Below are 72089 nucleotides of genomic sequence, written 5' to 3'. Positions count from 1 at the left end.
ACGAATATCCTACCAACGGGCCATCAAAAACTGTAATATCCTATGTTTCACGGAATTGTGGCTGAATGACGACATGGATATTCAGCTAGCGGGATATACGCTGCATCGGCAAGATAGAACAGCACACTGTGCATATTTGTAAACAACAGCTGGTGCACGAAATCTAAGGAAGTCTCTAGATTTCGCTCGCCTGAATATTGTGATAAATTGCAGGCCACATTACTTGCCTAGAGAGTATTCAGCTATACTTTTCGTGGCTGTTTATTTACCACCACAGACAGCTGCTGGCACTAAGACCGCACTCAGTCAGCTGTATAAGGAAATAAGCAAACAGGAAACCGCTCACCCAAAGGCGGCGCTCCTATTGGCCGTAGACTTTAATGCAGGGAAACTGAAATCAGTTCTCCCAAATTTCTATCAACATGTTAAATGTGCAACCAGAGGGGAAAAAATCTAGATCACCTGTACTCCACACACAGGGACGCATACCAAATGGAGGGCGAGGGAGAGCTCTCCCTCGCCCTCCATTTGGTAAATCCGACCACAACTCTATCCTCCTGATTCCTGCTTACAAGCAAAAATTAAAGCAAGAAGCACCAGTGACTCGGTCTATAAAAAAGTGGTCAGATAAAGCAGATGCCAAACTACAGGACAGTTTTGCTATCACAGACTGGAACATGTTCCGGGATTCTTCCGATGGCATTGAGGAGTACACCACATCAGTCACTGGCTTTATCAATAAGTGCATTGAGGACATCGTCCCCACAATGACTGTACATACATACCCCAACCAGAAGCCATGGACTACAGGCAACATTCACACTGAGCTAAAGGGTAGAGTTGCCGCTTTCAAGCTGCGGGACTTTAACTTCTACTTCATCACAATCCCGGATCCGGGAGCACCCCCATCAGTAAAAAAGCTGACTAGCATAGCCTAGCATAGCGTCACAAGTAAATACTAGCATCTAAATATCATTAAATCACAAGTCCAAGACACCAGATGAAAGATACACATCTTGTGAATCCAGCCATCATTTCAGATTTTTAAAATGTTTTACAGGGAAGACACAATATGTAAATCTATTAGCTAACCACGATAGCAAAAGACACAACTTTTTTTTTCCACCATTTTTTTCCTGCATAGGTAGCTATCACAATTTCGACCAAATAAAGATATAAATAGCCACTAACCAAGAAACAACTTCATCAGATGACAGTCTGATAACATATTTATTGTATAGCATATGTTTTGTTAGGAAAAATGTGCATATTTCAGGTATAAATCATAGTTTACCATTGCAGCCACCATCACAACTCTCACCAAAGCAACTAGAATAACTACAGAGGCCATCGTGTATTACCTAAATACTCATCATAAAACATTTCTGAAAAATACACAGCATACAGCAAATGAAAGACAAAGATCTTGTGAATCCAGCCAATATTTCAGATTTTTTAAGTGTTTTACAGCGAAAACACAATATAGCATTATATTAGCTTACTACAATAGCCAACCACACAACAGCATTGATTCAGGCCAACAATAGCGATAACGAATAAACCAGCAAAAGATATTAATTTTTTCACTAACCTTCTCAAACTTCTTCAGATGACAGTCCTATAACATCATATTACACAATACATATAGAGTTTGTTCGAAAATGTGCATATTTAGCGGCACAAATCGTGGTTATACAATGAGAAAAGTAGCCAAACTGCCAACAATATGTCGGGAGAAATCTTGGGAGAGGCACCTAGTCTAATCAGTAACTAATCCTAAACTTGACTAAAAAATACAGGTTGGACAGCAAATGAAAGATACATTAGTTCTTAATGCAATCGCTGTGTTAGATTTTTAAAATTAACGTTACTACGACATACAGCGTGCGTTAAAGCGAGACCGCACTGAGATTAATGGCGGAATATGAGTTTTACATTTTTCAACAGAACAACGAATTAACATCATATATAGTTCTTACTATTTGATGAGCTTCCATCAGAATCTTGGGCAAGGTGTCCTTTGTCCAAAAGAATCGTTGCTTGGTTGTAGATTGTCGCCTTCAATGTTGGAATTAGCAGTAAACATTAGCCATGTGGCAAAGACGTGCCCAAGTCCCTAGAACGCAGCACAAATAAATACCCGAAATTCGCAATATACTGATATAAACTGATATAACTCGGTTTAATATAACAACATTATGATGTCTTTAACACCTATATCGAATAAAAACAGAGCCGGATATATCTAAGGGCTATAACGGCAGCTTTCTATAACGACAGCCAGAGGTCCTTTCTGCGTCCTGGCGAAGTGAACAAAGGACGGACCCCACGTTCCCAGCCCATTTATAAGCTCTCAGATCTGCCTAGCAACACCATTTCAATTCTCACTATTCGCTGACATCCAGGGGAAGGCGTATGCAGTGCATCTCAACCAATAGAAGACAGGCAGATTTATAAACGGATCTCAGAACAGCCTGCAGATTTCAGCATTCTCACATCCTCATAGGAAAATTGCTCCAACTGTTCTGTTTTACTCACAGATATAATTCAAACGGTTTTAGAAACTAGAGAGTGTTTTCTATCCAATAGTAATAATAATATGCATATTGTACGAGCAAGAATTGAGTACGAGGCAGTTTAATTTGGGAACGAAATTATTACAAAGTGCCAACAGCACCCCCTATTGAGAAAAGGTTAACCCGGAGGCTTACAAGAAATCCTGCTATGCCATGCGACGAACCATCAAACAGACGAACCATCAAAAAGCGTCAATACAGGGTTAAGATTGAATCATACTACACCGCCTTATGTGGCAGGGCTTGCAAACTATTACAGACTATGAAGGGAAGCACAGCCGCGAGCTGCCCAGTGACACAAGCCTAACAGACAAGCTAAACCACTTCTATGCTCGCTTCGAGGCAAGCAACACTGAGGCATGCATGAGAGCATCAGCTGTTCCTGACGACTGTGTGATCACGCTCTCCGTAGCCGACGTGAGTAAGACCTTTAAACAGGTCAACATAAACAAGGCCGCAGGGCCAGACGGATTACCAGGACGTGTGCTGACCAACTGGCAGGTGTCTTCACTGACGTTTTCAACATGTCCCTGATTGAGTCTGTAAACCCAACATGTTTCAAGCAGACCACCATAGTCCCTGTGCCCAAGATCACAAAGGCAGCCTGCCTAAATGACCCGTAGCGCATCCGTAGCCATGAAGTGCCTTGAAAGGTTGGTAATGGCTCACATCCATACCATTATCCCAGAAACCCTAGACCCACTCCAATTTGCATACCGCCCAAACAGATCCGCAGATGATTCAATCTCTATTGCACTCCACATTGCCCTTTCCCATCTGGACAAAAGGAACACTTACCTGATAATTCTATTCATTGACTACAGCTCAGCGTTCAACACCATAGTACCCTCAAAGTTCATCACAAAGCTAAGGATCCTGGGACTAAACACCTCCCTCTGCAACTGGATCCTGGACTTCCTGACAGGCCGCCCCCTGGTGGTGAGGGTAGGTAGCAACACATCTGCCACACTGATCCTCAACACTGGAGCTCCCCAAGGGTGCGTGCTCAGTCCCCTCCTGTACTCCCTGTTCACCCACGACTACATGGCCAGGCACGCCTCCAACACCATCATTAAGTTTGCAGATGACACAACAGTGGTAGGCCTGATCACCGAAAACGACAAGACAGCCTATAGGGAGGAGGTCAGAGACCTGGCCGGGTGGTGCCAAAATAACAACCTATCCCTCAACGTAACCAAGACTAAGGAGATTATTGTGTACTACAGGAAAATGTGGACCGAGCACACCCCCATTCTTGTCGATGGGGCTGTAGTGGAGCAGGTTGAGAGTTCCTTGGTGTCCACATCAACAACAAACTAGAATGGTCCAAACACACCAAGACAGTCGTGAGGCGGGCACGACAAAACCTATTCCCCCTCAGGAAACTAAAAAGATTTGGCATGGGTCCGGGGATCCTCAAAAGGTTCTACAGCTGCAACATCGAGAGCATCCTGACTGGTTGCATCACTGCCTGGTACGGCAATTGCTCGGCCTCTGACTGCAAGGCACTACAGAGGGTAGTGCGTACGGCCCAGTACATCACTGGGGCTAAGCTGCCTGCCATCCAGGACCTCTACACCAGGCGGTGTCAGAGGAAGGCCCTAAAAATTGTCAAAGACCCCAGCCACCCCAGTCATAGACTGTTCTCTCTACTACCGCATGGCAAGCGGTACCGCAGTGCCAAGGCTAGGACAAAAAGGCTTCTCAACAGTTTTTACCCCCAGCCATAAGACTCCTGAACAGGTAATCAAATGGCTACCCGGACTATTTGCATCGTGTGCCCCCCAATCCCTCGTTTTTACGCTGCTGCTACTCTCTGTTTATCATATATGCATAGTCACTTAAACTATACATTCCTGTATATACTACCTCAATTGGGCCGACCAACCAGTGCTTCCGCACATTGGCTAACCGGGCTATCTGCATTGTATCCCGCCACCCGCCTCCCACCACCCGCCATCCCCTCTTTTACGCTACTGCTACTCTGTTCATCATATATGCATAGTCACTTTAACCATATCTACATGTACATAGTACCTCAATCAGCCTGACTAACCGGTGTCTGAATGTAGCCTCAGCTACTTTTATAACCTCGCTACTGTATATAGCCTGTCTTTTTACTGTTGTTTTATTTCTTTACTTACCTATTGTTCACCTAATACCTTTTTTGCACTATTGGTTAGAGCCTGTAAGTAAGCATTTCACTGTTGTATTCGGCGCACGTGACAAATAAACTTTGATTTGATTTCATTTGAAAATATTGTATGGGCCTAATTATAGAATTACTGTCACGGATTCCCCTGGTACTTCTGCTCATTCCAGGCACCAGTTCCGGGAAAGTCTACGTCACCGGCCTCTAGGCATCACTGAACTGTCTCATTATACACACCTGATTACAATTCCCCTGATTAGTAATTGTATATATGTGCCCTCTGTTCACCATTGTCTTGGCAGTTTTTGTTCCCATGTCCGTTGGTCTGTGCGTACCTGTGCGTTGTTATTGTGGCTTTCGTGCTGTGTGTATTGTGCACTTGTTATTACAGGTCTCGTCCCGTGTAGTGTATTGCGGGTCTCGTCCTGTGTATTTATTAGAGGTTTAACTTCGCTCATTTGTTTGTGTTACATCCCTGTGTTTTTGTATATGTGTTTGTTTTTGGCTTCGTGCCGTTTCAGGGAATGTTGTATATTTTAGGTGGAGTATTAAACCCCCCTTTTATGAATTCCTGTGCGGATCTCGAATAATTTATACAACGTGACAATTACATAGAATACCTATTAATTCAATAGGATCTCTGTGAGCTTAGTCCTAAAGATTTGTCATTTAACTTTTAAAATGTATTACTTTTTGTTGTGGCATAAACACATCCAGTCATGATGTTGTCATCTGATTGTCAAACAATAACTTCAAAGGGCTCCTTTACTAAACTGTAAAAAGTGGGACAGCAATGTTGTTCATCTGAAGTCTTTTTTCTGATTGGTATGATCCTTAATTAAGCTTTGGTTTCTTCAACATATTCTACTGAATTTCTCTGATATAAAATAACACATTTGAAAGATCAATGTGATTTTTTAAATTGAATGAACGCTTTTTAATTATTTTCAACACCTTATGTGCATTCGCATTGCATAGCAGTGGGTGCAATGTAGCAGCGACAGCCAATCAGAAGACTTAGAGGAGTGGCCTATTGGGTGTGTGGCTTTCAGTTTGTTCTTTTGTGGCCACGGATTGCAAAGGGTAACCTAGCTTCCCAGTGACACGAGCCTAGCAGACGAGCTAAATTCCTTCTATGCTTGCTTTGAGGCAAGCAATACTGAATCATGCATGAGCGCACCAGCTGTTCTGGATGACTGTGTGATCACACTCGCCGTATCTGATGTGAGTAAGACCTTTAACCTTTTGACACATAATTTCAAAGAAATAATAACGGCAATTACAACTTGAGTTCTTTTTGCACGTGGTACCAGAATTCTATGCAGCTGTTCAAAAAATGTATTGTTGCATTTTACAGCTATTCTCTGCACTGGTAGGTACACGTTATCATCACGTCAACTTATTATCACCACTTGACATGTATGCTACAGATAACTTCCTTGTCGCCAAGCGAGGAAGATATTTTGCTATCATCAAATGTGGTGAGTATTATGGCTTGGATAGGTTTTAGCCTGGTTGGGCCGGAGGAGAGTGAGAACAGGGTGGATCAAGTAATGTAAGCAACAAAGGGAGGTAGTTTGTAAGGATGACTAGATTGAATGGTGTGTGCATCTAATCAGCTATATTGTGTGCAGAAAATGTGGCATGAGTGAGGAGAGGTTGTAGATATAATGGGTTATCGTAAACCATGGAGCTAGACAGGATTATCTAGGTTTATGCTTTGGCATCATCTACGGGCTGAATCTTACGTGGGTGGACAAGTTATCAATTTCCTTCCAAAATGTGGTTAAATTTGTATAAACTTAAAGTATTACCAACTGCAAACCCCCCTAAAATGGTTTCACCCACATCTAGCAACACAGTTTAGCTTTTTGCGCTACGGCTAGGCCAGGGAGTAGGCTTGAATTTGAGTTGATCATCTGTGAGAAGATAACATTTTATTTGCTTTGTGGTTTGTCAAAAACTGAAGAAGACTAGTGAAATGATGTGGTCCGGTTCTTGTATACACTGTCACAAGCACATTGGAGATTTGTAATATGCTGAAAAGTGAGAAAAGTGAGACCAGGTCTCTGACCTCCTCCCTATAGACTGTCTCATCATTGTTGGTTGTGTCATCGGCAAACTTGATGTTGGTGTTGGAGTCGTGCCTGGCATGCAGTCAAGAGTGAACAGGGAGTACAGGAGGGAACTGAGCACGCACCACTGAGGGCCCCCCGTGTTTAGGGTCAGTGTGGCGGATGTGTTGTTCTGTACCCTTACCACCTGGGGGTGGCCTGTCAGGAAGTCCAGGATCCAGTTGCAGAGCTTTGAGGGCACTATGGTGTTCAACGCCGAGCTGTAGTCATTGAAAAGCATTCTTGCCTGTGCATAGTCCTATCCTGTTTCTTTTTTTATCCAGAAACACTCCCTTAACGATTAGAAGCATACACATAGCATGATGCATCTCTCAATTAATTGGGCCTACAGGTAATATATAGGCAATTATAATTTCAAGTATTTGCTCTATGCCTCAGAAATGGAGCGTGGTTTATAACATAGGCTACAAATGAATTTAACAGCTGAACAAACAGTTGACTATAGGGAGGCAGGTGGCCTAGTGGTGTGAGCATTGGGCCAGTAACCGAAAAGTTGGTGGATTGAATCCCCAGGCTGACAAGGTAAAAGTCTGTCGTTCTGGCCTTGAACAAGGAAGTTAACCCACTGCTCCTCGGTAGGCCGTCATTGTAAATAAGAATTTGTTCTTAACTAACTTGCCTAGTTAAATAAATAGATTTTTTTGCATTGAAGTGTGTAGGCTACCACTGTAGTTGTAATTTTTTTCAGAGTAGATGTTTCATAATTCGCGGGCAGTGCAGCATATTTAGGTTTGTGAAAAAGTAACTATTGAACATTATTGAATTCAAACGATCTGTTTACAGGTCCACAACATTTTGCAATTTCTTTTGTCTTTCAGAAATGGACAGATAGGCACAGCAAATGTCACCGCAAAAGAAAATGTTTTGATCAAGTTTGCCATTGCTATTTCCTTTAGATACTGTCCTGGCCTAAGATAGATACTGTCGTGGCCTTTAGATACAGCAAATAAGGGAATAAATGTCACTATGAAAGGTGAAAGATGGGATGAGTTATAATAGTCGTTCACGTGGACACAGTTAAACAACAGTTATGTTTTATTACGGGAAATATGCATATGTACGGCGTGCGCCAAGTTTAGAAATCTTAATATTTTTATAAATAAGGCCCCAGGAAGGGGAAGTCAGATTTACAGTATAAAGCATTACCGTATATATAAATGGTCTCAGAGTAGGGGTGTTGATCTACACAGAAAAAAAGTTTATTAAATGGTTCTTCCTCAGCTCTTAAGGTTCCTTGGAGAACTCTTGCTTTATATAGAACCTTTGAGGTAAGCATGGGGTTTTGACTTGGTATCTATGGTTGAAATGTATGGAAGCCTGCAGATGTGTCCCTTTCATAGCACACAGTAAATTGGCCAATGTTAAATAGTGTTGATTTTTTCAGTGTAACATTTCTAGTGTTGTTCAAGAGTTAAATTAACACTGTAAAGATTTAACACTTAGTTGTGTTTAAAAAAAACAGTGTTGGAGTTAAAAACCAGTTCAACCAAAACCACACCCAACATTATCATATTTCCCAGGATGCTCTATTGCAGGTTGATTTTTTTGTATAGTTTGTTTCAATATCAAATTTTTTTCTTGCCTGGCTACCCAGACTCTTTGAGCCTACCAAACTATATGCCACGCCCACAGACGTTAGTTTCTTTTCCACAATGACACTGGGTCTCAGTACCTGCTCGAACGTTCACCAAACGCAAACACATTTGGGGCCATCTGATTGGTCCAGAAACCAATGGGTTGGGCCAGAGCCAAAATAGACAATGGTAAAGTGACGTTTTGAATATTCGTAATTGGCTTTGATACTCTGATTGGTTAGATGATAAAATGGATGATGACATTGTTTTGTACAGCGGCCGTTGCGCCCCTTGTCACCACAAACGATTTCAGTGATGGCAGTGAGACTAAAATATGTAGCGAACAGAGCAGCGGAAGAATTGTGTGTGAGCTGACAGGCTATGTTTTTGCTAGTACGTTGATTGATTCATTAATCTTATGCTACTCAAATATAAATAACATACATTTTTCTAAACTTTTCCAATCTGTTACTTGGACTCGTTACTGAAATGGTTCTTCCAGTTTAGATGTTTAAGGTAGTCTCATCTCACTCTTCCCAACCCTGGCAGTCATTTTGAATGCAGGTTGTGGGTGAATAAAAATTCCAAACATTGGATATCCCAACTCGGGCTGGATTCCAACAGGAATAACACATCACTTTGCAAGCCAGCATAATGTGACTTGCTGGCCTAGAGTGGCCTGTAAACTTTGAGTTTCAGGCCTCTCTTTTAAGGCAAAACTAGGCCCTCAAAAGAAGGCTTTATGAAATACAGTGGGGCAAAAAAGTATTTAGTCAGCCACCAATTGTGCAAGTTCTCCCACTTAAAAAGATGAGAGAGGCCTGTAATTTTCATCAGAGGTACGCTTCAACTATGACAGACAAAATGAGAAAAAAAAATCCAGAAAATCACATTGTAGGATTTTTTATGAATTTATTTGCAAATTATGGTGGAAAATAAGTATTTGGTCACCTACAAACAAGCAAGATTTCTGGCTCTCAGACCTGTAACTTCTTCTTTAACCTTTCACGAGTATCAACCCCGTATCCGGGATCACCCCCCACCCCCCCCACACTGATTAGCATCGCTAGCATAGCTTCACAAGTAAATAGTAGCATCTAAATATCATTAAATCACAAGTCCAAGACACCAGATGAAAGATACAGATCTTGTGAATAAACCCATCATTTCTGTTTTTTAAAATGTTTTACAGGGAAGACACAATATGTAAATCTATTAGCTAACCACGTTAGCAAAATACACCATCTTTCTTTGTCCACCATTTTCTCTCTCCACCACTAGCTATCACCAATTCGGCCAAATAAAGATATTGATAGCCACTAACCAAGAAAAACCCTCATCAGATGACAGTCTGATAACATATTTATGGTATAGGATAGGTGTTGTTAGAAAAAAGTGCATATTTCAGGTAGAAATCACAGTTTACAATTGCACCGACCATCACAAATCGACTAGAATTACTAGATAGAGCAACGTGTATGACCAATTTACTCATCATAAAACATTTCATAAAAATAGACAAAGCATAGCAATGGAAAGACACAGTTCTTGTGATTTCAGACCATATTTCAGATTTTCTAAGCGTTTTTCAGCGAAAACACAATAAATCGATAAGTTAGCATACCACATGTACAAACGTTAGTAGAGCATGAATTCAAGGCAAAGGGAGCTATAACGTTATCATCGCCAAAATATATTAATTTTTTCACTAACCTTCTCAGAATTCTTCCGATGACACTCCTGTAACATCATTTTACAACATACATATACAGTTTGTTCGAAAAGGTGCATATTTAGCCATACAAAACCGTGGTTACACAATAAAAATACTAGGAAATCAAGCCTCAATATGTCTGACGTCATCTATCAGAGTGATCTAGTTTAATTGAAAGCTAATCATATACTTGACTAAAAAATACAGGGTTGACAGGAATCGAAAGACAAATTAGTTCTTAATGCAACCGCTGACTTACATTTTTAAAATTATCCTTACTTTTCAATACAGGGTTCGCCAAGTGACGCGATAACAAACAAAATGGCGAAATATGCGTTTAAAATATTTCGACAGAACAACGATTTATCATATTAAATATTGCTTACTTTGAGCTGTTCTTCCATCAGATTCTTGGGCAATGTATTCTTTCTTGGGTTTAATCTTCTTTTGGTCGAAAGATGTCCTTTGTCCGTCTAAATGCCCGCTAACGTTCGACCGGGACCCCGAAATGTGCCCGGTGCTTCACATAGAAATGCATCAAAATCGCACTAAACGGATATAAATTGCTATAAAACGGTTTAAATTAACTACCTTATGATGTTTCTAAGTCCTATATCGAATTAAATTACAGACGGATACATTTTACGTTGATAACCGAGCCTTTGAAAATGGCATCCGGAGGTGTCTTCCTGCGTAAAGGCGAGCGTCGAAAGGGGGGCTACCCTCACTCCTTGGTCCTTTATAACCTCTGAGAGCTACGCAGAAGGCCCATTCCACTTCTCATTGGTTACTGACATCCAGGGGAAGGCGGGTGCAGTTCGTGTCGTTCCATAGGATATACACAGACTTTTAAAACTGATCTGAAATCAGAGCTTCGCTCTCAGACCTTTCACTGTCTGTCATGGATTTCGCTGTAGAAAGAGTTCTGGGTCACCCACAGACATCATTCCAACTTTGTATGAAACTAGAAAGTGTTTTCTATCCAATAGAATTAATAATATGCATATTGTACGAGCAAGAATTGAGTACTAGGCAGTTTAATTTGGAGACGACAAAATGCTAATTCGGAACAGCACCCCCTGTAGTCGCAAGAAGTTAAGAGGCTCCTCTGTCCTCCACTCGTTACCTGTATTAATGGCACCTGTTTGAACTTGTTATCAGTATAAAAGACACCTGTCCACAACCTCAAACAGTCACACTCCAAACTCCACTATGACCAAGACCAAAGACCTGTCAAAAGACACCAGAAACATAATTGTAGACCTGCACCAGGCTGGGAAGACTGAATCTGCAATAGGTAAGCAGCTTGGTTTGAAGAAATCAACTGTGGGAGCAATTATTAGGAAATGGAAGACATACAAGACCACTGATAATCTCCCTCGATCTGGGGCTCCACGCAAGATCTCACCCCGTGGGGTCAAAATGATCACAAGAACAGTGAGCAAAAATCCCAGAACCACACGGGGGGACCTAGTGAATGACCTGCAGAGAGCTGGGACCAAAGTAACAAAGCCTACCATCAGTAACACACTACGCCGCCAGGGACTCAAATCCTGCAGTGCCAGACGTGTCCCCCTGCTTAAGCCAGTACATGTCCAGGCCCGTCTGAAGTTTGCTAGAGAGCATTTGGATGATCCAGAAGAAGATTGGGAGAATGTCATATGGTCAGATGAAACCAAAATAGAACTTTTTGGTAAAAACTCAACTCGTCGTGTTTGGAAGACAAAGAATGCTAAGTTGCATCCAAAGAACACCATACCTACTGTGAAGCATGGGGGTGGAAACATCATGCTTTGGGGCTGTTTTTCTGCAAACGGACCAGGACGACTGATCCGTGTAAAGGACAGAATGAATGGGGCCATGTATCGTGAGATTTTGAGTGAAAACCTCCTTCCATCAGCAAGGGCATTGAAGATGAAATGTGGCTGGGTCTTTCAGCATGACAATGAACCCTAAACACACTGCCCGGGCAACGGAGTGGCTTCGTAAGAAGCATTTCAAGGTCCTGGAGTGGCCTAGCCAGTCTCCAGATCTCAAGCCCATAGAAAATCTTTGGAGGGAGTTGAAAGTCCGTGTTGCCCAGCAACAGCCCCAAAACATCACTGCTCTAGAGGAGATCTGCATGGAGGAATGGGCCAAAATACCAGCAACAGTGTGTGAAAACCTTGTGAAGACTTACAGAAAACGTTTGACCTCTGTCATTGCCAACAAAGGGTATATAACAAAGTATTGAGATAAACCAAATACTTATTTTCCACCATAATTTGCAAATAAATTCATAAAAAATCCTACAATGTGATTTTCTGGAAAAAAAAATCTCATTTTGTCTGTCATAGTTGAAGTGTACCTATGATGAAAATTACAGGCCTCTCTCATATTTTTAAGTGGGAGAACTTGCACAATTGGTGGCTGACTAAACTGCCCCACTGTATGTATTGTCATAATAAACATATTCACTTAGGATCTCACTTCTGCAACAATGCACAAATGCAACAACCATGTCTCTGTTATTAGCAAACACAGTCATGGGTGGTACTGGTAACAAAACAATTAACTCGAAAGGCAGGAAGTATGGCTTAAAACCCCACAGCAGGGCTATTCAATTCCGGTCCTGGGGCGCCAAAACACTTCAGGTTTTGGGATTTTTCAATGGTTCTTCAAAGACCCTAAAGTGGTTCCCCTATGGCATCGCTCTCAAAAAACTTATTTGGTTCCAACTTGCAAGTTTATTTTTAGGAGTGTGGGATCAGTTTCCTTTTTTAGATCATAATGAATAAGAGACAGGTGGACTCTTATCTTACATCGGCAATCTCACTAAGACACTTTTTGAATATAGGCCCTGATTTAAAGTATACAGTATTACAGTACTATATTTTTGTAGTATTACACTAGTATAACATTATTTTTGTCAATTTGAATGAACTCTGTAATATGACCCAGTTTGAACTACAGAACCTTTTTAAGTCTTGTCTATCACCGAGGCGAGGCAGATATTTTCTTCAGCAGGAAATATCAGGCTACCTCTCAGCTCTCACAGAAAGATTCTTTGTTGTTGTTGTCCAAGACACTCATGTTAGACCTACTGTACATCCAGCCATCCATGCAAAATGGAAACACATTTTCATACCACGTGATTGACACTAGAATGTAACATCAACAGCTCAACTGTATAACCATATGAATACAAAGCAGTTACTATGTAGGCCTATAATGTAATCACACAGGTACCTTAATATAATGTTTTATCCACAATTCTGTGTGTTTGTTTTTACAACATTCGAAGTGCAGGAGTAGAAAAATAAAGAACAAGACAGACCAGCTGGCATATGGCTATTTACTTTTCCATCATTATTACCCCTCTGTGTTTTGAATAATTGTTATTTCAAACTATTTCAAAATGAACAAACATTTGCCCCAACTGCCAATTACAGCTCCAAATGAAAAGCCCATGTAATGAAAGTTATACAGCTTCTCCCCTCCATGAAAATTAATTGAAGTGCTGAACAGTCGTGGGATTATGAATAGAAACAGCTTTTGTTGTGTCCCAAATCGCACACTATTTCCCTTTATAGTGCAGTACTTTTGACCAGGACCCAAAGGATTCTGGTCAAGAGTAGGGCACTCTGTATGTAATAGTGTGCCATTTAGGATGTAGTTAAGGAGATGGAAATGTGTCCAGCATATTTTAATTTCTGTTACAAAACAAATCCAGCTGGCTTGTAAACAGCTAGAGCTAGGAGACCTTTATACCACTGTATGTAATGCAATAAGTGTTTCTGTTTCTGTATAATTAGCAATGGAAACCTTACCAATTAATGTGAATCTTCTTCTAACAAACTATCAGTCTGTCCCAAGTGGTACACTATTCCCTACATAGCGCACTACTTTTGACCAGAGCCCTATAAGTAACTTAGATTCAGTGTGATTGTGTGAATTCCCTTTGTTCCACTGCACCAGCCCCTTGTCACATATGACACAGTGCAGATGGCTACTTCTACTTCTGACTTCAGACGTTAAGAGAGATAGGGAGATAATTTGCATGTCTCTTCAGGCTTCATAATGAGTTATTAATTGCATCACCCTCATTATTGTCTTTTTCGTACATCTTGCATGTCCTTCTGACCAAATAAACAACCCTGCATTGTGTGAACATCACAGTCATTGCATTGTTGAGTATCCAAGCAAATGGACAGTAAAGTATCGTATTGTATATTATTGTGCTGTTGAAGCACATAGATCCACTTGGAACTGAAACTTATATCAAGTCCTTTGTCTATTCTGTGTCATCCCAAATTGGGCACTATTCCCTACATAGTGCAATACTATTGACCAGAGCCCTATGGGCCCTGGTTAAAAGTAGTGCACTGTATAGTTAATAGGGTGCCGACCTTGTCTCTTGTTATGAGAGTAATGTCCAGCGATCATTTATACACAGCACATTTTCAAGTAAAAAATATTTATTATAATTTACACTAATTTATAATTTTAGTTTCAAATCAACACTGAAGGTGTTTAGTCTGTGGACCCATATAGACACCGGAACACTGTTAAAGGACAATGTTCTTATTTTTTAAATAAATCTCTATTTTTGATATAAATGGCATGTTATAGAAGGGTCCAGATTTGGCTTGTTTATGATAAATTTACCACAGCCGCAATTCACTTACTCATTGCTCATTGTGCAGTGTCAGGGCACACAAAAGACATGAACAAATAAGACCCAAATACGTAATTTTAGAAACACACAAGCTCTCTGTATAGTAATGAAGGTATTCTGATGTTGTACACTTGAAATTGTGTCAGTCCCAACATTATCAACAACGCTATATTCATTTTTGTGCAACTCAAACCAGCTGTGATGCACGGGTTGTGTTCGTATACTATATGGACACGCTCGGCCTGCACATCTGTGTGGGGGAAACAGCGTGACTCGACCAAAATCCATCCTGAGTGCCTGTGTGTCCTCTTCTAGTGATGACCTCGTAACTAGGCAACTGTACACAACACCTTCTAAATCCCCCTTCTTAGTAACTACTCACATGTAACAATGTAAACATAAAGCCAATGCAACAACACAGACACACTAACTTGGCAGAAACCTGTATGAGAAAAGTGAAGCGTCACAACATTCAGTATTACATGGAGATCTAGAGCCAGCAGCACATGAAGGACCAGAACATGGTTTCTCTGGCTCTGCACTTTGTGAACTCAATGCCAGGATGGCCCTGATGTAGCTGTTTCATGTAGTATTGCTGGAGTGTGTGTGGTATGATGGACCTCTGACCCCGTAGTAGGAGGCTGTCACTGACGGTGAGCTCATCCCTCATGGCGTAAAACGCTGGCACGTCGTGTGGAAGTCCCTTGAATGGGTCAGCCAACCCTTGATGTTGATACAACTCTGGTTTCTTTTCATTACGCACAACTCTGCGTGGCGGAGATTTTTTGGATTTGTGTGCCTCTCTCTACTCTCTCTACCCTCTCTTTCACTATTATTTTCTTTGGACGGACCTGGAGGCACTAACGGTAACAGTGGCTTGACTGCGACTGGAGCTGTCTCTCTGTTCCGGAATCGCCAGTCCACGGACCATCCTGGACCCCCCAGCATCCGGAAGTTGACCAACGACCAGAGCATAAATCATCAAGACCAGAACCAAAACCCCTATGCCCCACCTGAACAAGATGACCAGGATGAACACAGGAGCAATGCATAGGTACAATGTGGAGTGGCTGGAGCTAATCCTCAATGAGGCGGCTTCAGAGGAAGGAGTCCCCAATCGCTGAGCAGCAGCAGCAACAACAACCACCAGATCAGAAACCATGACGTTCCTGGAATTCAGCAGGGCAGTTCTCCAGAGAGGTATGGGATTTGTGGCATTTGTCCTGAGTTGCCTGGTGAAAACCCCAGGCTCACAGTAACAATTTGAAGCCAGTCAAATATGCAGCCCTGTTTAACAGACTCAGAGCATATCCCCTTTCTGATAACCATCCCATCTCAGACTGCACCTTCACACGCCCTGCAACATGTGCAGGGGGCCACTTCTTCAGAACCTACCTAGTTCTTTCGCCGGCACCTTTCCCAGCACCCCCCATTCTATCCCCAAGTCAGTGAAGGGGGCCATCAGGCAGTCGGTGGGCATACACGCCAAGACCTGTGAACAGCCAAGAATCACCCAACAATAAATATGACCCACTAGAGGCCCTCATCCACCTCTGCAACAAAATGATAAAGCCCGATCCTCTCCAATAACCCATCACCATGACGTTGACAATACATTCAGAACAGAAAGATACACCCTAGATGACAGCTCATGGTTGCCTCTCCACTAGGGATCCATCCATAGAAGGCATAATGTACGCACAGAGAACTACCCCCACGCATGCACTCACAGTGAACACACCTACCAACTATCTGTGAGTGCTCCATGGGTTTGGGCCCTGTTTGTTCCCTCTGTCCTCCCACATCCAGCCTTGCCGCGACATCACTTCTCCTCCAGCACCAGCCCAGGCCGATGGACATTCCCTCCACCTCCCCCTGCTCTCTCTCCATCCCTTTCCCCCTTCCTCCCTCTGCACCTATCCCTCTCACATAACCAGAACCAGACCGGAACCAGGAACAATTCATACCACACTAAAAGAGGAGCAGAGGAGGGACCAAAGATCTAACCTTCACCCGGAGCGAGGAGACCACAGGGGAGTGCCACCATTTACCTCTGGGTCTAGGGCTTCTGTGTGGGTCCTCCCCTCTACAGATCCAATACCAGTCCCAGCACCAACCCAGTTCCTTGTTCCTGTTTTTCCCCGGTGCCCAGTTGCAGCACCAAACCCAGCACCAAGCCCTGATTTCCAGCAAAATTTCCAGCCCAGCCTCAACACCAGCACCAACCCTGGACACAGCACCGACCAACCGCAACTGCCACCTCCATCCAGCAACTGCCAGCTAAACACAAACACACCATCAACCTCTCCACCAGACCCACCAAGTAAGGAACACTCCAAATCAGGACAACCTAGGCACACTCATCAAAGATAATGGAAATGAAAACAAATTGTAGACAGATTAATTTATCGGCTGATTTATTTGATTAGCTTATGTTTGATTACTTATTGTTTGGATAGTTTGTTATGTTACATTTTACCTACATTGATTTAGGAACAGATAAATAAAATGATGATGTGTTTCATGTGTTTCACACCGAAGTTCCTCAACTCTTTGAGAGCACCACCACGGTCATGATGTCGTCCTCTTCATTTGACTCTGAATGGTCGGTTGAGGGCAGGTGTGCACGAGATAGGGTGCCTGCCACATTGAGCACTTTACCTCGTTTGTAGCCAACATTCAGGTCATAGCACTGCTATTGGAGCATCATCTACTGCCGGCGTGCTGATGCTCTGTGGAGGGGCTTCGTCAGGATGGTGATTAATGACGGGTTGTCAGTTTCAATAGTCAAAGCCCAACGCTAGATGTAGTCGAGGGATTTCTTTCATACGAAGACCAGAGCCAGGAGATTCTTTCAATCTGTCTCAATGAGGACCCTAGATGCGAAGGGAACAGGCCTAGCACTGTAGTACCGGCGGACTGGTTACAAGCACCTTCAGCTTAGTAAACGCAGTAGTGTGATGTTCAAGCCAACACCATTCCACACAGAAGTTTACGCACGGGACAGTTACCTCCCTGTAGCATTGGATACATTTGGACAGGTAGTTTGTCATTCAGAGGATCCGAGCCCAAGTTTGTTCTCTGGGGTTGGCATCAGGCAGACTGCCTCTGTCTTGCCAGGATCAGGCTTGACACCCATGTCTGTGAGTAGATGCCCTACATACTGGACCTCTGAGACCCTGAAGCGACATGTGTCTGGATTTAGTTTGAGATTAAGAGCTCTTATCCTGTCCATGACCTGGCGGAAGCGTTAGTCGTGTTCCCGAACTATCCATCCCCAGAACAAAAAGTCGTCCACAATGATTTGACAGGGTTGTCCTGCGAAGAGCTGTTCCATACACCTCTGAAATACTGCACTTCCTGTGAAGATTCTGTAGGGAGTACGTAGGAAGCGATATCTTCCCACTGGGGTCATGAAGGTTATCTGCCAGAACCCATACTTGGCATCAAATACCGGGATCACCTGCTCCACTGTTCTCATGGGATGATGTGGCCTGAGGAGCACTTTGTTGAGATGGACTGGATTAACACGTATTCTTACTGTTCCATCCTTTTTCTTTCATCCACCATGACTGAGACCCATTCAGTGGCCTCCTCTTCTGGCGTGATGACATCCAGTCCTTCCATTCAATCCATCTCCTTGACCACTTTTTCTTTCATGGTGAATGGCAAGCTTCTGGGAGCACACGGAGCTTCTGGGGTGCACAGAGTCATCCAGTCACATGTGGTAAACGACTGGTAGGTTTCCCACTGTTCTGCAGTCAAACAGGTCTATGTAGTCAGTCTGCTCAGAGGCTCCATGCTGGACTGCATGCGCTTCAGGTCCGAGACAAACTAAACCCAGTCTGAAACTGTCAGAGAGGCTTAGCAGTGGTTTGACATCACGATCCACCACATAGAATTGTATCTTTTCACGTTCTAGTTCAGAGTTAATTTGGCATTAGGCCACATCATGCAAAATATAATTTTTGTTCAATATTTAGTTTATTTATAGATTGTTGGGTTTATATGTCCTGCCTTGGTATAGGCTCTGCTATTGCTCTCCTGTCTACTGTAGCCTACCCATATTGTGAAATATTTTACATAAACTACCAGTCCATTTACTGTGTTGGCAGAATGTTTTAATCTTAAACAGTAATTTATGCTGTATCTGGAAAAGGACTGTGTCAGTTTCTGAAGGACCTGAAACCAGGATGTTTGAACTCAACTATGTTTTACATCGACTTTTCCCCCAACCTACAGTAAATATGAGAATTTTATAATAATGATAACAATAGAGTACATACGGTTCTATTTCTCGTGTGTTTTTGTTCTACTTTTTATAGTAGACTACTACTAATATCCATTACTGCGTGGTTGGGAGAGAGCAAGAAAAATGCCATTTCACTGTACTTGTACACATGAAAATAAAAAACGTGAAACTTGAAACCTTATACAGGCCTACAGTCGAGACCAAAAGTTTTGAGAATGACACAAATATTAATTTCCACAAAGTTTGCTGCTTCAGTGTCTTTGACAAAAATATCTAGATGTTACTATGGAATACTGAAGTATAATTACAAGCATTTCATAACTGTCAAAGGCTTTAATTGACAATTACATGAAGTTGATGCAAAGAGTCAATATTTTCAGTGTTGACTCTTCTTTTTCAAGACCTCTGCAATCCGCCCTGGTATCCTGTCAATTAACTTCTGAGCCACATCCTGCCTGATGGCAGCCCATTCTTGCATAATCAATGCTTGGAGTTTGTCAGAATTTGTGGGTTTTTGTTTGTCCACCCGCCTCGTGAGGATTGACCACAAGTTCTCAATGGGATTATTAACCAACTAGGCTCCTTATTTAACATTTGTATTCTTATTTACAGATGGCATAAACGTTTGTTATTAAGTTCACATGTTCGAGAAGGCATTTCTGCCAAAAAAACACGTTCAAACGGCTCTCCTGTGAAGTCGTGACTTGCGACATACGCCTAGTTTCCTGAAACGGGTCAGACTATGCCTTCCCAATCTATGGACACGTTCAATTTCTTGTGGTCTGAGAAGTTCTCCACCTGGCTTGTCTAGTAACACTTTTTCAGACATGGTGAGATCAAGAACATGCCAATCCGGGAGAAGGATGCACCGGAGGAACTCAACCATATTGGTTTTGGAGGATCGTGTCACCGGCGTCTGTTAGGGCGAAGTCGTCCATGATTGATTGGAGTTCCTGTGTGCTACAGTCTCTCATGGGTCTACTGTGGTCTTCATCTCAGAAGCCACAGTTGAAATCGCCCCCCACCAGGACTGGTGTGGGGGTGAGCAGGAGTGACCGAAGCTGTTGGAAGAGGGATGTTCTCTCAGCCAAGTTGGCCGAGACGTTGTATTCATCCAGGACCCTCGTAGCTGCTGACTTGAGCGTGGCGAACCTGCTTCACTAAACTTGTATGTCGTAGTCCAGGAAGCTGTACTGTAACTATCTTGAATTCGGTGTCGGAAAGGTGGTATGCTCAGAATTTGTAAAACGGGGCTGAATCTTTTCACTTCATGATTTTTGACCAACACTTTTCTAGTTACTGGAGGGTCTTGAAACTGGCTTCAAAGGATTCCTGTGGCCCTTGGGATGTTACCAGACAGTTTAGGTCAGACAACATAAAGCCCAAACCTCTCTGGACAACTGCCCTGCCAAATTACAGGCGAGTCATGGTTTCTGGTCTGGCGGTTGTTGCTGCTTCCTGGTGATTGAAGGCTCTGTCTTCGGCAGCCTCCTCGTTGTGGATCAGCCTGACCGCGTAGTAGTGGCGCATCACTCCTGGGTTCATCATGGTCATCTTGTTCAGGTGGGTGGTGCTGTTTTTTGGATTCTGCTCCAATCGTGCAGGGGGATGAAGGACAAACCTTAGAGCAGGCAAACACACCTGGAAGACCGTGATCCGTAGGTCAATGGGGGCTCTCCCCTGTGGTTTGCTCGCTTCCTCCAAATGTAGGAAGGAGGGTTGCAGGCCAAGGGTGCAAGGCTTGCCTCAGCAGCACTGTATTGGCCTCAAGGCCTGCAGTCTGTCATCATCTTCTCCTTAAGCAGTTGGTCAGTTGCTTGTTCTGGAAGAGAAACCAGTCATCACTCTATATTTGAGTGTACAAACATAACATGATGATCATGAAATACATTTAGTCCCACGTGTGGCCAAAAATAAATATAGGAAAGCCATGCCCCTAATAGGACACAGATTTGGATTACTCAAACATGGGTTAATTTAACCCGGTTGACCCAGCATATGGATTTAAAAAAATTGTAAGCCATAGGTCATTTTCAGGAGGCGTGGCCTATTGGGGGCGTGGCTTTCAGAAAATTATTTTTGACCACCTGTGAGAGTAAGTGTAATTCCTGTTCATAATCTTATATTTGTACACTTGCATAGAGAATTACAACTTTGCTTTCTCTTCATGTTATATTACAAATGTATACTGAATGAAAATATAAAAGCAATAACTGTCACGGCCGTTGAAAGAAGAGGACCAAGGCGCAGCGTGGTGAGCGTACATTTTCTTTATAATTTGAAAAGACGCCGAACAAAACAATAAACACTACAAAACAAACCGTGAAGCTAAAGGCTTTGTGCCATAAACAAAGTCAACTTCCAACAAAGACAGGTGGGGAAAAAGGGCTACCTAAGTATGGTTCTCAATCAGAGACAACGATAGACAGCTGTCCCTGATTGAGAACCCTACCCGGCCAAAACATAGAAATACAAATAATAGAACATAGAATACCCACCACAAATCACACAATTTGTCTGAGATTGCTGGTGTTGTGAAGGACAGCACTGTGACCGGGGTCAACATCCCACAGCTGGTTGGACTGGAGGATGATACAGTGCTGGTGGAAAGCTAAGGCTTGCAACAACACCTTTAAATGTAACCTGACTTAACTAGATCAAGCAGTACCAGCACTTCAGGTGAAAATAATTTGAATTGCATTGTATGAGGTTATTCTTCTTATATAAACTTGGGAGGTTAATTGATGTTGTGCAAGGTTGTAATGTCTTCTGATTTTTTGTTGTTGTTATTCCCTTTTTTACAGCTACAATGCTCTGGAGCCTGGACTGCACTTCACAAAATAGATGGCATCAATAGGATGGACAAATATGTGGATATATTGAAGCAACATCTCAAGGCATCAGTCAGGGAGTTATAGCTTGGTCGCAAATGGGTCTTCCAAATGGACAATGACCCCAAGCATACTTCCAAAGTTGTGGCAAAATGGCTTAAGGACAACAAAGTCAAGGTATTGGAGTGGCCATCACAAAGCCCTGACCTCAAACCCGATAAAAAAATTGTGGGCAGAACTAAAAAAGTGTGTGTGTGCAAGGAGGCCTACAAAACTGATTCAGTTACACCAGCTCTCTAGAGCAATGGGCCAAAATTCACCCAACTTATTGTGGGAAGCTTGTGGAAGGCTACCCGAAACGTTTAACCCAAGTTAAACAATTTAAAGGCAATGTGTAACGCTCATCTGAAGAACTGGACCAAGGTGCAGCGTGGTAAGTGTTCATGATCTTTAATTACTCCGAACACCAAACAAAAACAACAAAAGAATAACGAATGTCACGTTCTGCAGGCTTCACAGAGCTAACAAAAAACAACATCCCACAAAACTAAGGTGGCAAAACAGGCTGCCTAAGTATGATTCCCAATCAGAGACAACGATAGACAGATGTCCCTGATTGAGAACCATACCCGGCCAAAACATAGAAATAAAGAACATAGAGTTTCCCACCCGAGTCACACCCTGACCAACCAAACATAGAGAATAAAAAGAGCTCTACGGTCAGGGTGTGACACAATGCTACCAAATACTAATTGAGTGTATGTAAATGTCTGACCCACTGGCAATGTGATGGAAAAAATTTAAGCTGAAATAAATCATTCTCTTTACTATTTATTCTGACATTTCACATTCTTAAAATAAAGTGGTGATCCTAACAGACCTAAGACAGGGATTTTTACTAGGATTAAATGTCAGGAATTGGGAAAAACTGAGTTTTAATGTATTTAGCTAAGGTGTATGTAAACTTCCGACTTCAACTGTAAATGTAAGTACAGTCGTGGCCAAAAGTTGAGAAATACACAATTATTAATTTTCACAAAGTCTTCTGCCTCAGTTTGTATGATTGCAGTTTACATATACTCCAGAATGTTATGAAGCGTGATCAGATGAATTGCAATTAATTGCAAAATCCCTCTTTGTCATGCAAATGAACTGAATCCCCCAAAAACATTTCCACTGCATTTCAGCCCTGCCACAAAAGGACCAGCTGACATGTCAGTGATTCTCTCGTTAACACAGGTGAGAGTGTTGACGAGGACAAGGCTGGAGATCACTCTGTCATGCTGATTGAGTTCGAATGACAGACTGGAAGCTTCAAAAGGAGGGTGGTGCTTGGAATCATTGTTCTTCCTCTGTCAACCATGGTTACCTGCAAGGAAACACGTGCCGTCATCATTGCTTTGCACAAAAAAGTGTTCACAGGCAAGGATATTGCTGCCAGTAAGATTGTACCTATATCAACCATTTATCGGACCATCAAGAACTTCAAGGAGAGCTGTTCAATTGTTGTGAAGAAGGCTTCAGGGTGCCCAAGAAAGTCCAGCAAGCACCAGGACCGTTTCCTAAAGTTGATTCAGCTGCGGGATCGGGGCACCACCAGTACAGAGCTTGCTCAGGAATGGCAGCAGGCAGGTGTGAGTGCATCTGCACGCACAGTGAGGCAAAAACTTTTGGAGGATGGCATGGTCTCAAGAAGGGCAGCAAAGAAGCCACTTCTCTCCAGGAAAAACATCAGGGACAGTCTAATATTCTGCAGAAGGTACAGGGATTGGACTGCTGAGGACTGGGGTAAAGTCATTTCTCTGATTAATCCCCTTTCCGACTGTTTGGGGCATCCAGAAAAAAGCTTGTCCGGAGAAGACAAGGTGAGTGCTACCATCAGTCCTATGTCATGCCAACAGTAAAGCATCCTGAGACCATTCAAGTGTGTGGTTGGTTCTCAGCCAAGGGAGTGGGCTCACTCACAATTTTGCCTAAGAACACAGCCATGAATAAAGAATGGTACCAACACATCCTCCGAGAGAAACTTTTCCCAATCATCCAGGAACAGTTTGGTGACGAACAATGCCATTTCCAGCATGATGGGGGACCTAGCCATAGGGCAAATGTGACAACTAAGTGGGTCGGGGAACAAAACATCGATATTTTGGGTCAATGGCCTGGAAACTCCCCAGACCTTAAAGTGACTATGCACAGATTATAAACAGAGAGTAGCAGCAGCTTAAAAGAGGGGTCTGGGTAGCCCTTTGATTAGCTGTTCAGGAGTCTTATGGCTTGGGAGTAGAAGCTGTTAAGAAGCCTTTTGGACCTCGACTTGGCGCTCCGGTACCGCTTGCCGTGCGGTAGCAGAGAGAATAGTCTATGACTAGGGTGACTGGAGTCTTTCATAATTTTTAGGGCCTTCCTCTGACACCGCCTGATATAGAGGTTCTGGATGGCAGGATGCTTGGCCACAGTGATGTACTGGGCCGTACGCATTACCCTCTGTAGGTCGAGCAGTTGCCATACCAGGCAGTGATGCAACCAGTCAGGATGCTCTCGATGGTACAGCTATAGAACCTTTTGAGGATCTGAGGACCCGGGCCAAATCTTTTCAGTCTCCTGAGAGGGGAATAGGCTTTGTCGTGCCCTCTTCACGACTTACTCAGGCCCAGAAGCCAGGATACGCATATAATTGGTACCATTGGATAGAAAACACTTTGAATGTATGAGACTATAACACAACACAATTGATATGCTAGGAGAAAATCCAAAGGGAAACCAACCAGAATAATTTTTGGGGAGATCCCATGCTCGTACAATGGAAAGCTATGGGTCCTATGCAATTCCAGCTCCCAGATTGCAATTCATATGGCTTCTACTACATGTCAGCCTTGTTTCTTCCAAAACGAGGAAGAATTTAGATTTTTGGTACAGGGAGTCAGAGTTGGAAATCAGTCTGTGGGCGCGCGACGAAGAGGACGCGCACTTTCTAATTTTACAATAACAACAAAGTAGCTGCATTTGCAATTGTTTAACTTCTTATGGCTGCAGGGGCAGTATTGAGTAGCTTGGATGAAAGGTGCACAGAGGTGCCCAGAGTAAACGGCCTGCTCCTCAGTCATAGTTGCTAATATATGCATATTATTATTAGTATTTGATAGAAAACACTCTGAAGTTTCTAAAAATGTTTGAATTATGTCTGTGAGTATAACAGAACTCATATGGCAGGCAAAAACCTGAGAAAAAAATCCAAACAGGAAGTGGAAATTCTGAGGCTGGTGGATTTTCAACCAAGCTCCCATTGAAATCCCAGCGAAATATGGATGAGTTTTCACTTCCTACCGCTTCCACTAGATGTCAACAGTCTGTAAAACTTTGTCTGATGACTCTACTGTGAAGGGGGGCCGGATGAGAGGAGAATTAGTCACAACTGCCATGACCTGACCATGCTTTCACCATGCGCGTTCACATAAGATGGAGCTCCGTTCCATCGCTCATCTGAAGTCAATGTAATTCTCCGGTTGGAACGTTATTCAAGATTTATGTTAACAACATTCTAAAGATTGATTCAATACATCGTTTGACATGTTTCTACTGACTGTTACGGAACTTTTGGACATTTCGTCATGTTTTAGTGAACGTGCTTTGTGACTTTGGAATTGTTTACCAAACGCGCTAACCAAAGTAGCTAATTGGACATAAATAACGTACATTATCGAACAAATCAAGCATTTATTGTGGACCTGGGATTCCTGGGAGTGCATTCTGATGAAGATCATCAAAGGGAATATTTATCGTGTAATTTCTGGTTTCTGTTGACTCCAACATGGCGGCTAATTTGACTTTAGTTCTGAGCGCCGTCTCAGATTATTGCATGGTTTGCTTTTTCCGTAAAGTTTTTTTGAAATCTGACACAGCGGTTGCAGAGAGAGGTACAGTATATCTATAATTCCATGTGTATAACTTGTATTATCATCTACATTTATGATGAGTATTTCTGTTGAATAGATGTGGCTATGCACTATCACTGGATGTTTTTGGAACTAGTGAACGTAACACGCCTATGTAAACTCAGATTTTTTTATAAAAATATGAACTTTATCAAACAAAACATACATGTATTGTGTAACATGAAGTCCTATGAGTGTCATCTGATGAAGATCATCAAAGGTTAGTGATTCATTTTCTCTATTTGTGCTTTTTGTGACTGCTATCTTTGGCTGGAAAAATGGCTGTGCTTATTCTGTGGCTTGGTGGTGACCTAACATAATCGTTTGTGGTGCTTTCGCTGAAAAGCATATTTGAAATCGGACACTTTGGTGGGATTAACAGCAAGATTACCTTTAAAATGGTATAAGACACATGTATGTCTGAGGAATTTATTTATGAGATTTCTGTTGTTTTGAATTTGGCGGCCAGCACTTTCACTGGCTGTTGTCATATCATCCCGTTACCGGGATTGCAGCCATAAGAAGTTGTAAGCTGTTTTCTGGTTTATTTGGATACATCCATAACAATGAGCTAATGAGACGCGAATTCACCTGGCATAGAAATTGTGCTCTCTCTTCGGGACACTGCTGTTCAGAGGAGCTAGCCAAAACACAGCTAACACAATCACTTCAAACTGAAGCTGGAAAGACTGCAAACTTTTTTATTTGTTTTACCAGTTTTCTATTGATATTTCTTTGAATAGAAAAGCTGCCTGCCTGTCTGTCTCATCCCGACTCCCGACTCGTTCATTACTATGCGACAGTTGCAGATCAAATTTGAATATTGAAACAATGTTGCAAATGTCGGAGACAGACAGCAATCTTTAAAAAACCTCCTCTGTTGAAAACTAAATGCTAGTCTAAAAGAAATGTGACATAATGTCTAGATGTTTCTTATAGTGAAGTTCAAGTTCATAAATTGCCTGGCTGGGCTGATGCGACAGTGGATTGCATAGTCAGATGGAACAGAGTTAATAGGCATTTTAACGTCATGGTAACTTGTGGAATAGACACCGGCTGGTGTCTAACTAATCAGCCTTCAGGATTAGACACTCCCATTTTGTAATTGACAATAACATAATTTACAGTTGACCGGGGCAGCTCTAGCAGGGCAGAAATTTGACGAACTGATTTGTTGGAAATGTGGCATCCTATGATGGTGCCACGTTGAAAGTCACTGAGCTCTTCAGTAAGGCCATTCTACTGCTTATGTTTGTCTGTGGAGATTGCATGGCTGTGTGCACAATTTTAGACACCTATCAGCAACGGGTGTGGCTGAAATAGCCGAAGCCACTATTTTGAAGGGGTGTCGACATACTTTTGTATACATAGCGTATTTTCAAATACATATAATTTAAAAGTTTCATATCAAGAAATTTTGCTTTTAAATATTTTCGACATCAGCGCAATCTTGAGGGAATCCTATTTGAGTCAGAAAAGGATATTCCTATGATAGGTAAGATAGACAAACCAAGACTTAAAATGGACTGATATTGGCACAAGAGGGAGGAACATAACTAACAAATTTACAGATTAATTTACACTTAATCCAGTATAAACTAATGTATAGTGTATTATACAAGAGACAAAATTCACAAATTCTACAGCACAATGACAGAGTCATGTCTTAAGTGTAAAACTAACAATGACTCAATAATCCATGCCTTCTGGAATTAAAATAAAACAATTATGGGCAGAGTAAGAAAGTTGGCTGTCAGAAGTATTACAATGTAAATGTATTTTTAATCCATCTGTCTGCATATTTCAAGACATGTCATATGAGGCTGCAGTGAGATACCCGATGGGTCGGATGATACTCTTCTCGTTTATTATCTTGAAAAAACATATACTTAAAAAATGGAAATCAACCAATCATCCGTCATTAAGACAACGCAAAAATCATATGCTTCATTATTTACATTTTGAAAAAGTATAGGTGACAGAGAGGAACAAAATTGTGAAATTTGAGAACATGTGGCGTAGAGCAGTGCAGGCACTGGAGATAGGGGTGAGAAAAAGTGGGTCTGGGCAGGTGTGATGTCGTTGATATTTGTGTGAGTCTGAATATTGTCTTTTGTATGTGTATGTTTTGTTTGAAAACAAAATAATACCAACAATTTTATAATGTCAAGAAAACTGTGGGTTATTACACCATTATTAATCATAAAAAAAATAACTCTTTGGATTAACCTAAAAAATAAAATGTTTCAACTGGTTACAAGTAAATTAGTTTTCTAAGTTGAAAAAATCTACATTTGTTAAAAGCAAATATACACAGCAAAATCTCCAGTGTTAAAAATAATAATAATTACACAGAGTGTTAAATTAATACTGAAAGTGTTGAGACTGTGGACACCGGAACAGTGATAAGTTAGCACACCGCTTAGTAAAGCCTTATTTCAACATTTCCCAGAGTGCCTTTTGAGTAAATTGTAGAGTTACTACCTATGACTGTATTTGTTAGTGACTGTCACGCCCTGACCATAGAGAGCCCTGGTTTCTCTATGGTGTCGTAGGTCAGGGCATGACTAGGGGGTATTCTAGTTTATAATTTTTATGTTGTGTTCTAGTTTATATTTTCTATGTTGGTGTTTGTATAATTCCCAATTAGAGGCAGCTGGTAATCGTTGTCTCTAAATGGGGATCATATTTAAGTAGCTATTTTTCCCACCTGTGTTTGTGGGATGTTGTTTTGTGTTTAGTTGTTCGTTTATTGATATATTTTGTTTTGTCTAAGTTTCTCTTTGAATTAAACATGTGGAACTCAACATCCGCTGCGCCTTGGTCCCGTTCTTGTGACAGTGACAGAGAGATGGTTGTTGCATTTATCCATTTTTGGTTTTAAGGATTTCACCAAATTAGAACTTAAGTGAATATGGTATCATAAGTTTTTTTTTATCTAACACAATAGTATATGTGTTTCATAAATAATTATTTCGAGGGCCTAGTTTTACCCTAATACATGGGCCTGAAACTCTTATACATCACTTTGAACCAAAACCATGCCCATCATATTTCCCAGCATGCTCTATTGATTTTTAGATTTGTTTGTGCATTGATTGATTAATTAATTAATCGTATGCTACTTAAAACTGCAATATGTAACTTTTTGGGCAAACTTACCAAATTCACATAGAAATGTATGTTATAGATCTGTCATTTTCATTGAAAGCAAGTCTAAAAAGGAGTAGATCTGTTCTTTGTGCACCATTTCTATGCTTCCTGTTCTTAAGTTTTGTTTTTGCGTCTTTTACTTTCGGTTTAGTACACAAACAGCTGGAAATACAATATTTTTGATTATGGAAAAGGTATTTCACAGCGGTTAGATGGTACAATGATTCTTTACACTATACTTGCTTGTTTTGTCACATAAACTGAAATTAGGCAAACAAATAGAATTTTAGCAACCAGGAAATGGCGGCGAGATAGTTCATCTTTAAATAAAAATTACAAATATTTTGTAAACTAATCCAATATGTTTCTTGAATTTATTGCGCCCATTTCTGAAATGGTTGTTCCAGTTTAGATGCTTTAGGGAGTCTCATAGCTTAGTCTACCCAACCCAGGCAGTCATTCTGAATACAAGTTGCAGGTGATAAAAAATTCTAAATGTTGAATATCCTCACGCTGGCTGGATTACATCAATGTACTGTATTGTATTATACTGTATTATATGGACTAGAATTACGCAACTCGTTCAAACAATGAAGTTGTTTTAAAACTCTGCAGCTGCAAAAAATAAAACATTTTACAATAAAAAAAATAAGGTGACCCCGAATAAGGTGACCCCTAAAAGCCAGATGGAGATGTATAAATTAGACGCGCATTCAGTCCTTATATTACTGTAGCATATTCTATGCTGCAGCAAACGTAGGCCTGTCACAAGAAAAAAAGTTACCATGATGAGATGATACATGCATTGTGAACTGCACTCCATGCTGAAATGCGCTGTCATCCCCACCCTGGGCGTTGATGATTGATAATGCAGATAGCAGAGAGAAGGTTGTAGATTTAGATATTGCGTATCACGTCATGCTGTTCATATAAATAATTTATTATAATTGACCAGTTTCCTGCAGTAATTTATCCCTGGAAAGGGGGGGGGGGTCTCAGTAAATCTTGGTAACCCGGTTCCCTCTATAACCCTACTGTGCACCCACTCTTCACCCCCTTCTCACACACCCACTGGAAGTCAGATGTTTTATTGAGCAGAAACGATTCTCCAAGAACATGAGCTGGTCCCAAATGTCACCCCATTCCCTAAATAGTGCATATATGGCCCTGGTCAAAAGTAGTGCACTATAAAGGAAATAGGGTGCCATTTGAGAATGACACATAGACTGCCATTTCTTCAAGTACAGATTGAGAAACAGCTGGATCTCCTGGACCGCATTAGCCTAAAGGTCATTGAAGGGGAAAATGTCCCTGGTTCCACCCTCTCTTCCTCCCTACTCTCTCTCCTGCTGTCCCCCTTCCCCTATTTTCCCTCTGTAATTGAGCGTGGTGTTTAGCCAGGGAGTCTGTGCTCATCGGAGGTTCCGAACATGGTAGTTAGTTACACACGTTTTCACTGTAATTACCAGGCATACTCTCTCTGCTCTCTGTATACGGATCTTCCTTCTTCAAGGTTGTATCAATTTCATAGTTATTCCATGCAGCCCCACAGACCCTACCTCCCCCGCCCAACTCTCCTCTCCTATCTGCACTTGTGGGTGTCATTACCGGCTCACAGACATTTCCAGATGTTTTACTTCCTCCTCCTTCTCTTCTCCTTAAAGCATATCAAAATCAATTGGTAATTATTATTTCATCATCAAATCTTGGAGCCGGCAACCATTGCCACAGCAGCAGGAGTGCTGGCGATAACCTTCTAGTCCTGGTGAGTGAGTCAGCGCCGGCCTTAAACGATGCATATTCAATGTCATGCAGATTTAAAGCTGCTCTTAAACTTTAGCTGGAATCCCCTCTGAAAAGAGAGGCCAGTGATATTTAGAAACAGGCACCCAAATATTTCACTGACCTTTCACTTTTTCTCCTACAAATCTCAGCAGGGGGAGAGGCTAGACGCACTGACATAAGCAGTTCTGGGAAGGAAGTGTAGGCCAGAAAGCTATACAATTCGGTGCACGTTTCTTCCCCTGTACTAGCATGTCTCGGATCAGCCTTGCTGCATTGCTTATACAAAAGGCTGTCTGTTCCTCCGTCTCTCACCCTCTACTGGCTCTCCTTCTCATTTGTTTGAAACCCTTGTCAAACCATACCCAGTAGGGCAGAGTCAGTACTTACTGGGTTCACAAGCTCTGTCAAGTCCTCCAGCAGGCCCGGCCTGTCAACCACACTGGAGACAGAGACCCAAATGGCATCCTATTTCTTATTTTGTGCACTACTTTTGACCAGAGCTCTAGGAGCCCTGGTCAAATTTAGAGCACTACATAGGGAATAGGGTGCTATTTGGGATGCAAACAGGGTATACTTCAGTGGACCTTAAAGCAAGAGGCACTCAAATCAACACACAGTGGCGGCATCTGTTGCTGCGTTTTATTTCATTAGGTGCTGAGTGTATTGGCAAGGCGCCGGTAGACGGAAGAGCCACCTGTTTGCCGGTGAGTATGCCGTAACCAAATCCCCCAAATGGCCACAGTCTAACTGCGTGTTGCTAAAATGATTTTTGCACTAAGTGGTTGTGATTTGTTTATGTTTCCGATTAAACTAATAAGTCCACATATTGTTGTCATGGTTTTGACGTGGGGAGGGAGGCAGAGGAGGCGGAGGATGATATTTGCTCTGATTGTGTGGTGAAGTGATCGTAGAAGATTAGCAGGTTGCAGCACTGACGCTCTTCCTATGAGACTCTGAGAGAATGGGCCCACTCTCACTGCATCTGCGTTGATAATTTGATTGAGTTGCGATGTGTCAGCATATCAGGAATATCGGCCCTCGCCATCTGTGCACGTGTCTTGCATCCTTAGAGGAGAAATGATTGAGATGTATTGTTAAGTTTGATTAAGGCAGGAGTAAGGCAGGAGGGGTATGTATGGTCGATCAAGGGAAGAGTGAGACATGCAGTGCTACTGTGCTACGCAGATATGTGCATCCCAAATGGCACTCTATTCTCTTTATAGTGCACTACTTTTGACCATAGGCCATTGAGCACTATAGGGAATAGAGTGCCATTTGGAACGCAGATATCAGCTTCCCTCCTGATGACCGAGAAGGGTGACCAGGACCAAGCAGCTTCGATTGCTCACAGTGACACTGAATCGTTACCTTTACACAGAATCCCCCTTGGCATCAGTGTCCTGAAATAGAATCAGGTGAAAATACAGTATGGCGGGGGATACACATGGTTAAGCAGTGATGTGTATCCCTCTGGACTTGCCGTATGTACCTCGGGACTGGCAGCAGCACCCGGCATAATGCATTTCAGAACTGTCCTTGAGTGGGTACAGTATCCGTCATGCCAATACCAGCATGATTAATTGCTCCGGTGGTCTCTTCTCTTTCAGTCCAAGAAAAGGCCCTGGGCCCTCAAAGGAACAAACAAGCCTACTTAAAACTTCTTATGGCTGCAAGGGGCAGTATTGAGTAGCCAGTTAAATCGTGCCCATTTCAAACGGCCTCGTACTCAATTCTTGCTCGTACAATATGCATATTATTATTACTATTGGATAGAAAACACTCTCTAGTTTCTAAAACCGTTTGAATTATTTCTCTGAGTGAAACAGAACTCATTCTGCAGCACTTTTCCTGACCAGGAAGTGGAACGTCTGAAATCGATGCTCTGTTCTTCTTCATGCCTATACATGGGCACAAGACCTATTAGTATACATACACGTCATACACCTTCCTCTGGGTGTCAAGAAGGCTGTGAGAGAAGAAATGAGGTGATTATCTCGATCTGGGATGGAATAAATCCTCTTGGAATGACGTGTACCCCAGTTCCGGTACTCTGAAGAACGCCATTTGGACAGTGGGGTTGCCTTTTGTTTTGCTGACGTTATAGGCGACTATTATTTCCGGCTTTGATTTTATTTGATACATGTCACCATATCATCGTAAAGTATGTTTTTTCAATATAGTTTCATCAGATTATTGAAATTTTTTCGGGAGTTTTGCCGTGTTCCGTTCTCTTCCGTTTGTTTACATGGAGAGATCCGTGCAACCCGGCTAGCGCGCTTGCTAAATGGAGAGAGAAAGTTGCCATTCTGAATCCAAACAACGACTCATTTGGACAAAGGACACCTTGTTCAACATTCTGATGAAAGATCAGCAAAAGTAAGACCCAATTTATGATGTTATTTCATATATCTGTCGTAGTCGCCGGCACCCAAGTGTTTCTGGCTATTGTGCTAAGCTAATATAACGCAACATTTTGTTTTCGCTGTAAAACACTTAATAAATCGGAAATATTGTCTGGCATCACAAGATGCCTGTCTTTCATTTGCTGTACACTATGTATTTTTCAGAAATGTTTTATGATGAGTAATTAGGTATTTGACGTTGGTGTCTGTAAATATTATGGCTGCTTTCGGTGCAATTTCTGAATGTAGCTGCAATGTAAACTATGATTTATACCTGAAATATGCACATTTTTCGAAAAAAACATATGCTATACAATAAATATGTTATCAGACTGTCATCTGATGAGGTTGTTTCTTGGTTAGTGGCTATTTATATCTTTATTTGGCCGAATTTGTGATAGCTACTGATGGAGTCAAAAACTGATGGAGTAATAAAAGTGGAGTCTTTTGCTAACGTGGTTAGCTAATAGATTTACATATTTTGTCTTCCCTGTAAAACATTTTAAAAATCGGACATGTTGGCTGGATTCACGAGATGTGTGCCTTTCATATGCTGTATTGGACTTGTTAATGTGTGAAAGTTAAATATTAAAAAAAAATATATTTTGAATTTCGCGCCCTGCACTTGAAGTGGCTGTTGTCATAAGTGTACCGACGTCGGGCTTGCACGCCAAACAGGTTAAAGGTCTGGAACAGTCGAAATCATGTTTTTCATTAAATGTGATCATATTTAGATGAAATCAGATCAGTAGGACTATCAAAGTATGAACAATGTCAAACAATTGGATTCAGGAAGCGGAATGGAGGAGGGATTATTAAGGCTTTTTGTGACATCACAAAAGCCACATTTTAATACACTAATCGTAATGTCTTATTATCTTCCCTAATTTAAATAAGTTCCACCAATATAACAGACGGCGTATTCGCAGACAGGCATGGTTTACATAGCTAGGTACAGCAGCTAGTCTACTGGTGCCAAACATTTACTGCAGCGTGTCAGCAAATATACAGTGCCTTCAGAACGTATTGATACCCCTTGACTTGTTCCACATTCTGTTCTGTAACAGACAGAATTCAACATTTATGAAATTTAAAAAAATGCTCACCCATCTACACAAAATACCTCATAATGACCAAATGAAAACATGTTTTTTGAATCTTGCTAATTAATTGAAAGTGAAATACACAAATATCGAATTTACATAAGTATTCACACACGGTGCATCCAATTTCCTTAGATCTTCCTAGAGATGTCACTCCAACAAAATTTTTGTCCACCTGTGGCCAATTCAATTGTTTGGACATGATTTAGAAAGAAATACACCTGTCTATTTAAAGTCCCACACCTGACGGTGCATGTTAGAGTAGAAACTATACCATGAAGTCCAAATAACTGTCCATAGAGCTCCACGATAGAATTGTGATGAGGCATATTCAGTATTTGGGGAAGGGTATAAAACCATTTCTAGAGTGTTGAAAGTTTCAAAGAGCACAGTGGTCTCCATCATTGGGAAATTGAAAAATGTGGTACTACCCAGACTCTGCCTAAAGCTGTCCATCTGACCAAACTGACTTAACAACCTGAAGATTTGCCTGAAGATTTGCATTTATCTTTTACAATAAAAGGTGAAAATAAAGAATAAAGTTGTGAAGCCCTTTATTTCCAAGGAGTACAAAACATTGTTTGGATGCTTTCATACAACAATACTGTTTAGACGTGTTTGTTGCATTATATGTTCTGTTGCTACTGTTCCAATCACATATTTGTGAAGGTACACTGCAGGGACCACTCAACAATGATCACAAAAATATGATCTTACACGTCAAAAGGTTAATGATAATGTAGTTGGGGCCTCCCGAGTGGCGCAGTGGTCTAAGGCACTGCATCGCAGTGCTAGCTGTGCCACTTGAGATTCAAGTCCAGGCTCTGTCACAGCCGGACGTGACCAGGAGACCCATGGGACAGTGTACAATTGGCCCAGCGTTGTCCGGGTTAGGGGAGGGCTTGGCCAGCCTTGATGTTCTTGTTCCATCGCACTCTAGTGAATCCTGTGGCGGGCTTGGCGCATGCACGCAGTCACCAGGTGTACGGTGTATCCTCCGACACATTGGTGTGGTTGGCTTCCGGGTTAGGCAGGCAGGGTGTCAAGAAGCAGTGTGGCTTGGCTGGGTCTTGTTTCGGAGGATGCATGGCTCTCGACCTTTGCCTCTCCTGAGTCCGTACGGGAGTTTCAGCAATGGGACAAGACTGTAACTACCAATTGGAAACCATGAAATTGGAGAGAAAAAGTGGGTATTAAAGTAAAAAAGGATAAGAAAAAAAGTACAAATATATAATGATAAAAAAACAGTTTATTAGGAGTTCACTTGGTGATGTCTGATAATGGATGAAAGCAACAACCATGCCTCTGTCACTAACACATACAGTCGTGGCCAAAAGTTTTGAGAATGACACAAATATTAATTTCCACAAAAATTGCTGCTTCAGTGTCTTTAGATATTTTTGTCAGATGTTACTATGGAATACTGAAGTATAACTACACGCATTTCATAAGTGTCAAAGGCTTTTATTGACAATTACATGAAGTTGATGCAAAGAGTGAATATTTGCAGTGTTGACCCTTCTTTTTCAAGACCTCTGCAATCCGCCCTGGCATGCTGTCAATTAACTTCTGGGCCACATCCTGACTGATGGCAGCCCATTCTTGCATAATTAATGCTTGGAGTTTGTCAGAATTTGTGGGTTTTTGTTTGTCCACCCGTCTCTTGAGGATTGACCACAAGTTCTCAATGGGATTAAGGTCTGGGGAGTTTCCTGGCCATGGACCCAAAATATCAATGTTCTGTTCCCCGAGCCACTTAGTTATCACTTTTGCCTTATGGCAAGGTGCTCCATCATGCTGGAAAAGGCATTGTTCGTCACCAAACTGTTCCTGGATGGTTGGGAGAAGATGATGTCTGAAGATGTGTTGTTACCATTCTTTATGCATGGCTGTGTTCTTAGGCAAAATTGTGAGTGAGCCCACTCCCTTGGCTGAGAAGCAACCCCACACATGAATGGTCTCAGGATGCTTTACTGTTGGCATGACACAGGACTGATGGTAGCACTCACCTTGTCTTCTCTGGACAAGCTTTTTTCCAGATGCCCCAAACAATCGGAAAGGGGATTCATCAGAGAAAATGACTTTACCCCAGTCCTCAGGAGTCCATTCCCTGTACTTTTTGCAGAATTTCAGTCTTTCCCTGATGTTTTTCCTGGAGAGAAATGGCTTCTTTGCTGCCCTTCTTGACACCAGGCCATCCTCCAAAAGTCTTCGCCTCACTGTGCGTGCAGAAAGCACTCACACCTGCCTGCTGCCATTCCTGAACAAGCTCTGTACTGGTGGTGCCCCGATCCCGCAGCTGAATCAAATTTAGGAGACGGTCCTGGCGCTTGCTGGACTTTCTTGGGCGCCCTGAAGCCTTCTTCACAACAATTGAACCGCTCTCCTTGAAGTTCTTGATGATCCGATAAATGGTTGATTTAGGTGCAATCTTACTGCCAGCAATATCATTGCCTGTGAAGCCCTTTTTGTGCAAAGCAATGATTACGGCACGTGTTTCCTTGCAGGTAACCATGTTTGACAGAGGAAGAACAATGATTCCAAGCACCACCCTCCTTTTGAAGCTTCCAGTCTGTTATTCGAACTCAATCAGCATGACAGAGTGATCGCCAACCTTGTCCTCGTCAACACTCACACCTGTGTTAACGAGAGAATCACTGACATGATGTCATCTGGTCCTTTTGTGGCAGGGCTGAAATGCAGTAGAAATGTTTTTGGGGATTCAGTTCATTTGCATGGCAAAGAGCGATTTTGCAATTAATTGCAATTCATCTGATCACGCTTCATAACATTCTGGAGTATATTCAAATTGCCATCATACAAACTGAGGCAGCAGACTTTGTGAAAATTAATATTTGTGTCATTCTCAAAACTTTTGGCCACGACTGTACAGTCATGGGACGTAACTCTACAAGTGACTCAAAAGGCCAAGCACTCTGGGGAAAGTAGTGTCAGTCTTAATTTCTCTTTTTTAACACTGGAGAATTTGCTGTTTATATCTAGACCTTTTGTTTTTTTTGTGGTTATTCATTGATACATGAGTGTGTTTGTGGAGTGTGTGATGTAGGGGAAATTAGAGAAGGGGTCAACTCAAAGCCCTCTAAAGCAGGGTTTCCCGAACTCGCAAGTTTTGATAATTTGAATCAGCTGTGTAGTGTTAGGTAAAAAAACAAAACAGGCACCCCTCGGGGTACTGAGGGCTGAGGTTGGAAAACGCTGCTCTAAGACAGTGTTTCCCAACCCTGGTCCTGGAGTACATTTTTATTGTAACCCTGGACAGGCACACCTGATTCAACTTGTGAACTAATCATCAGGCCCTCAATGAACTGAATGAGGTGTATTTGTCACGGGCTACAATGGAAATGTGTACTGTTTCGGGTACTCGAGGAACAGGGTTGTATTTGTCTTTTTTTATTTATTATGGATCCCATAATAAATTCCTACAGTCCAGCTATTCAATTTAAAAACATTACAATACATTCACAACAGATTTCACAACATATTAAGTGTGTGACCTCAGGCCTCTACTCTACTACCAGATATTCATAGTAGAACACAAAATCCATGTGTAAATGTGTGTATAGTGCATATGTTAGTGTGTTTGTATGCGTTTGTATGCATTTGTCTGTGCCTATTTTGTGTTGCTTCACAGTCACCGCTGTTCCATAAGGGGTATTTTTGGGAAACACTGCCCTATTACTAAGACCAAGGCTGCTTCCCAAATGGCTCCCTATTCCCTATAGCAGGGCTCTCCAACCCTGTTTTTGGGGAGCTACCCTGCTGTAGGTTTTGACTCCAACCAAAGTTGTAACTAACCTGATTCTGCTACTTATTAGAAACAGGTGCGCTAGATTAGGGTTGGAGCAAAAACCTACAGGACGGTAGCTCTCCAGGAACAGGGTTGGAGAACCCTGCCCTTTATAGTGCTCTACTTTTGGCCAGGGCCCTTGACACCCTATTCCCTATATGGTGCACAACTTCTGACCAGAGCCCATTGGTCAAGACTAGTGCACTATAAAGGGAATGCATTTGGGATGCAAAAAGAGAGATAGCAACAACGACCCCGGCTAGCTTCACCAGACTCTATGGGTCTCGTCAGTGACCCGCCCCTGAAATCCACCTGAACTGACCCAGATATCAAAACGTCTAAAAAATGGCCCTGGAGGAGCTGGGAGCAGATGGCCGTCATATATCAAACGGAGTAGATAACGGCCATTTATCAAAGCATTAGAGGACTGCCACGAAATATGGCCACCGGACATGCATCACATACTCACGCCAACATCCATCCACAAAATATTGTTCCTAAATAATTTAGTGTCCTTTATATGGCTACAACCGGGCGCCTCTAGACATATGGGATCTTTCATGAAAAAAACGGTTTATTGCCAATGAAGTCACCCCTTTTTTCTGTCCCCCTCTCTTCCTCTCTCTCTCTCTCATGTTTATTACCTGCACAATCAAGTAAATAGCCTAAACATACCATGCTGCTTCCTCATCATTGGGTTATAACTTCATGTCCCAGACATAATAGTTTGAATCTTAATAGGCCTATCTTAAACAGAACTGATGTTAGAGAGTTTTAGGGGGACATTTGTTATGGTTTTCCCCCGCTGCTCCTCCTCCCAACTGTAGGGCCTGTTCACTTCCTTCTCCCGACAGTTGAAGGTGCCCTGCCCAGTTGATAATTACCCTGATAATTGCCTCTAAACTAAACGTACACTGCAATTACTCAAGAAAACATCAAAATGATCTTTAATTAAAAAACCCTTAAGTCGATGTCCGTGCCCCCTCTGAAAACGAATTAGCATAACAAAAAAATCCCCATAAAAATCTGTCAGTTTAAGATAGAGATATCCGCCGATGTTGCACTTTCGCATCTGCGGTGAAATGTGACAGAGCAAGAGAGGTGTTTGTCAGACCATGAGACATCCCGAAAAACGGTCTTCTCACAAAATCGTCTGTAGCTTCTCAACAGTTTGGGATACACACTAATAGTTGTTTTGCTCACGGACGCCCACAGAACTCACAAGAATCATCTGACGGTCCCCCGGTACCAGTTGAAAAACGTTATGGAAGTATATATGGATACTGCTTAGAGCCAAAAATAAAGGGTTAAATACATGTTAAAAAGAAAAGTTTCCTGATCTTTCTTATATCGCTCAGACTTCAGAACAAACTTCCATTAGATTTTTTGGGGAGACTATCTGTTGTACCATGTAGTGAGTCTGTTATTCAATGCGTTAATGCCCCCCCAAAAATTATCAAATCTTTTTGTATACTTTAAGGGATCTTAAAATTGTAAATCAAATAGGGAAATTATCCTTGGTATGATCTTCTTAAAACAATTCCAAATAGATTAGTAGAACCCCCCGGCTAAGACAAGGCTTAGACTGTAATGGGATAAAAAAATGAAAAATAAAATGAAAACATTTAATGGAATGGCGGGGACTGTGAGGGGACACACACAAACACACACACAGAGAGACACTTAGTTGCATTGTTTCTACAATTTTTGGGCTATTGTTGTACTGTTTGTATTTCATTGTATTTTGAGACTGTCCTTGTCTATCAGTAAATCAGTGTTTTGTTACTTGCCATAATTTGTGTTTTTTTGTTGACCCCAGGAAGAATAGCTGCTGCTTTGGCAAAAGCTAATAGGGATCTGAATAAACCAATAAACCAATAATACCAAAACAATTTTCATAAAATATAACAATAGATTGAATAAATCAACTACTCTATGATGTGGGAGAAGGGGAGAATGGGTGAGTTGATGAGCGAGTGGAAGCGAACGATGCATAATTATGTAATCACAGATTGTGAATGAAGAACAAGGCTGGCCATTCTATTGTATTTATCTAATTATAATCTTAACATGTGTCTGAGAATGGGCCAATGAGGCGTGTGGAACCTTACGTTGACGAGGGGAGAAATGTCACCATGTAGAATTTCTTCACTTCGCTGTTATTGGCAACATGTTGCTTGCAAAGAAAACAAGCCTGGTCGGTACCATGAACAAAGTTAGACAGAAGCTCCCTCACTCTGTGCAAAATAAGTCACCTGAACAGCAGCTGTTCTCCACAACGGTGCTGAAGAATGAGAATACGACACTCACACTATACCAATGTAAGCCAAGAAAGCGTGAGTGTTTGTGTCATGAGCACCATGGCAGCAGCAAAGATTCAACATGAGCCAAATTGCACTCAGCTCCCAGTGAGGAGAAACTGCCAGGTGGGCAGATGAGCTGAGAACAGATCACATGACACCTGTGCCACCAAACTGGTCTCAGAGCATTTCGTATTATTCTGTACATAAATCTAAGGCACACCATTTAGTATTATATGTTACGTTTCGTATGGTATATATTCATTTGTGGATGTCCATCACCCAAATCACATGATATGTTATGAATTACAGTTAGTATTATATTTTACGATTCAGCAAAAAGTACAATATGCTACGAATTGGCAAAATGTATGATATGTTACAAATTCTAGCTACGTGGCTAGGTGGCCAACGTTAGCTTGCTGGCTAACGTTAGGAAGGCTAGGGGTGTGGGTTAAAGTTAGGGTTAAGTTTAGGAGTTAGGTTAAAGGCTTAAGGTTAGGGTTAGCGGAAGGGTTAGTTAAATGGGTTATAGGAAGGGTTAGCTAAAAGGGTTGAGGTTAGGGTTAGGGGAAGGGATAGCTAACATGCTAGGCAGTTGCAAAGTAGCTTAAAAATATTAAAGTTGTTGAAAAGGTAATAATTAGCTAAAATGCTAAAGTTGTCCCTGATGAGATTTGACTCGCGACTGTTAGGTTATTAGACATCCACGTTATACTATCCATCCATCTATTTATGGATGGGGGGTGGATGGTATTCAGAAAGTATTCAAAACCCTTGACTTTGTCCGCATTTTGTTACATTACAGCCTTATTTTAAAATGTATTAAATGTTATTTTTTTCAACATCAATCTACACACCATACCCCATAATGTTGAAGAGAAAACAGGTTTATTGAATTAAAAAAAAATGTATTACAAATAAAAACAGAAATACCTTATTTACATAAGTATTCAGACCTTTGCTATGAGACTCGAAATTAAGCTAAGGTGGATCCTATTTCATTAGATCATCCTTGAGATGTTTCTAGAACTTCATTGGAATCCACCTGTGGTAAACTCAATTGACTAGAAATTATTTGGAAAGGCACACACCTGTCTATATAAGGTCCAACCGTTGACAGTGCATGTCAGAGCAAAAACCAAGTCATGAGGTCAGATCTGGGGAAGCGTACCAAAAAATGTCTGCAGCATTGAATGTCCCCAAGAACACAGTGGCCTCCATCATTCTTAAATGGGAGAAGTTTGGAACCACCGAGACCCTTCCTAGAGCTGGCTGCACAGCCAAACTGAGCAATTGGGGGAGAAGGGCCTTGGTCAGGGAGGTGACCAAGACCAAGAACCCGATGGTCACTCTGACAGAGCTCCAGAGTTCCTCTGTGGAGATGGGAGAACCTTCAGAAGGACAACCATCTCTGCACCACTCCACCAATCAAGCCTTTGTGGTAGAGTGGCCAGACGAAAGCCACTCCTCAGTAAAAGGCAAATGACAGCCAGCTTGGAGTTTGCCAAATAGCACTTAATTGACTGTCAGACCATGAGAAACAATAGTCTCTGCTCTGATGAAACCGAGATTGAACTCTTTGTCCTGAATGCCTACTGTTTGGCACCATCTGGCACCATCCCTATGGTGAATCATAGTGGTGGCAGCATCATGCTGTGGGGGTGTTTTTCAGCGGCAGGGACTGGGATCGAGGGAAAGATGAACGAAGTACAGAGAGATTCTTGATGAAAACCTGATCCAGAGCGCTTTGGAACTCAGACTGGGAAGAAGGTTCACCTTCAAATAGGACAACAAGCCTAAGCACACAGCCAAGACAACGCAGGAGTGGCTTCGAGACAAGTCTCTGAATGTCCTTGAGTGGCCCAGCCAGAGCCCAGACTTGAACCCGATCGAACATCTCTGAAGAGACCTGAAAATATCTGTGCAGCCAACCTGACAGAGCTTCAGAGGATCTGCAAAGAAGAATGGGAGAATCTCCCCTATTACAGGAGTGCCAAGCTTGTAGCGTTATAACCAAGAAGACTCAAGGCTGTAATCTCTGCCAAAGGTGCTTCAACAAAGTACTGAGTAAAGGGTCTGAGTACTTATATAAACGTGATATTTCAGTTTTTTGTTTTTAATACATTTGCAAACTTTTCTAAAAAACAGTTCTTGCTTTGTCATTATGCGGTATTATGTGTAGATTGATGAGGATTATTATTTTTTCATCCATTTTAGAATAAGGCTGTAACGTAACAAAATGTGGAAAAAGTCAAAAGTTCTGAATACTTTCCCGAATGCACTCCTATCTATCTATCTATCCCTCCATCCACTGACCCAACTTTCTTTTTTGCATTAAGTACCCATCTATCTTTTGCAAGCGTGCCAAAAATAACATATCTTACTTACTTTTGTTAACTATGTTACGTCTAGTCTATGAGACCAGGCTGGTGCCACCTGCAAGCAGCTTGTTAGTGGGGAGTGTTGCAAACAAGTGAAAGTGACAAAGATTTGTGTCGACTGTTAGGACAAGGGATAAGAGCTAAATGAGATCCAACAGATACCATTGCATGAATATGCATACCATACTGTAAGCACAGTATATAAATCATGTGTTCAGTAACTGACAATAATGGTATAATTTTGACTGCCGTTATATCTACACTTGTATTCACTATAACGCCATTATTGCTTTTGAGCTAATTTTCACCATTTAACAAGCACACTTGGTGCTAATACAGATATATCTAAGTGACCATCTGAGTGACCATGCATCTTGGTGGTTTGGGTATTTTTATTTATTTTGTTCCTATAAAAATAAACTGTTTCTGTTTTCCAATGCACATGCTTTTTGTTTCAAGAAAGGCACTCCACTAATCAAATCTATTACACATTTACAGTGCCTTGCAAAAGTATTCATCCCCTTTGGCAATTTTCCTAGTTTGTTGCATTACAACCTGTAATTTAAATTGATTTTTATTTGGATTTCATTTAACGGACATACACAAAATAGTCTAAATTTGTGAAGTGAAATGAAAAAAGAACTTGTTTCAGAAAACTCCAAAAAATTACAAAACTGAAAAGTGGTGTGTGCATATTTATTCACCCCCTTTGCAATTAAGCCCCTAAATAAGATCTGGTGCAACCAATTACCTTCAGAAGTCACATAATTAGTTAAAAAAAGTCCACCTGTGTGCAATCTAAGTGTCACATGATCTGTCACATGATTTCAGTATATATACACCTGTTCTGAAAGGCCCCAGAGTCTGCAACACCACAAAGCAAGGGGCACCACCAAGCAAGTGGCACGATGAAGACCAAGGAGCTTTCCAAACAGGTCAGGGACAAAGTTGTGGAGAAGTACAGATCAGGGTTGGGTTATAAAAAAATATCAGAAACTTTGAACATCCCACGGAGCTCCATTATAAAAAAAAAAATGGAAGAATTTGGCACCACAACAAACCTGCCAAGAGAGGGCCGCCCACCAAACTCACGGACCAGGCAAGGAGGGCATTAATCAGAGAGGCAACAAAGAGACCAAAGATAACCCTGAAGGAGCTGCAAAGCTCCACAGCGGAGATTGGAGTGTCTGTTCATAGGACCACTTTAAGCTTTACACTTTACACTTTACACTCCACAGAGCTGGGCTTTACAGAAGAGTGTCCAGAAAAAAAGCAATTGCTTAAAGAAAGAAATAAGCAAACACGTTTGGTGTTTGCCAAAAGGCATGTGGAAGACTCCCCAAACATATGGAAGAAGGCAATCTGGTCAGATGAGACAAAAATTTAGCATTTTGGCCATCAAGAAAAACGCTATGTCTGGCGCAAACCCAACATCCTTCATCACCCCGAGAACAGCATCCCCACCGTGAAGCATGGTGGTGACAGCTTCATGCTGTGGGGATGTCTTTAATCGGCAGGGACTGGGAAACTCGTCAGAATTGAAGGAATGATGGATGGAACTAAATACATTCTTGAGGGAAACCTGTTTCAGTCTTCCAGAGATTTGAGACTGGGACAGAGGTTCACGTTCCAGCAGGACAATGACCCTAAGCATACTGCTAAAGCAACACTCGAGGGGTTTAAGGGGAAACATTTAAATGCCTTGGAATAGCCTAGTCAAATCCCAGATCTCAATCCAATTGAGAATCTGTGGTATGACTTCAAGATTGCTGTACACCAGCGGAACCCATCCAACTTAAAGGAGCTGGAGCAGTTTTGCCTTGAAGAATGGGCAAAAATCCCAGTGGCTAGATGTGCCAAGCTTGTAGAGACATGCCCCAAGAGACGTGCAGCTGTAATTGCTGCAAAAGGTGGCTCTACAAAGTATTGATTTTGGGGGGGTGAATAGTTATGCACGCTCAAGTTTTGTTTGTTTGTTAAACAAGAAAAAATATGTTGCATCTTCAAAGTGGTAGGCATGTTGTGTAAATGAAATGATACAAACCCCCAAAAGATCAATGTTAATTCCAGGTTGTAAAGCAACAAAATAGGAAAAATGCCAAGGGGGTGAATACTTTCGCAAGCCACTGTAAAATTTCATTTTACAGTTTCATTTTCACATATACTGTAACCTACAGTAAGATAATGCAAGTGCTGTTATGTTTTTTGAAATGATTGTTTTTGCGTATTCTGATTTTAGCTAAGAACTTCATAAACACAACCAAATCATTATTCTTCCAATAGCATACAGTATATGAAATGTATTAGACTTTTAGAATGTTCACATCCAAAGATGCGACATTGGCTCAAATACCAGGATTTTCTCGTGTTATACGGCAACAAAAATTAAGTTCAGCAGACATTTGGACCGATTCTACTCAGATGGAATGATTTGTCACTAATCATGTCAGTACTGTGAGAGCCGTGTATTTTGTTTGTGGCACTGGACTAAACAATGACACCTGGTTGATGATTATTCGAGCAAATTGTCTCCAATGATCTTTGCAGTGACACACCTGCATATCTGGGACTCCTACACAAACCTGACTTTTTGGATTAATAAAACAAGGCAGGATTTTATTACAACATATTGCCTCATTCATTACATGTATATTACAGTCCTGTGAAGTGGGCAAAATTGACTTATGTCCTTACATAGCCATTTCTTACAACCATACATGTGAAACCTGCTACGGGATATTTTTTTCTCATACAAATATTTGTAATGAACGGGATTGATTGGTGTCTCTTTAAGGTTACATTCATCAGTATCAAAAATATATATTTATTGTCACATACACCAGATAGGTGCAGTCAAATGTGTTGTTTTACAGGGTCAGCCACAGTAGTACAGTGCCCCTGGAGCAAATTAGGATTAAGTGCCTTGCTCAAGGGCACATCCACTGATTTTTCACGTTGTCAGCTCAGGTCTTTGAACCAGCAACCTGATGATTACTGGCCCAATCCTCTAACCGCTGTGTTACCTGCCACTATCACTGAGTAATGATGTTATTGTTCTCCAACCCTGCCATACAAGTGTTATGGTCATCCTTCAACTGAGTTATAATTCGTAGTTTGAAGCAATCAGTGACTTTATTTGCACTCCTTACTTTTTAGGGATTTTGTTTTCAGAGTTTTGATTGGATATTTGTCATTCTGTAATTCCTAAATATGAGACATAAGCTGAAATAGGTCAGTACCCAGTGATTACCACACTAATACTCTGGCTGTCATTGACCATAGTTCAGATAGACATATTTCTTAATTAGCCGCACACTGTCTGCTCCTGTTCTCCTCAAAGTAATTAACTTGATCAGAAAGGACCTTGCCTTGAGTCACAGAATTAAAGAAAAGAGAAGCTAGTATGCTAATAAATCAAACTGTATTGAATATTCTAAAATGATATGTTTATCCTAAGCTAATTAGCATGCATAGAGAGTGGTTTAATTTAAATCCCTAAGAGATTAGACTGTGGAAGTGAGCTCGGGAACGTGGTGGAGGGATATACTAATTTATCTGGTTCAAGGTGTTTCAGCTTTACCCGCAACAGCACGGCGTGGAACAGGAATATTTGTGATCTACATTAATAATGGGTTTAAATCGAACATGACATGACACATTGGATGATGACTGTTTTTGTTTGTGGGATTGTTGGATATTCCCTCAAAGTCACAGAGAATCTGGGATTACCTGTGTGTGTGTGTGTGTGTGTGTGTGTGTGTGTGTGTGTGTGTGTGTGTGTGTGTGTGTGTGTGTGTGTGTGTGTGTGTGTGTGTGTGTGTGTAAGAGAATGAGAGTAAGAGAGAGAGAGAGAGAAGGAAGGAAGGAAGGAAAGAAAGAGACAGACAGACAGTGAGACAGTGAGAAAGAAAGGGAGACAGAGAGAGAGAGCGAGCGAGAGACTGACAGAGAGAAAGACAAAGAGAGAGGCCAGGGGATGATGGAGCGTTTCATGATGGCCACTCTAATTCGTCCCAGAGAATGAAGTACAGTAGAAAGCTTCCCCTTTCACAGGTGCTTTATAGGCTCACCCTATCCCCTTGATGGAATTACTATTCCATTTTTTCTGTGGAGGAGGATGCTGGGGGCTGCACCCTATTCTCATATATACACACACACTCAAGTGCACATGTTGAGTATAGAGTGTTAAAGCAGCTCTATTCAATCCCAGACAGAATAGGGAATATGGTCCCATTTGGGACACATTCGCAGAGACAGCAGCAGATCACAGAATGTGCGTGCATGTATGTTCCTCAGTCGTACAGATGTGTTGCTCTAACTGACACATCCATAGTGATATTGGTTGTACTTTATTGTATGTTACAACAAAGTATTACAATGTAAAAATGAGCATTACCTTATTATAACCTATCGTTTACTTACATCTGTCACGTTCCTGACCTGTTTTCTGTTGTTTTGTATGTGTGTGATGGTCAGGGCGTGAGTTTTGGGTGGGCAGTCTATGTTTTCCGTTTCTATGTTGGTTTTGGGTTGCCTGGTATGGCTCTTGATTAGAGGCAGGTGTTTTGCGTTTTCCTCTAATTGAGAGTCATATTAAGGTAGGTTGTTCTCACTGTTTGTTTGTGGGTGATTGTCGCTGTGTCTGTGTATTTTGCACCACACGGTACTGTCTCGTCTCGTTCGTTCGGTCGTTCCTGTTTATGTGTTCCTCATTTCATGTAAGTTCATAGTTTAGGTCTGTCTAGTTCGTTTTGTTATTTTGTAAATCATTTCAAGTGTATTTCGTTTCGTGTTTTTCCGTCTTGTCAATAAACATTATGTATTCATCACCCGCTGCGCCTTGGTCAACTCACTCACCGAAAGAGAGCCGTTACAGAATCACCCACCAAACCCAGATCAAGCAGCGGGTTAACGGACAGCAACGACAGCAGCAGCGCAAGAAGGAGGAATGGACTTGGGACGATGTATTGGACGGTAAAGGTTGCTACACATGGGAGGAGATCCTGGCTGGAAGGGATCGCCTCCCATGGGAACAGCTGGAGGCACTGAGGAGAGCAGAGGCAACCGGAGAAGGGAACCGGAGTTATGAGGGGACGCGTCTAGCACGGAAGCCCGAAAAGCCCGTGAGTACCACCCAAAAATTTCTTGGGGGGGGGCTAAGAGGTAGTGGGCCAAGGGCAGGTAGGAGACCTGCGCCCACTTCCCAGGCTAACCGTGGAGAGCGGGAGTACGGGCAGACGCCGTGTTACGCAGTAGAGCGCACGGTGTCTCCTGTACGGGTGCATAGCCCAGTGCGGGTTATTCCACCTCCCCGCACTGGTAGGGCTAGATTGGGCATTGAGCCAAATGTCATGAAGCCGGCCCTACATATCTGGCCACCAGTACGTCTCCTTGGGCCGGCTTACATGGCACCAGCCTTACGCATGGTGTCCCCGGTTCGCCAACACAGCCCAGTGCGGGTTATTCCACCTCCCCGCACTGGACGGGCTACGGGGAGCATGCAACCAGGTAAGGTTGGGCAGGCTCAGTGCTCAAGGGAGCCAGTACGCCTACACGGTCCGGTATTTCCGGCGCTACCTCCTCGCCCCAGCCCAGTACCACCAGTGCCTACACCACGCACCAGGCTTCCAGTGCGTTTTAAGAGCCCTGTTCCTCCTCCACGCACTCTCCCTATGGTGCGTGTCTCCAGCCCAGTGCCTCCAGTTCCGGCACCACGCGCTAAGCCATCTGTGCGTCTCCAGAGCCCTGTACGCACTGTTCCTTCTCCCCGCACTCGCCCTGAGGTGCGTGCCCTCAGCCCGGTACCTCCAGTTCCGGTACCACGCACCAGGCCTATAGTGCGCTTAGAGAGGTCAGTGTGCCCTGTCCCTGCTCCCCGCACTAGCCTTGAAGTGCGTGCCATCATCCCGGTACCTCCAGTTCCGGCACCACGCACCAGGCCTACTGTGCGCCTCAGCAGGGCAGAGTCGGCCGTCTGCCCAACGCCTTCTGCACTGCCTGTCTGCCCAGCTCCGTCGGAGCCATTTGTCTGCCCAGCGCCGTCTGAGCCATCTGTCTGCCCAGCGCCGTCTGAGCCATCTGTCTACCCAGCGCCGTCTGAGCCATCCGTCTGCACAGCGCCTTCTGAGCCATCCGTCTGCCACGAGCCATTAGAGCCGCCCGTCTGTCCCGAGCCATTAGAGCCGTCCGTCAGTCAGGAGCCGCTAGAGCCGTCCGTCAGTCAGGAGCTGCCAGAGCCGCCAGCCAGTCAGGAGCTGCCAGAGCCGCCAGCCAGTCAGGAGCTGCCAGAGCCGCCAGCCAGTCAGGAGCTGCCAGAGACGCCAGCCAGTCAGGAGCTGCCAGAGACGCCAGCCAGTCAGGAGCTGCCAGAGACGCCAGCCAGTCAGGAGCTGCCAGAGCTGCCAGCCAGTCATGAGATGACCTCCAGTCATGAGCTGACCTCCAGTCATGAGCTGACCTCCAGTCATGAGCTGTCCTTCAGTCATGAGCTGCCCTACAGTCATGAGCTGCCCTACAGTCATGAGCTGCCCTACAGTCATGAGCTGCCCTACAGTCATGAGCTGCCCTACAGTCATGAGCTGCCCTACAGTCATGAGCTGCCCTACAGTCATGAGCTGCCCTACAGTCATGAGCTGCCCTACCGTCATGAGCTGCCCTACAGTCATGAGCTGCCTTACAGTCATGAGCTGCCACTCAGCCCGGACCTGCCAGAGTCCCTCAGCCCGGACCTGCCAGAGTCCCTCAGCCCGGACCTGCCAGAGTCCCTCAGCCCGGACCTGCCAGAGTCCCTCAGCCCGGACCTGCCAGAGTCCCTCAGCCCGGACCTGCCAGAGTCCCTCAGCCCGGACCTGCCAGAGTCCCTCAGCCCGGACCTGCCAGAGTCCCTCAGCCAGGACCTGCCAGAGTCCCTCAGCCAGGACCTGCCGCCCCTTATCCCGGTGCTGCCCCTTATCCCGGTGCTGCCCCTTATCCCGGTGCTGCCCCTTATCCCGGTGCTGCCCCTTATCCCGGTGCTGCCCCTTATCCCGGTGCTGCCCCTTCATTTAGGTGGTTTTAGTTGGAGGGTGGTCATTGGGAGGGGGATACAGAAGCGGGGAGTGACTATGGTGGTGTGGGGACAGCGTCCGGAGCCTGAGCCACCACCGTGGTCAGATGCCCACCCAGACCCTCCCCTGGACTTTGTGCTGGTGCGCCCGGCGTTCGCACCTTGAGGGGGGGGTTCTGTCACGTTCCTGACCTGTTTTCTGTTGTTTTGTATGTGTGTGATGGTCAGGGCGTGAGTTTTGGGTGGGCAGTCTATGTTTTCCGTTTCTATGTTGGTTTTGGGTTGCCTGGTATGGCTCTTGATTAGAGGCAGGTGTTTTGCGTTTTCCTCTAATTGAGAGTCATATTAAGGTAGGTTGTTCTCACTGTTTGTTTGTGGGTGATTGTCGCTGTGTCTGTGTATTTTGCACCACACGGTACTGTCTCGTCTCGTTCGTTCGGTCGTTCCTGTTTATGTGTTCCTCATTTCATGTAAGTTCATAGTTTAGGTCTGTCTAGTTCGTTTTGTTATTTTGTAAATCATTTCAAGTGTATTTCGTTTCGTGTTTTTCCGTCTTGTCAATAAACATTATGTATTCATCACCCGCTGCGCCTTGGTCAACTCACTCACCGAAAGAGAGCCGTTACAACATCATAGTGATGTCAATAGTGAGAGTGGTTTAAATACATAAAACGTGTCTTTATTAGCTGTTTACCTAAAAGGTGGCGGGTTGCCCACTTTGCTGTTGAAATGAATCGCAGACTTACCCTTCAAATGCAAAAAAAATATGATTTATTCATGAGCAATGAATCATGAATCTGTCAGTGGTCTGGCTGTGGCATTCTGAAGTCAAAAATATTATAATGTTACTGTATCTGCTGCATGTTCCCATTAAAACCGTTTCAAACTGTTATCTCTGTCACACACTTCCATTCATGTGTTTTTGTGTCAGAGGAAAAAAAAAGAATAAATCCTGTTTATATTACACTCTGACTTATAAATTGACCATGAAGCTTTTTTATTTCCCCTTTTGAATCAATATCAAATGGGCTATATTATATTATGTATAGGTCTTTAGGCATACCGTCTGGCTGCTCTATTTTTAATATGATCTATTTAGGGAAATTGGAAAATCTGTCTCATTTAGTTGTGAAAAGTTTGAGAGACGACACGAGAGATTCAAAGATCAATAATCTCATCAGAGAATGACGACATGATGTATGCTGTCTGGGTAGCCATTCATTGGAAAGAAAAAACATGGTATTGCTTACATTGAAAAAATTACTTAAAACAGCATACTTTTTGTATATTAAACAAACTTGGGTAGCACTTTACACTTGATATTATTGTACACCTGTATTTCTGAAAGTAACATTTGGTTACGTAGCAACTTAGTACAGGAGTTGTTAGACAAGCACAATGAGTTGAACAAAACACGTAGACCTTCAACAACATAAAAAATGTTTAACCAACTAATTTTTAGATTTAATGCACTTGAATATAGACATTGTCATTTACAGTGCATTCAGAAAGTATTCAGACCCCTTGACTTTCTCCACATTTGGTTACGTTACAGCATTATTCTAAAATGTATTATTTTTTTAATCCCACACAATACCCATATTGACGAAGGTTTTTAGACACTCGGGGACATTCAGAGACATGTCCGAAAGCCACTCCTGCGTTGTCTTGGCTTTTTGCTTAGGGTCGTTGTCCTGTTAGAAGGTGAACTTTCGCCAGTCTGAGCTCTTGAGCGCTCTGGAGCAGTTTTTCATTAAGGATCTCTCTGTACTTTGCTCTGATCATCTTTCCTTCGATCCTGACCCACAGCATGATGCTGCCACCACCATGCTTCACAGTAGGGATGGTGTCTGGTTTCCTCCAGACGTGACACTTGGCATTCAGGCCAAAGAGTTCAATCTTGGTTTCATCAGAACAGAGAATCTATTGTCTCATGGTCTGAGAGTCCTTTAGGTGCCTTTTGGCAAACTCCAAGCAGGCTGTCATGTGCCTTTTTACTGAGGACTGGCTTCCATCTGGCCAATCTACCATAATCTCCTGATTGGTGGAGTGCTGCAGAGATGATGGTCCTTCTGGAAGGTTCTCCCATCTCCACAGAGGAACTCTGCAGCTCTGTCAGAGTTACCATCGGGGTCTTGGTCACCGCACTTCTCCCCCGATTGCTCAGTTTAGCTGGGCAGCCAGCTCTAAGAAGAGTCTTGGTGGTTCCAAACTTCTTCCATTTAAGAATGATGGAGGCCACTGTATTCTTGGCAACCTTCAATGATGAAAAAATAATGTTGTTCCATTTCCCAGATCTTTGCCACAACACAATCCTGTCTCCGAGCTCTATGTACAATTCATTTGACCTCATGGCTTGGTTTTTTCTCTGACATGCACTGTCAACTGTGGGACCTTATATAAACAGGTGTGTGCCTTTCCAAATCATGTCCAATCATTTGAATTTACCACAGGTGGACTCCAATCAAGTTGTAGAAACATCTCAAGGATGATCAATGGAAACAGGATGCACATGAGCTCAATTTCGAGTCTCATAGCAAAGGGTCTGTATACTTATGTAAATAAGGCATTTTTGTTTTTTATTTGTAATATATTTGCAAAAATTTCGAAAAACCTGTTTTCGCTTTATGAGGCATGCTGTGTAGATTGATGAAAAAATATATTTAATCAATATTAGGCTGTGACGTAACAAAATGTGGAAAATGGATAGAGATAGGATAGAGCACTGTACACACAAACCTCCCCTTTGGGAGCTGTAAGCTGAATCCTCAACTGCTTACTGTAACGGAATTCCTCCTCCTCTTCATACGAAGAGGAGGAGTAGTGATTCGACCAAAGTGCAGCGGGGTGTGAATTCATAATGATTTATTTGACAAGACAAAAAACGAACTAACTTGAATAACTAACAAAATAACAAAACGGAGTAGACAGACCTGGACATGCGAACTTACATAAAACGAAGAACTCACGAACAGGAAAATGACTACACAAAAGAACGAACGTACAAACAAACCGAGACAGTCCCGTGTGGCGCGACAAACACAGACACAGGAGACAACCACCCACAAACAAACAGTGTGAAAACACCTACCTTAATATGATTCTCAATCAGAGGAGATGAAAACCACCTGCCTCTAATTGAGAACCATATCAGGTACCCAAAACCAACATAGAAACAGAAAACATAGACTGCCCACCCAAAACTCACGCCCTGACCAATTAAACACATACCAAACAACAGAAAACAGGTCAGGAACGTGACACTTACCAATTTACATGATCTAATCCTTCTTCTACTGTATATAGACTTGTTATTCATGTCAGTTAAACAAAAATAGGAGCACTAAGTAAGTTTTTAAATTTGATGTAATTGAACCTACACATTCATCTTTACACCAAGCTCCACCTCAACCTCTTCACGCTGAATCTGCTTACCAATTTCCACTCCCTAATCATTTAGACTCAATATACTGTACTTGTTATTCGAACAATCTTCAAACTATAAGGGGACATATTTTTTTATTGAGTTTATAGTGAGATTGGGTTTTCAGTCATTTTCAAAATCCAGGATTTAGTGGTGCAATGAGAGCCATGGTGGCATTGTCTGAGCATGCACGGTTAAATAAATGTAGGAATCGATTTTGTTAATGAAAAATGCAACAGATGGTGGATTTAAACCCAGTCCCAGTCGACACCAGCACATTTCCTGCCACAGAATGAAGGAGAGAGAGGATTAAGTTAATTTCTTCGTTGCTTTTTTTCCATTTATAAATTCATGATCAGTCAGAAAATGTAAAAAAAATAATAATTTAAATTCGAAAAAAAGGTCGACTGGTTGGTAACTTGCCGACTTATCAACAGTCCCAGGAATGTTCAAATGTCAACAAGCACAACGATTAAAATGTACAAATATTAGAACAGAAAACAGAGTTTGAGACATTATACAATGCATAAAGGCCTCACATTAGAGCAGTCATTCACTGGCAGGCACACAACACAAGCCATTGAAGAACGTCCAAAGAGCAAGCAGCACAGAAGAAAAGAGAACACTTGTTTACTCACACAGCGGAGCAGGTGCTCAAAGATAATAAAATAACAAAGACCTTAAGTCACCGTTTGCGGCTTAATTCACCTTATGCCAAACCCTTGGTTTAGGAAATCATGTTTTATTCCAGCTTTAAATTAATGAATTAAAAAAGACTTATAGACAAGAATGGTCAATTGTAAATCCATTAAATTGACAATTGACTTTGTGGAATTAGCTTAATTAACCCCAAACCTGAAAATTGTCTCTGGTAATACTCCTTGTCTCCTTCACTTTACTATAAAAAAGCACAATGAGCCTTTACTACTTGCACACACACACACACACACACACACACATTTCAGTCCCTTTCAAAATCCTATTTTCCCTAACCCCTAACCCTCACCCTAGCCTTAACCCTAACCTTAACCCAAAAACCTAACCTTAACCGTAACCCTAAACCTAACTCTAGCTCCTAACTCTAACCCTAAAACTGACACGAAAACGAATTCTAACCTTAACCGTAAACCCCCTAGAAATAGCATTTGACCTTGTGGGGACTAACAAAATGTGCCCAGTTGGTTAGTTTACTATTCTTGTGGGGACTTCTGATCCCCACGAGTATAGTTAAACACGTCCACACACACACATCATATGGCAAACGATCAAACTGCCAACATCCAGATATAGGAACAACAGTGGGTAACGAGAAACATGTGCTACTACTCGATGCAGAAACATGAAGAAGGAGGAGCCAATGTTGACAGGTTGTGTGTGTGTGTGTGGGGTTGACAGGGTATCATTAAATAGGATGAAAGTGGAAGGCCTGCCCGCCTGCCTGCACATCGGTTTGTTCCAGAAGTGGGGACCCACATGTCGACTCCCCAGCGAGTACACAAGCCAGTGGCCATGGCAGATGCCTAGGACGCAGAGCATTAAGTGTCACATATTTGCATATGTTGTTCGGCTGCGCTCATAGCTGCAAGCACACTGAGAGCATATGTCTGATGAAGGTCAGTGATTTGAAAACAAGGCGCTGCAGTGCAAATCCTCTGCTACTTTCCTCGTTCTCCTTCATCCGAGAACCCAAAAATATACACGGAGAGAATGAAAGCTTTTTTTTTGGAGGGGGGGGGGGAGTATATTTAACCCCTTATTTTTGTTCGCTCAAAATGACCTCATTCATTTGTATGAGTTACCTTCAGACGAGTCCCGTGACACTTGTGGTGGTCGTGGAGCCAAACGGAGAACACCATTGTGTTTGTGAGAGTCTCCCCTTTCCATAGAGTGAACATAACCATTCGGACGCTACAGACATTTTTTGTGAGAATACCACATTTTCGGGATGTCTCATGGTCTGACAAACACCGCTGTAGCTCGGCCGCCTTCCACCGCAGATGCGGAAGGTCGAAATAGACGGATGTGGTGGATTGAGACGCAGCCCATATCTCTAGCTTAACCTTTTACTGCAGTGGGCTTAATCAGGGTCACACAGAGTGATTCTTGGAAGATTTAAACAAATCTATTTCGAAACAAAGGTATACACTTCACACACATGGTTGTGGACTTAAAAAAAGTCCACAAAAAGTTATCAAATTATGACAAATATTTCTAACATTCCATCCGTGAGGTCAAAGAGGGCGCTTTTGGTCATTGACTGCAGGAAACTATACTGACGGATTTTGATGGTAATTATTTCATTATATTACTTAGATTGGCGCACGGGTGCATCAATAGACTCTCAAGGATTTTAAACACATAAACATACTGCCAGAGGAAAGTTATGTCTCAGGCAGCCGGGGATGTAGACTATAAGCTATATGAATTAGACAAGGGTTTGTGATTGTAATTAGCTGGGGCAAAGGTCTGATGAAGTCACCATGTTTGTCTGTTGGGGAAGACAAAAGAACAAGACATGGCAAGACTGGGGAGGAGGGGACGGGGGTTTGAACTTTATGGAATTAATTGGGTCTACAATGACAGAGAGAGAAAAAGAAAGAGGGGAAGAAGAAGTGATACTAGAGAAGGGAGGTGACGGAAGATAGAGACAGAGAGAGGGAAAAGGGAGGAGAGAACGAGGCAGCCCCATTGGGATTCAGGACATGCACATCAGTGCAAAAAAAGTGGAACAATCAGTGCAGCATCCTTCTTTTATTAGAGCCAGCTATGTCTAGAAATTTAAGACTGCCATATTTTTAGAACCCCATCAACCCGGCCTTTGTATAGCTCGATAAAATAGGCCTTCTTGTTTCGTTATAGATTGAGCCTGACTTAATCTCCTTCTGTCTGTGATAGAATAGAGATGCTTTTGTTGAATACCTTTTACAGAGGAGGGGAGGAGGAAGACAGTGAGCGGAAAATATACGGAACACATCACAGAATAATATGTTGCTGGAATGTGGCTGCTCCACCTCCCAGCATTTAACACCCTATACTCAACATGTGTACTTATGTGTGTACAAATAGGCATTGTTTTTATACATTGTTACATACTAAAACAGGACCTCACAATCTTGAGGAGAAACGGAGCAGCGTAAAGAACTGTCATAAAACAGATTAAGGTAGAGAGAGAGAGCGAGACAGAGAGAGGTGAAAAGGAGAGAGCAGCCGTCGCAGCGCAGAGGAGGCTGGTGGGAGGAGTTATAGGAGGATGGGCTCATTGTAATGTCTGGAATGGAATAAATAGAATAGTACCAAACACATCAAGCACATGGAAACAATGTGTTTGACTCCATTCTATTGATTATATTCCAGCCATTACAATGAGCCCATCCTCCTATAGCTCCTCCCACCAGCCTCCTCTGTTGCAGAGAGCAAGAGAGAACGAGATCAAACAGGAAAAAGAAAGAGATAGCGAAAGGGAGGAGAAAGAGAGAAGGAGAATAGCCTAGCCAGAGATATCAGGGGTTCCCAGAGTCCCCATAACCCTTCTCCCTAGAGAGTTTGTTAATCACCATTTTAGACCTGTCAGCCAGTGGGTGGACCCATTACACTCAGAGGCGCCCACCTTTGTGCCTGAGACAGTGGCTCCATTTAGGTATCTACCGCGGATGCCTCACATTTGAAGCGTCGCACACAAGCCCCACCTTATTAGAGGAACATAAAAGACTATGAATAAATAAACAAAGTGAAGTGGGGCAGGCGACGTGACGAGCATACAGAAATGGATGCTGAGTGGAGGACTCATTAAGATAAGACACTGGTTGGGTTGCCTAGCTGGCTGTGTGGCTGGATGCTAGAGTAGTGGACTGACTTCTTTATTTAGCCAAATACTGCTGTGCTGGAAAGTACAGCCTGTCTAACCGAAGCTGGAGACGAGCTTTACCAGCTCGAGGTATGTTTTAATACATAAATAGCTGATGTGCTGGTATTGAAGATAATCAACCCATCTCAGGATCATTCTGTTGACAGGATATTTAAGTTGGTGTGGGAAACACCCAGGGTGGCCGCTTTTCTCAGTGCTACATTACGCAGTGTGGTAGAGTGGGTTGATGCTCTGCCATGTAAACTAGAGGTGAGTCACCATTCCCTAAGTCTCTGTATGTGGTGGGTCCTCAGACGGCTGCAAGAGCCAGAAGTGCAGGCATCTTGTCAAGGGGGGAGAGAGAAAGAAAGCCATGTGGATCCGGGGTTCAAAGAGACTATCCTTGAGCTGTCAAGCTTGCCAGAGATGTTTCCATGAGGCTGGTTGGTTCAACCTTGATGGTAATATCAGACCAGGCACTCCTGTGCTGAAGAAATTTATGAATGTCTAACTTTGATGAGGGTGGGGGACACAAAAAAACGTGTACTCATTATGAGGGGCTGCAATGGTTCGTGGGTCTGCATACCCACATTCATACCCACACATGCAGTCAGAGCCAACACTAGCCCTTTGGGGGTAATAAACTGCATCTGGGTTGCTCCGTGTTACACCCCCCAAAAAATTCCTGCAACTTGGTTGGATTGCATCGCAAGAGATAGAAATCAGTCCTATTTCACACAACTGACTGTATGCAATGTCCAATTAGTGACCCTAAAAAAAGTTTACATCGACTCCTCATATTGTTCAGTTCGGGACTCCGATCCAGTTATCACGTCAACACAGCTGTCAGTGCCGCTGCAAATCGCGACAAAAGAGACATGCACAGTGGAAAATGTATAAACAATTCTATACACCATCGCTAGTCATGGTTTATGTACAGGTTCTGGCAGCTAGCTCAATTGTACAGCCAGCATTTTGTCCCTATCGATTCTATTACAATTACCAAACGTTTGGATAAACAAATCATTTATGAAACCATGATATGATGTACTATGACAGGATTAGATGTTGCATGCAATTTGAAATGAATTTGAACTGTTTTGTGTATTACCAAAGTTGTGTCTGCATCTGCAACAGAGATTGTATCCAAATTGCTTCATGTAACCCAAGCTTTAGTGACTGAGCATAACAAGAGAAAAACTGCTGATGCGTAATCAACTTTGATGTTGTTTACACATTGTTTTGTGTTCTCCACTTAAAGATTCTGTAACTGACTGGGGAAGAAAAAGGTAACAATTTATTTCATTAATACAGTGCTTCATATACAAAATCTATCATGAAACAAATTCTGTACATGCTAAATAATCTCTTCAAAAGCCTTCAGGTATGTTAGTGCTAGTTAGATACTCAGTCCAGGGAAAGCAACTCAAACTAAATGTTGTGCCTGAAATACAGGAGAACAGACTGTTGTTGGATTAATTATTATTTTAATTTTTTTCTCCAAAAATGCACAATTGTACCTGTACCTTAGATCAGTACAACACTTCTACTATTAGGTGGCCCAAAAAAAGTATGAATTAAAAGCCACGCCCCCACTAAGCCACGCCTTGAATATAATGTTCCTCTACAATAGACCAGTTAAACCGATACAACACTTCTACTTACGGGTGGCCAAAAATAACTAAATGAAAATCACGCCCCCACTAAGCCATGCCTCCAATATAATTTCCTGGTGTACCTTGCCTTTTCAAGTGGATTATAGAGTTACCACCCATGACTGTACTTATCAGTGACAGAGACATGGTTGTTGAATTCATTCCTTTTCAGGTCAGCAGCTAATGCGAAGTGAGATCCTGGGCAAATATGACTACAAAAAAATTTGACTCTTTATGACAACACAGGTCTTGGTAAGGCCTTATTTTGAGACCTAGTTTTAACCTTGTACATTAGCGGACACTCGTGGTTTACAGGCCACAGCATGCCTGCAAGTAAGGTTGCAAAATTCTAGTGAATTGCCAAAAATTCCCAGATATCATGGTTGAAAGATTCCTGATGTCATTCTTCCAGGACATTTCCAACTGGGACTTCTGTAAGTTTGGGAAATTTACCAGAATTTTGCAACCCTGCCTGCAAGTCACATTATGTTGGCTTGCAAAGTGAAGTATAATTCTTGGAATCCAGCCAGTGTCAAGAGCTCCAACAGTCGTAACTTTTATTCACCTGCATTCCAAATGACTGCCAGGAATAAGAACATTATAAGAACACTACCTAAGCCATTTAAACTGGAACAATCATTGTAGGACCGGGTGCAAAAAATCTTACTAACTGATTGGATTTGTTTAGATAAATGTATGTTATTTATCTTTGTGTAATATTAGATTAATCAATCAATCAGTGTGCATGCAAAAACACAGACTGATACAGTTAAAAACTATTCAAAAATATCTATCTGCAGTAGAGCACGCTGGGAAATATGACAATGACAACGATTAGGGTAAAAATGTGCTTAACTAGCCAAACTTTTTGTCTGAGAGACATTATGTTTTTATGAATCAGGGCTAAAATGTTTTCGTGCCCGTTCTGCATTAGCCACAAATGGTCACCTCATTCAGATAAATAATACATTTACGTTGTTTCATGTTTCATATTCCTCCTACTGGCTGGTTGAGAATCACTGCAGGCTGTCAGTTGTAACTTCACTATATAGTGAAGTGACAACAGACAACAGACTATATACTATATAGTGAAAAGTAGTTCACTATATGGGGCACCATTTGGGACCAATGTCAGGTGTTCAGCATGAGGTAGAATCGTTGCAATTTACATTAGAGTCAACAGCTAAGTTACCACATTAACCTCCAGGGGTTTCTAATTGACCAATTGACTAAATGATCAATAAATAAGGTATTAGGGCCAATTAGGCTGGATCATGTTGCTTTGTTACAACAATCTGTTCTTCGTGCACTATAGGTCTACCTTAAAAGATGTGTGACTTAGAAGGGGCAGAAACGAGAGATAAATTACTCAGGGCAACTATTCCATCTGGTTTATTTCACTTCTGTATTTAGCATATGCTGGGGTCTGAGTGCAGGAGATCGAAATACATAGCTCTTGAGAGTTGGATTACCAACCCATCTCGGGACCATTCTTTTTACTGGATCTTCTTGACCTGTTCCCAGTTAAAGGTGGTGTCTGCTCTTCTTCATACAATCCCTTCACGGTTCACAACAACCGCAAACACCATTTCACATTTCATTTTCCATTCATGATTTTTCTGACTATTGAAATTACTTTCTGGAGCGCTTGAACACACTTGATAAGTAATTGGCAAAAAAGCAGCCCATCTTCATGGAAAGTACATCGCCTCACTGCATTCAGACTGAACCCTCCTGGCCTGTATACTCTAATAATGTGTAGTAGCTATTTACCAACACCCAAAGACGCCGCGGGAGAATGCAGAGCAGGCTCCCACTGCTATCTCAGCAGCGTTAAAAGTGTCTTAAGTAATTTCAATAAAGTTCAGGAAATTTGTGATGATGCATCAACAAACGAGATGGAAGGTAGCAAGTGAATGAAATAGAGGGGAAAGAGGTCACATTCACTGAAAAGATAATGAAAATAAAGTGGAATAAGTCACACACACAGTACTGTATACCAGAAGAGGCTGGTGGGAGGAGCTATGGGAGGACAGGCTCATTGTAATGCCTGGAATTGAATAAATGGAATAGTACCAAGCACATGTAAGCAACGTGTTTGACTCCATTCCAATGATTCTATTCCAGCCATTATAATGAGCCAGTCCTCCCATAGCTCATCCCACCAGCCTCCTCTGCTGTATATACTCTCTCGCGTGCTCGCACACTAATGGAATAGTAAGCAAATACATTCCTCTGCCCTATTCCTTGTATTCCTTTACACTGCTTTTACATTAAAACACAAAACACACATGATTTAAAGAAAGTGAGTTTTCCTATTTTCCGATTCGGCTCTTTCCCTTAAAAGTATAACTCTAAATATCCTACCATGTGCACTCTCTCCGTAACTTCATCCATAGATCCATCCATACATTTGGCATCTTCAGAGGTACACTCTTAGAAGTAAAGGAGTCTGGAGCCTGCCACACAGGGGGAACCTTTGCAGTTCAAAAAGCTTCCTCGATGATTAACTCTGAAAAGGGTCTTCAAGGAACCCCTGTGTAAAGGTTGGGAGGTGGTAATATTTTTTATATTTTTAATAATATAGTGTAGCGGTGGAATTCTATCAAAAGATTGGAGATGTGGCTTATTGGAGGCATGGCTTTCAAATAGTTTCACTACACATTTTAATTTCCCTGGAATGTTGATACAACCTTCATATTCCAAAATAATATTAATAACATTAACATTGCCAATTACACATATCAATAAAGTGTTAATTCTTGCAGTTGTGAGATTTGCATATGCTTGTGAGGAACTCATACACCTCTGTAAGCATCATTGAAGCTACACAACTGTCAGTATTTAACCACAAGGTCCTAAACAGTCATTCTGAATATCATGTAAAATAGTCTTTTGATTGACTAAGATGTCACCCATATTATTTGTTTTTGGATGGAAATGCTCAAAATATTTGAAGAAGTTATTTTTCTCTCATGGCCAACTACAAGAAAGTTTGAAAAGACAGACTGAGTGGGCAGGGAGTTTATATTCAATGAGCTCGCCTTGACTGACAGCTCCTTGAAATACCTATGTCAACCAACTTGAATGCAGTGTTGCAGTAAAATCATCTCAAACTAATTTGGTGATATACAAAGCCAATCAAACAACGTTGAAATTGCATCTGTAACCAGGTTTCCATCCAACCTTTTTATGCAAGTAAAGTAAATGTTGGACGGGCGTGATGGAAACAGAAAATTTGTCGGTAAACTCTCCAAAATGTGCTTGACAAGGTGGGATATATTTGTGTCTATAAAATTAATATGTGAGAAATAGCTGTGGAAACGCTTTTATGCTCAAATATTGATATAATAACCATCATATCGAAGTAAACTTGGAGTCACGAGATGACATATTGTGGGGTCCTCCCACTACAACTCGGGAAAGCATGCAGTTTATTAGGCTACAGATGAAATACATTATGATGAACTTCACAGGGTGATGAAAGTGCAATGTGACAAATAAAAAGAATCACCTTCTTTTGTCCATAATGATCTCATAATGTAGGCTATACCCACACTGTATATGTAAGCTGTTGATAAGAGCGTACGTGCCAATACCGGAGTGGGGGAACAATCGCTATATAACAAAACCAAAATCAGTAGAGTTGAAAATGTGATGGAAACCCATTGAACTTGTATTTTGTATTCTGAACATAGGAATTTAAACGCAAAAGTTATTTTTATGTGCTCTTTGTCATCACAAACAGCCTTTTATCCACAACAAGTTAACTTGATGAAAACAAATCTTTGGTGGGAAAATGTGCATAGTGTTTTATTTAGATTTTAGAATAGTTGCATGCAAATCTGTCGCCAAATTGGATATAAACTAGCTCATGATGTCAATTTTTTTTTATACATCTCCCATTTGGCATTGTTATTGTGACCTTGTGGTTCAAAGCAGCACTGATGGATGTGTTGACTTGACAACTGGAGTTCTGTATGACCCTCCCCCCCTTTTGACCTATGTTGGCTGAAGACCTAGCTAGCCAGTAACTAGCTAGACAGATGAATACACAGATGAATACACAGATGAAGGGTGAGACATATAAATATCTTTGCCATAGATGAATAGTGTAAACTTTTAATTATATTTGCTGACACCCTACAGTCAAATTTTGGCACCAGTAAAGTAGCTATCTAGTTACATTACATAAACCACACCCCTCTGCAAACACACCTTTTCTGGTGTTGGTTACAAGCTGGTACTTTTTTAAATCAGGTAAGAGACTATCATGTTACCACTGGTGTATTAAAATGAGAGTTAGGGTCACCCTATCCCCTTAATAACCCCACCTTCCAAGTGTTCGACAAAGGGGAGTGGACCAGTCACTTTATGATCAATCTTTATTAATGTAGAAGCATCACTAGTTTTTCATACTTTGATCTGGTTTCATCCAAATATCATTTAATTTCAAGCATAATTTTAACTGTTTACAACCTGTAACATGTAAAGACAAAACAGAACAGATATCTATTTGAAAGCCACGCATCTACAAAGTTATGTCTCCAGTCCAGGGTTCCTACATTGAAACATTTAAGGTTGCTTGAAGAACCCCTCAACTAACAAAAGGTGCAAACATGAACCATTGACTAGCAATGGTTTCTTAACTTCTCTAGGATAGAGGGCAGTATTTTCACGTTTGGATGAAAAGCGTGCCCAGAGTAAACTGCCTCCTACTCAGTCCCAGATGCTAATATATGCATATTATTATTAGTATTGGATAGAAAACACTCTGAAGTTTCTAAAAGTGTTTGAATCATGTCTGTGACTATAACAGAACTTATTTGGCAGGCAAAACCCAGAGGACAAACCATTCAGATTTTTTTTGTTTTGAGGTCACTCTCTTTTCAATGGGCTTTCATTGGGAATCCAGATTTCTAAGGGACCTTCCTGCAGTTCCTATCGCTTTCACTGGATGTCAACAGTCTTTAGAAATTGGTTGAGGTTTTTCCTTTGAGAAATGAAGAAGTAGCCATGTTCAGAATGAGGCTCCAGTGAAGTGTACTGTTTGTTAGAGGCGCATGACCAGAAAGCATTGTTTTCCTCCGGTATTGAAGTTGTATTACAAAAGTAGTTTGAAAAGTTTGGACAAAGCTTACAGGTAACTTTTGAGCTATTTTGTAGTCACGTTGTGCAAGTTGGAACCGGTGTTTTTCTGGATCAAACGCACCAAATAAATGGACATTTTGGATATATATCGAAGGAATTTATCGAACAAAAGGACCATTTGTGATGTTTATGGGACATATTGGAGTGCAAACAGAAGAAGCTCGTCAAAGGTAAGGCATGAATTATATCTTTATTTCTGCGTTTTGTGTCGCGCCGGGAGGGTTGAAATATGAAATATGGTCTGTGTTTGTTTGCTTGGTTGCTATCCTCAGATAGATCCTCAAATAGCACTGTTTGCTTTCGCAGTAAAGTATTAAATCTGACACGTTGGCTGGATTCACAACAAGTGTAGCTTTAATTTGGTATATTGAATGTGTGATTTCATGAAAGTTTAATTTTTATAGTAATTTATTTGAATTTGGCGCTCTGTATTTTCACTGGTTGTTGGCCAGGTGGGACGCTACCGTCCCACATATTCCAGAGAGGTTTTAAGGAACTACAGGGTTTATCATCATCACTAATTCAAAGAGTGTATAGCTATATTATTTATCAACGGTTGAAACCTTTGAGAAATTTTATCAAAGTAAGGAGCCTGCTTCTTATTCCTCTCCATCACGTAGACCCGTAGCTTGACAACACAGACATAATCACACACACAACCCACACGGTAATATACACAGCTAGTATGTGTACATTACTGCTGATTTGTTGCCATGGTAGTATGGGATAACAAAACTTTGTCAGGTAAAATCATCAGGGCCCCCAACAAAGATTTGCTCTGTGGTCACATGTTCGCTTCTTTGATGAAAACATTTGATGAAAACACTGCAGGACATTTCAACAGAAGTATCCCGGTAGATACAAAGGCAATGTTTGATTTAACTGGAACCAACAGTATACCATCATTATGTACTATATCAAATCAGCAGGAGCTACATGTATTTCTTTGAAGTACTTAGAGGTATATGCTAATATTGAATAATAATAATGTTTTTATGAACTGGAGATGTACCTTGAAATAAAAAAGGATCGAAAACATGTGGGAGTACAGGTCAATGGTGAGAATATTATATAAAAATAAATACCTATATGTTGATAAACCACTTTTTTAACATATGAACTTTCATGTGCCTTAATAACAAACTTGGGTAACACTTTACCTTAAGTGTACATTAATATGTAACTAAATAGTAATACATGTATTTATAACATAGTTACATGCAATTACTAAATACTATGCAATTACACTGTAATACAGGTTTAGCGATATAGGTTATTACACAAGTGGAACAAGGATACGCAATTACAGATCCTTGTCGGAGGTTATTCCAAATGTGTATTTACTCATGATTTATGTACAGTATATGTAATTACAAGATGTCTTGTTCCAATTACACTTTTGCAGTTTCCTGTGTAGCACCATACTAACAATGCATCCTATTACGTAGCCTTGTTACATGTAACTACATGAGTCACTACCAGCAAAATAAGCTAGGCTAGGACTGTCAGCTGTCGTAACAATGCACACCCTTTCATTAACTGCAGCTTCAGTCATCTTATTTCCATATAATTTGGCTTAAAGGATGTACTGAACTAAATGTAAGAGCAATGTGTTTACAATGGATATGCCTGTATCTTTAATGTACCTACCCAGGAGCAAGCAACTTAATGTAAAGTGAAACACATAATGGTATAACCTTTGTAAAAACTATGTACCTACTGTAACGGCAGTCTAGCTCTTCCTCCTCCTCGGACGAGGAGAGGAGAGAAGGATCGGAGGACCAATGTGCAGCGTGGTAATTTTCCATGAATTTAATTAACACAAAGACAAGATACTGACAAACTAATACAAAACAACAAACGACCGTGAAGCTACAAACGAAAGTGCAATACACAAGCTACTAACGTTAGACATAGACACTATACAAAATAACAAACGAACTAACCGTCACAGTCCTTGCTGGTGCAGACAAAACACAAAGACAGGAAACAACCACCCACAATCCCCAACACAAAACAAGCCACCTATATATGATTCTCAATCAGGGACAACGATTGACAGCTGTCTCTGATTGAGAACCATATTAGGCTGAACACAGAAACAGACGAACTAGACACACAACATAGAATTCCCACCCAGCTCACGTCCTGACCAACACTAAACAAGCAAAACACATAAGAACTCTGGTCAGGACGTTACACCTATCTTTGAAAAAGGATTTAAGGGTGTATTTCTCTTGCTTCATAGGTGTAATGTAAGTGACATGTTGTTCAAAATAATATAATGTATAATGTTAATGTAGATACGCATGAGCAAGCAGCTTCAAGTAAAGTGATAAACAGTAATGTAAACCTTTTTGTTACAATCATTGGGAAAAATACACTTTAACGTAGAATAACAGCACCTATAAGTGAAATTACAATGTACGTTCAATGCATTTACATATTTCACAGGATATATCAAAATGCCAGTTATTACAATTTTGTTATTAAGAAAAGTATCACAAAAACAATGTTTCTACTTAGGAACAAGCAACTTAATGTAAAGTCAAACACTATAGTAATTACTATAGTTAATACAGTATGTTACAAAGATGGCAGACACAGACACCCAATACAGTACTTGTAGTTGTGGTCTATGGGAATCCACCTCAATCTAGGAACATTTTTGTTACAGCACCTTAAAGTGTAAATACTATTTTCTTTCCATATTATTAAATATTTGTCAGGGTATATCACAATTTCAGTTATTACAATGTCGTTATAAAGAAAAACATTGTTTTTACAATGTTTCTACACAGGAACAAGCAACTTAATGTAAATTCTGTGATTATCTTTCGTGGAACGTGTACAGACTGCTCTCTCCACTGCACATCTGGAGCAAGCGTCAACCTTTTACAATACTTTGTTTATTTTTGTTTAGAATTTACAACCAGAACATGCTGTATCCTTAGCAAACATACAGTGCATTAGGAAAGTATTCAGACCCCTTGACGTTACAGCCTTATTTTAAAATTGATTAAATAAAAAAATCCTCATCACTCTACACACAATACCCCGTAAAGTCAAAGCAAAAACAGGTTTTTATACATTTTTGCCAATTATTTACAATTAAAAAAGAGAAATACCTTATTTACACAAGTATTCAGACCCTTTGCTATGAGATTCGAAATTTAGCTCAGGTGCATCCTGTTTCCATTGATCATCCTTGAGATGTTTCTACAACTTGATTGGAGTCCACCTGTGGTAAATTCAATTGATTGGACATGATTTGGAAAAACATACACCCGTCTAAGGTCCCACAGTTGACAGTGCATTTCAGAGCAAAAACCAAGCCTTGAGATCGAAGGAATTGTCCGTAGAGCTCCGAGACAGGATTGTGTCGAGGTACAGATCTGGGGAAGGGTACCAAAAAATGTCTGCAGCATTGAAGGTCCCCAAGACAGAGTGGGCTCCATCATTCTTAAATGGAAGAAGTTTGGAACCACCAAGACTCTTCCTAGAGCTGGCCGCCCAGCAAAACTGAGCAATCGGGGGAGAGGGGCTTTGGTTACTGAGGTGACCAAGGACCCGATGGTTACTCTGACAGAGCTCCAGAGTTCCAATGTGGGGATGGGAGAACCTTCCAGAAGGACAACCATCTCTGCAGCACTCCACCAATCAGGCCTTTGTGGTAGAGTGGCCAGACGGAAACCAATCCTCTGTGAAAGGCACATGACAGCCTGCTTGGAGTTTGCCAAAAGGCACATAAATGACTCAGACCATGAGAAACAAGATTTTCTTGTCTAATGAAACCAACATTGAACTATTTGGTCGGAGTGCCAAGCATCACGTCTGGAGGAAACCTGGCACCATCCCTGGGGTGAAGACTGGTGGTGGCTTCATCATGCTGTGGGATGCTTTTCAGCGGCAGGGACTGGAATACTAGTCAGGATTGAGGGAAAGCTGAACATAGCAAAGTACAGAAAGTTCCTTGATGAAAACCTGCCCCAGAGCACTCAGGACCTCAGACCAGGGTGAAGGTTCACCTCCCAACAGGACAATGGACTGAAATGCACTGTAAATGTGTGCAAAATCACATTTATAGGGTATATGGAGCACTTCCAATTGCCTCATTTCAGAAAACCCTCTTACTTTCTCTCACATTATCTCTACCTAGTGTGTGTGAGTGTGTGTCTGCTTGTGAATGAGTGTACATAATCAGTGTTTATTTGAACGTATAAGTGACAGGGAGCAGTTCATTAAGCCTCTTCTCTTTTATAGCATCGCTTACTTTTGCTATTGCATTTTTGGTGATCCTTCTTACATATTGTTTGAGCGTCACTTTAGAGCTGTCAAACACTGTCTTTGAACGAAGGAACTCTGGAGCCACTAGCACGATGTCTGCCAGATGGGCACTCATCGCCAGATACAAATCATACAAATCATACATACAAATCATTCAAATCCAGACGGAAAATATTTACACAAGAAGCAAACCTAATATCACACAGTCAAACTCTTCAGTCATTTAGTAAGTTCACCATTCTGCGATTTCTCACCGTTAAACATGGCACGGTGTTTCAACACAACGGTTCACACCCACGCTGTGGAAAGCAGTGGATATGCATCCCTTCTTTTTGTAAGTTGTCAGGACCTTCTTGTACCTTTCTGCTATGTTGTCCGGGAGTTTGGCTCATACAGTTTATAACATACAGCAATTTATTAATGTGCTTGCGGAAATCTGAACACAACAGCATTCATTCCAAACATACATATTTATATCTTTCCTTCTGCATAACTCAAGCTTAAGCTAGAAAACCAAATCAACGTCAGCATGTACAGAATGATTGAGGATGTTTAATTAGAAAACATTAGAAATCACACTTATACCGAAGATGTTATACAGTAACTACATAGTAATGCTATTAGTAACAACAATGTAGGTAAATAGTAATTGCAATGTAATTACAGTTTGGGTTACACATGTTCCAAATGTCCGAACTGAATTTGGTAAAAGGGCCATCGTCTTGGAACGCCTTACAAAATACTTTTAAACTGGAAGAACTTGTCCCGATTTGGTATTTTTAAATCACTGATGAATGATCTTGAGACTGATTCCCTGACCTGTCAATGTTTTTAATTTGCTGTTTTTGATTTTTGTTATACTCTTGTGAATTCTATGGTTTTTACTAGATTACTTGTAGTTTTTCATGTTGTTTGTCTGTAATTTTTGTAATGACTTGGTGCTGCCTATCTTGGCCAGGACGCTCTTGAAAATAGATTTTAAATCTCAATGAGCCCTTCCTGGTTAAATAAAGGTTAAATTAAAAAAAATTAAAAAAATGTATAAACAGAACGCCTCCCCCTGAGTCCTCCCTCCCCCATACCTTGTTCACCTGTTCAATAACCTACGGCTCTAAACAATATTACCATGTAATTACAGTTGCAATTCCAATAAAACTGAAATGTTGTTACTAACACAATTACTATCTAGTAACAAATACTAAGTAGTTACTATTACTACTCAGGTAATTTGTTCATTTTATACTTTAATCTATATCAAATATGCCATATGGCTTTTGCCAAAATTATCAGATTGTAGAGTAATCTTAATTAAGGTGTTGGAAAACCGAGTGGTAGTACTAATGTAAATTGGCAGCTGGCTACACTTGTGCACAGGCGCAGAACAAGCTGTTCAAATGATGTGATAACTCAACGTTGGGGCTGTGGGAACACCGTGTTTATATAATGATTTTGTGGTTAACTCTGGTCTATCCTATGCGGGGTGAGGAGCAGTCAGCCAACTGTCCGGTATGTGCATTTTAGCCTTAGTGTCAACTGCCCATGTGCATTATGCCTAAAACTTGCCCTTAAAGACAAGGTTCCATGCTAAAATACCCACAAAGTAACAGCGTAGGTCACTTACAGAACCCCTAAGCAGTTGAGATTTCCCGAAAGTAAAAATGTATTTGAGTGTTTTAAAGGTAAAAATGTAGGTTGTCAGTCATATTTTTCTAATGCATCTGGACCTTGTTTCAGAACTCTACCCACAATGCACTATTTTATGACAGGAGGGTAAACCAGTCAACGAAAGAACAAGGCTAACTCATGCTAGCTCAAAGTTTACCATCCAACGCCCCTTTGCCGGCTAGCCTATGCAGGAGTGAGCTAGCTGCACTTCAAACTGATTTTAATAAATTAACAGGAATATTAACGGGAATATGCTTTTGTTGAAATAGCTGATAGCAATTCAAAGACATCTGACCTTAGTTGAAAAATGTAGTAATTATGCTGGGAGAGACAGGGAGCTTGTCGCTTGTGTTCCCCTTACAATCATCGGGCCTTTCCAACGTGACCAAGGGATTTTCCATGGGTGTGGGCAAATATTGTTGCATGTCTACTTTATGGTAATATTGAGAGGATTTGAAAGTAACTTTTCTTCATTAGTGTTCCATGAATATCCATGCCAAATGACAGCTTGATTGTGCTAGCTTGCCTTTAAACACTTAAAAAGTATCTACTGTTCTTTGATTTCAATGAATGCATGATCTAAACTTGTGCAGTGTCAAGACACTTACCACTGCATTTAGCAGTTTCACTAATTTGTCCTTGATTTCCCCCCGCTGTCTGAGCTTCAAAAATAAGAGCTGTCGTCCAACTCACACATCTTGTCAACGTTGTCCCCTGAAACATAAAGTGAAAATTAGTCATAGGTTGCAGAACGAACCTTTTCCAGTAACACATAAAGAGAATGACTGCTGAACCTGACTGTGAAGTGCTTGCAGCCTGATGAAGACCCGCCACAACCTGTCAAACAAGTCCTTTTTTTCCCCACATGATTTGTGTTCAGGTAATTAAACAATAGGGCTATCAAAGCATTGAACTGAATCCCTCCATTTGCCACTCACTGGCACTCATACAAATGCTACGATTTGGTATTGATAAGGTGTAATTGATTCCTATACTTTACGATCCGATTCCTCAACAATTCTGTTAGTGGTTCCAAATTAGAAAACATTTTTATTTTATTTTAAAGACTCTTAAAGGCTCTGGGAAGATAAATGGAGTCTCCAGCTTAAACAATGAGCATGTGCCGATTTTAAAATGATATCTCCCATAGAATTCCATTAATCCCACTGTCCATCCCTCCTTCACCCGGTTCCAGCGGGATTCGACTAGCTCTCCCGAGGGAGTATGATGGGACGGCTACCGGATTCCAGGGGTTTCTACTCCAGCTGGAGCTCTACCTGGCGACCGTCCACCCGGCTTCTTCGGGGCGTGAGAGCGTGTCCGCCCTCGTCTCTTGTCTCTCAGGCAAAGCCCTGGAGTGGGCCAACGCCGTTTGGAGTGAAGGAGACGCGGCGTTGGACCATTACGCAGAGTTCACCTTCTGCTTTCGGGCAGTGTTCGACCACCCGCCTGAGGGTCAAGGGGCGGGTGAATGTCTGTTCCACCTGAGGCAGGGGACGAGGAGCGCGCAGGATTTCACCTTGGACTTCCGGACCGTGGCCGCCAGCGCGGGATGGAGCGGCAGGGCCCTGATCGATCACTACCGGTGCAGTCTGCGCGAGGACGTCTGTCGGGAGTTGGCCTGCCAAGACACCACCCTCACATTGGACCAGCTGGTGGACCTGTCCATCCGGCTGGACAACCTGCTGACTGCCCGCGGATGTCCGGATCGGGGCCTGTCAGTTCCATCCCCCAGCACCTCAGCTCCGACGCCCATGGAGGTGGGAGGTGCTGCACTTAGGTCGACCGGAGGAGGGGCCATTCCCTGCACCATCTGTGGCCGCAGAGGGCACACTGCTGGTCGGTGCTGGGGGGGGTTCCTCAGGGAGTCGAGGCAGCAGGCAGGGTACTGTTGTGTCATCCCAGGTGAGTCGGCACCAGGTTCACCCAGAGCCCCCTGTTGCTCACATGTATGTGTTTATATCATTTCCTGAGTTTTCCCCACATTCCCAGCATAAGGCGCTAGTATATTCAGGCGCAGCTGGGATTTTATTGACCGTTCATTTTCCCATAGTTTAGGGATCCCCCTTGTTCCTGTGGATATGCCCTTCCCTGTGCACACCCCAGATAGTTGACCATTAGGGTCAGGGCTGATTAGGGAGGCCACCGCTCCACTAGACATGGTTGCGCAGGAGGGTCATAAGGAGAGAGTCAGTCTCTTCCTTATTGATTCTCCTGTGTTTCCTGTGGTGCTGGGCTTACCCTGGTTGGCCTGTCATGA

This window comes from Salvelinus namaycush, chromosome 33, assembly GCF_016432855.1.
Source record: "Salvelinus namaycush isolate Seneca chromosome 33, SaNama_1.0, whole genome shotgun sequence".
NCBI classification, from domain to species: domain Eukaryota; kingdom Metazoa; phylum Chordata; class Actinopteri; order Salmoniformes; family Salmonidae; genus Salvelinus; species Salvelinus namaycush.
Note: the sequence above shows the minus strand (reverse complement) of the source record.